The sequence below is a fragment of the Camarhynchus parvulus genome, unplaced genomic scaffold (assembly GCF_901933205.1).
Source record: "Camarhynchus parvulus unplaced genomic scaffold, STF_HiC, whole genome shotgun sequence".
NCBI lineage: Eukaryota > Metazoa > Chordata > Aves > Passeriformes > Thraupidae > Camarhynchus > Camarhynchus parvulus.
The window spans coordinates 16,615-86,494 of NW_022148710.1; the positions used below are offsets into that span (position 1 = coordinate 16,615).

Here is a 69,880-nt window from a genome sequence, read left to right on the forward strand (position 1 = left end):
AATTAGGGATGGGAGAAAGGTGGGAATTACGGAGAGAATTCCTGGGAAAAATGGGGAAAATCTGGAATTAGGGATGGGAATGGGGGAAAAACTGGAATTAGGGATGGGGGAAAGTGGGGGGGAGAATTCCCAGGAAAATCCTGGAATTAGGGATGGGAGAAAGGTGGGAATTAGGGGGAGAATTCCTGGGAAAAATCTGGAATTAGGGATGGGAGAAAGGTGGGAATTAAGGGGAGAATTATTGGGAAAAATCTGGAATTAGGGATGGGGGAAAGTGGGGGAGAATTCCCAGGAAAAATGGGAATATTGGCCTCCAAACTGGTTCTGGGCGTCCCAAACTGGTTCTGGGCGTCCCGAACTGGTTCAGGACACCCCAAACTGGTTCAGGACCCCCCAAACTGGTTCTGGGTGCCCCAAACTGGTTCTGGGTGCCCCCAAACTGGTTCAGAACCCCCAAACCGGTTCAGGACCCCCAAACTGGTTCTGGGTGCCCCCAAACTGGTTCAGAACCCCCCAAACTGGTTCTGATTCCCCCAAACCGGTTCGGGACCCCCCAAACTGGTTCAGAACCCCCAAACTGGTTCTGGGTGCCCCAAACTGGTTCTGGGTGCCCCAAACTGGTTCTGGCACCCCCCAAACTGGTTCTGGGTCCCCCCAAACTGGTTCAGAACCCCCCAAACTGGTTCTGATTCCCCCCAAACCGGTTCGGGACCCCCAACTGTTCAGGCCCCCAAGGTTCCCCCAAACTAACCCAAAGGTGACCCCCACATCCCACCCCCCCCCCCCCCCCCCACCCGCCCCAAGCCCACCACGCCAACCCCCAAACGTGCCAACGAGCCCCAATGGCCGGACCGGGTTCTGTAACCAAACTTCGGGACCACCACCCCCCCCGCTGCGCCAAGCTTCGTAGCTCAGGCGCCGGGCATTGTAATCCACCATCATGCCGAACCTCCGAGCCACATGCCGGAACCTTCCGGAGCCTTCCGGGGCCTTCTGGAACCTTCCGGAACCTTCCTGGGGCTGTGGGGAAAGGGGGGACGGAGAGGGGAGGAGGAGGAGGAGGAGGAGGAGGAGGAGGAGGAGGAAGGGCCTGGGGGAGAAAAATGGAGATTCATTAATTAAAGGGAATTTGGAGTTAATTAAGGGGGGAATTGGGGATTGATTAATGGGGGAAATTGGGGATTAATTAAGGGGGAAAACATAGTTAATTAAGGGAGGAATTGGGGAATGATTAAGGGCAGATTGGGGATTAATTAAGGGGGAAAACATAGTTAATTAACGAGGGAATTGGGGATTAATTAAGGGGAGATTGGGGATTAATTAAGGGGGAAATATAGTTAATTAAGGGGGGAATTGGGGATTAATTAAAGGGAGATTGGAGATTAATTAAGGGGGGAATTGGGGATTGATTAAGGGGGAAATTGGGGATTAATTAAGGGGGAAAACATAGTTAATTAACGAGGGAATTGGGGATTAATTAAGCGGAATTTGGGGATTGATTAAGGGGGGAATTGGGGATTAATTAAGGGGGAAATTTGGGTTAATTAAGGGGGGAATTGGGGATTGATTAAGGGAAATTTGGGGATTAATTAAGGGGGAAAATATAGTTAATTAAGGGGGGAATTGGGGATTGATTAACGGGGAAATTTGGGTTAATTAAGGGGGAAATTTGGGTTAATTAAGGGGGGAAATGGGGATTGATTAATGGGGGAAATTGGGGATTAATTAAGGGGAGATTGGGGATTAATTAAGGGGGAAATATAGTTAATTAAGGGGGGAACTGGGGATTAATTAAAGGGAGATTGGGGATTAATTAAGGGGGAAAATATAGTTAATTAACAGGGGAATTGGGGATTGATTAAGGGGGAAATTGGGGATTAATTAAGGGGGAAAACATAGTTAATTAACAAGGGAATTGGGGATTAATTAAGGGAAATTTGGGGATTGATTAAGGGGGGAATTGGGGATTGATTAAAGGGGAAATTTGGGTTAATTAAGGGGGAAATTTGGGTTAATTAAGGGGGGAAATGGGGATTGATTAATGGGGGAAATTGGGGATTAATTAAGGGGAGATTGGGGATTAATTAAGGGGGAAATATAGTTAATTAAGGGGGGAATTGGGGATTAATTAAAGGGAGATTGGAGATTAATTAAGGGGGAAATTGGGGATTAATTAAGGGGGAAATTGGGGATTAATTAAGGGGGAAAACATAGTTAATTAAGGGGGGAATTGGGGATTAATGGGGAATTTGGGATGATTAAGGGGGAAATTACGGGGGATTAATTAAGGGGGAAGTGGGATAGTGAATTAACTGGGGAATTGGGGATTAATTAAGGGGGAATTGGGAATTAATTAAGGGGAATTTGGGGATTAATTAAGGGGGAAAACATAGTTAATTAAGGGGGGAATTGGGGATTGATTAAGGGGGAAATTGGGGATTAATTAAGGGGGAAAACATAGTTAATTAAGGGGGGAATTGGGGAATGATTAAGGGCAGATTGGGGATTAATTAAGGGGGAAAACATAGTTAATTAACGAGGGAATTGGGGATTAATTAAGGGGAATTTGGGGATTGATTAAGGGGGAAATTTGGGTTAATTAAGGGGGGAATTGTGGATTGATTAAGGGAAATTTGGGGATTAATTAAGGGGGAAAATATAGTTAATTAAGGGGGGAATTGGGGATTGATTAATGGGGGAAATTAGGGATTAATAAAGGGGGAAATTGGGGATTAATTAAAGGGGGAATTGGGGATTGATTAAAGGGGGAATTGAGAATTAATTAAGGGGGGATTGGGGATTAATGAAGGGGGAAAATATAGTTAATTAAGGGGGAAATGGGGATTAATTAAAGGGGAAATTTGGGTTAATTAAGGGGAAATTTGGGTTAATTAAGCGGGAAATTGGGGATTAATTAACGGGGAATTTGGGGATAAAAATTGAGAATTAAGAGGGAATTGGGGATTGGTAAAGAAGGAAATTAGGGCTTAATTAAAGAGGAATTGGGGATTAATGATTGGGGAATTGGGGTTAATTAAAAGGGGGATTGGGGATTAATTAAGGTGGAAGTTGGGGATTAATTAAGGGGGAAATTGGGGATTAATTAAGGGGGAAATTGGGGATTAATTAAGGGGGAATTGGAAGGGGTTGGGAGAGAATTATGGAGGATTGGGGGGAAATTAAGGGGATTGGGGATTGATTAAAGGCGAAATTGGGGATTAATTAAGGGGGGAATTGGGATTAATTAAAGGGGGATATTGGGGATTAATTAAAGGGGGAATTGGGAATAAACAAAGGCAAGCGGGAATACGGGCGGGAAGGGGAGAAGGGCAATGCGGGGGGCAGGGAAGGCCCGGGGGCAGCCCTGAGGGGCAGGGGGGTCATTGGGGCGGTAATTAGCGCGCTAATGAGGGGCAGGGCCGAGGGGGGTTCATTAGGGCGCTAATGAAGCGTTAATTGGGGCAGCGGCCCCGCCGCCATCGCCGCTCACCGCGCTCGGCGCACCCGGAAGCGGAAGTGACGGAAGGAAGCGGAAGTGGATGGGAAGGAAAGGGGCGGGGCGAATGTGATTTGGGTTGTGGGCGTGGTTTGTATCAGAACGAGGCTAGGGCGGGGCCTAATGAAGAAATTCATTTGGGCGTGGTTTGTGTCAGAACGAGGCTGGGGCGGGGCCTAATGAGGAACTTCTTTGGGGCGTGGTTTGTGTCAGAACGAGGCTGGGGCGGGGCCTAATGAGGAAATTCATTTGGGCGTGGTTTGTGTCGGAACGAGGCTGGGGCGGGGCCTAATGAGGAACTTCATTGGGGCGTGGTTTGTGTCAGAACGAGGCTGGGGCGGGGCCTAACTATGAAATTCATTGGGGCGTGGCTTATGTCAGAACGAGGCTGGGGCGGGGCCTAATGAGGCAATTCATGGGGGCGCGGTTTGTATCAGAACGAGGCTGGGGCGGAGCTTTCTGAGCAGCGCCGGGGGCGTGGTTTGATGTGTGGGCGGGGCTTGAGCGCTTCCTCTTCCGGGTTCTATTCCCAGTTCGATACTGGGACGGACTGGTCCCGATTCCGGGCAGATACTGGGCCGGACTGGTGCCGGTCCCAGCCCCAAACTGGTGCCAGTCCCATCCCCAAACTGGTGCCAGTCCCAGCCCCAAACTGGTGCCAGTCCCAGCCCCAAACTGGTGCCGGTCGCAGCCCCAAACTGGGCTAAACTGGTGCCAGTCCCATCCCCAAACTGGTGCAAACTGGTGCCAGTTCCATCCCCAAACTGGTGCCAGTCCCAGCCCCAAACTGGCCCAAACTGGTGCCAGTCCCAGCCCCAAACTGGTGCCAGTTCCATCCCCAAACTGGTGCAAACTGGTGCCAGTTCCATCCCCAAACTGGTGCCAGTCCCATCCCCAAACTGGTGCCAGTTCCAGCCCCAAACTGGTGCAAACTGGTGCCAGTTCCATCCCCAAACTGGTGCAAACTGGTGCCAGTTCCCGCCCCAAACTGGTGCCGGTCCCAGCCCCAAACTGGGCCAAACTGGTCCCAACTGGTGCCAATTGACTCCGCCCAGTTTGCCCCAGTTTGCCCCAGTTTGTCCCAGTTTGTCCCAGTTCCCTCCCAGTCCCCAAAAGCGACTCCGGCCTGTCCATCCGCGGCTTTATTCCACACAAAATCCCGGAATTCCGCCCAAAATTCCCCAAAATCTCAGGAATTCTGCCCAAAATCCCGGAATTCTGCCCCAATTTCCGGAATTCTACCAAAAATTCCCAAAATTCCACCCCAAATCCCGGGAATTCTGCCCCAAATCCCAGGAATTTCCCCCAAAATCTCAGGAATTCTGCCCAAATTTCATGGAATTTTGTCCCCAAAATTCCCAAATTTCCCCCCAAAAATTCCCAAAATTCCACCCAAAATCCTGGAATTCTGCCCAAAATCCTGACACTTTCCCCCAAAATCCCCAAATTCTGCTCAAAATTAATGGAATTTTGCCCCAAAATCCCCGAATTTTCCACCAAAATTTCCAAAGTTCCACACAAAATCTCAGGAATTCTGCCCAAAATCTCAGGAATTTTCCCCAAAATCCCAGAATTCTGCCCAAATTTCCGGAATTCTACCAAATATTCCCAAAATTCCTCACAAAATCCCGGGAATTCTGCCCCAAATCCCAGGAATTTTCCCCCAAAATCTCAGAATTCTGCTCAAATTTCATGGAATTTTGTCCCCAAAATTCCCAAATTTCCCCAAAAATCCCAAAATTCCACCCAAAATCCCAGAATTCCGCCCAAATCCTGACAATTTCCCCCAAAATCCCAAAATTCTGCTCAAAATTAAAGAAATTTTGCCCCAAAATCCCCAAATTTTCCACCAAAATTTCCAAAGTTATACACAAACAATTCTGCCCAAAATCTCAGGAATTTTCCCCAAAATCCCAGGAATTCTACCAAATATTCCCAAAATTCCTCACAAAATCCCGGGAATTCTGCCCCAAATCCCAGGAATTTTCCCCCAAAATCTCAGAATTCTGCTCAAATTTCATGGAATTTTGTCCCCAAAATTCTCAAATTTCCCCAAAATCCCAGAATTTCCCCCCAAAAATCCCCAAATTTCCCCCAAAATTCCCAAAATTCCACCCAAAATCCCAGAATTCTGCCCAAAATCCTGACAATTTCCCCCAAAATCCCAAAATTCTGCTCAAAATTAAAGAAATTTTGCCCCAAAATCCCCAAATTTTCCACCAAAATTTCCAAAGTTCCACACAAAATCTCAGGAATTCTGCCCAAAATCTCAGGAATTTTCCCCAAAATCCCAGGAATTCTGCCCCAATTTCCGGAATTCTACCAAATATTCCCAAAATTCCACACAAAATCCCGGGAATTCTGCCCCAAATCCCAGGAATTTTCCCCCAAAATCTCAGAATTCTGCTCAAATTTCATGGAATTTTGTCCCCAAAATTCCCCAAATTTCCCCCCAAAAAATTTCCCCCAAAAATTCTCCCCCAAAAATCCCAGAATTCCACCCAAATCCTGACAATTTCCCCCAAAATCCCAAAATTCTGCTCAAAATTAAAGAAATTTTGCCCCAAAATCCCCAAATTTTCCACCAAAATTTCCAAAGTTCCACACAAAATCTCAGGAATTTTCCCCAAAATCCCAGGAATTCTACCAAAAATTCCCAAAATTCCTCACAAAATCCCGGGAATTCTGCCCCAAATCCCAGGAATTTTCCCCCAAAATCTCAGAATTCTGCTCAAATTTCATGGAATTTTGTCCCCAAAATTCCCAAATTTCCCCCAAATCCCAGAATTTCCCCCCAAAAATCCCAGAATTCCACCCCAAATCCCGGGAATTCTGCCCCAAAATCCCACAATTCCACCCAAAATTCCACCCAAATCCCGAGAATTTTCCCAAAATCCCAGAAATTTTTCCCCAAAAATCCCAGAAATCCCCCAAATCCAGGATTGGGGCTCCCCCCTATAAATATAGTGCAAAAAAAAAACCCCAAAAATGGGAAAAAATTGGGAATTTCCCCAATTCCGGGCGGGTCCGGGAATTTTGGGGAATTTTGGAAAATGTGGGAATTTGGAGAGGATTTCCAGGGAGATTTTGGGGAATTTTTGGGGAATTTGGAAGGAATTTTATGGGGGATTTTTAGGGATTTTTGATGGGAATTTGGAGGTGGAAGTTTTGGGAATTTGGAAAGGGATTTGGGGAATTTTGGAGGGGAATTTTTGGGGATTTTTGGGAATTTTGGGGAGAATTTCCAAGGGGAATTTGGGGAATTTTGAGAGAATTTTGAGGGGGATTTTTAGGAATTTTGAGGGGGATTTTTTGGGGAATTTTGGGGGAATTTTGGGGGAATTTTGAGGGCGATTTTGAGGGAATTTTTGGGAATTTTGAGGGAGATTTTTGGGAATTTTTGGGAGAATTTCGAGGAGATTTCGGGGAATTTTGAGGGGGATTTTTTTGGAGATTTTGAAGGAATTTTTGGGGAGGATTTTGGGAGAATTTTGGGGAATTTTGAGGGAATTTTTAGGGGTTTTTTTTTGGAGGATTTTGAGGGGAATTTGGGGAATTTGGGGGAATTTTTAGGGAATTTTTAGGGGATTTTTGGGACGATTTCGAAGGGAATTTGGGGAATTTTTGAACGGATTTTGAGGGCATTTTTGGGGGATTTTGGAGAGGATTTCCAGAGGGATTTTGGGGATTTTTGGGGAGAATTTCCAAGGGGAATTTTGGGAATTTTGAGAGAATTTTGAGGGAGATTTTTAGGAATTTTGAGGGGGATTTTTTGGAGAGTTTTAGGGGGATTTTTGGGAATTTTTGGGAGAATTTTGAGGAGATTTCGGGGAATTTTGAGGGGGATTTTTTGAGATTTTGAAGGAATTTTTGGGGAGGATTTTGGGAGAATTTTGGGGAATTTTGAGGGAATTTTTAGGGGTTTTTTTTTGGAGGATTTTGAGGGGAATTTGGGGGGAATTTGGGGGAATTTTTAGGGAATTTTTAGGGGATTTTTGGGACGATTTCGAGGGGAATTTGGGGAATTTTTGAACGGATTTTGAGGGCATTTTTGGGGGATTTTGGAGAGGATTTCCAGAGGGATTTTGGGGATTTTTGGGGAGAATTTCCAAGGGGAATTTTGGGAATTTTGAGAGAATTTTGAGGGAGATTTTTAGGAATTTTGAGGGGGATTTTTTGGAGAGTTTTAGGGGGATTTTTGGGAATTTTTGGGAGAATTTTGAGGAGATTTCGGGGAATTTTGAGGGAGATTTTTTTGAGATTTTGAAGGAATTTTTGGGGAGGATTTTGGGAGAATTTTGGGGAATTTTGAGGGAATTTTTAGGGGTTTTTTTTTTGGAGGATTTCGAGGGGAATTTTGAGGGGGATTTTGGGGGGAATTTTGGGGAATTTTTGGGAGAATTTTGAGGGGGATTTGGGGAATTTTTAGGGGATTTTTGGGAGGATTTGGATGAGATTTTTGGGAATTTTGGGGAGGATTTCCAGGGGGATTTTTGGGAGGATTTCGAGGGGAATTTGGGGAATTTTAAGGGGATTTTTGGGAGGATTTTGAGGAGATTTTTGGGGAATTTTGGGGAGGATTTCGGGGGGATTTTGGGGAGCATTTGGATGAGATTTTTGGGAATTTCTGGGAGGATTTCGGGGGGATTTTTGGGAGGATTTTTTAGGGGATTTTTGGGAGGATTTGGATGAGATTTTGGGGAATTTTGGGGAGGATTTGGATGAGGTTTTGGGGAATTTCTGGGAGGATTTCGGGGGATTTTGGGAATTTTTAGGGGATTTTTGGGAGCATTTGGATGAGATTTTTGGGAGCATTTGGATGAGATTTTGGGGAATTTTGGGGAGCATTTGCATGAGATTTTTGGGAATTTTGGGGAGGATTTGGATGAGGTTTTGGGGAATTTCTGGGAGGATTTCGGGGGGATTTTGGGGAATTTCTGGGAGGATTTCGGGGGATTTTGGGAATTTTTAGGGGATTTTTGGGAGCATTTGGATGAGATTTTTGGGAGCATTTGGATGAGATTTTGGGGAATTTTGGGGAGCATTTGCATGAGATTTTTGGGAATTTTGGGGAGGATTTGGATGAGGTTTTGGGGAATTTCTGGGAGGATTTCGGGGGGATTTTTGGGAGGATTTCGAGGACATTTTCAGGAGGATTTGGATGAGGTTTTGGGGAATTTCTGGGAGGATTTCGGGGGGATTTTGGGGAATTCCGGGCCCCGCTCAGCCCCCGCCCCGGGAACAAGTGCGAGCCCAGCAGGCTGGAAATGGGGGGGGGGTCCCCGGCCGAGAGGGGCGGGGGCGGCTCCGCCAGCAGCTCCGGGGCCCGGGGCGCCGCGGGGGTCCCGGAATTCCGCCAGTTCCGCCCACGGGCCCAGCGGCGGCGCCGCCAGCGGGGCCAGCAGCGCCGGGAGCGGCTCCGGGCGGGCGGCCCGCTGGCGGCCACGGGGCTGCGGGGAGAACGGGGAAATGGGGATGGGGATGTGGGACGAAAACTCGGGGGTTTTACAGGGAAAATTGGGGGATTTTACAGGGAAAAATCGGGGGTTTTACAGGGAAAAATCGGGGGTTTTACAGGGAAAAATCGGGGTTTTACAGGGAAAATTGGGGGTTTTACAGGGGAAAATTGGAGTTTTGAGGGGGAAAATCGGGGGTTTTACAGGGAAAAATCGGGGGTTTTACAGGGAAAAATCGGGGGGTTTTACAGGGAAAATCGGGGGTTTTACAGGGGAAAATCGGGGGTTTTACAGGAAAATTGGAGTTGGGGAAAAATCGGGGGTTTTACAGGGGAAAAATCGGGGGTTTTACAGGGAAAAATCGGGGGTTTTACAGGGAAAATCGGGGGTTTTACAGGGGAAAATCGGGGGTTTTACAGGGGAAAATTGGAGTTTTGAGGGGGAAAATCGGGGGTTTTACAGGGAAAACTCGGGGGTTTTACAGGAAAAATCGGGGGATTTTACAGGGAAAATTGGGGATTTTACAGGGAAAACTCGGGGGTTTTACAGGGAAAACTCGGGGGTTTTGGGGGGGAAATTTGGGGATTTTACAGGGGAAAATCGGGGGATTTTACAGGGGAAAATCGGGGGATTTTACAGGGAAAAATCGGGGGTTTTACAGGGAAAAATCGGGGGTTTTACAGGGAAAAATCAGGGATTTGGGACAAAAACTCAGGGATTTTACAGGGAAAAATTGGGGGTTTTACAGGAAAAATCGGGGGATTTTACAGGGAAAATTGGGGATTTTACAGGGAAAAATCGGGGGTTTTACTCGGGGAAAAATTTGGGGGTTTTACAGGGGAAAATCGGGGGATTTTACAGGGGAAAATCGGGGTTTTACAGGGACAAAAACTCGGGGGTTTTACAGGGAAAAATCAGGATTTGGGACAAAACCCGGGTTTTACAGGGAAAAATGGGGGTTTTACAGGGAAAAATTGGGGATTTGGGATTGGGGATTTTACAGGGAAAAATCGGGGGTTTTACAGGGAAAAATCGGGGGTTTTGGGGGGGAAAATTGGGGATTTTACAGGGAAAATTGGGGGTTTTACAGGGAAAAATCAGGGATTTGGGACAAAAACTCAGGGATTTTACAGGGAAAAATTGGGGGTTTTACAGGGAAAATTGGGGATTTTACAGGGAAAAATCGGGGGTTTTACAGGGAAAAATCGGGGGTTTTGGGGGGAAAATTGGGGATTTTACAGGGAAAATTGGGGATTTTATAGGGAAAAATCGGGGATTTTGAGGGGAAAAGAAATGGGAATTTTGGACAAAAAATTGGGGATTTTACAGGGAAAAAATGGGGCTTTTACAGGGAAAAATTGGGGGTTTTACAGGGAAAAATTGGGGGTTTTACAGGGAAAAATTGGGGGTTTTACAGGGAAAAGAAATGGGAATTTTGGACAAAAAATTGAGGATTTTACAGGGAAAAATTGGGGGATTTTACAGGGAAAATTGGGGGATTTTACAGGGAAAATGGGAATTTGGGGGGGGAATGGGAGTTTTGGGGGAAAATGGGGATTTTTGGGGGGAATGGGGATTTTGGGCAAAAAATTGTGGGATTTTATAGGGAAAAACGGGAATTTGGGGGGGGAAATTGAGAATTTTTGGGAAGGAAAATGGGTTGGGGGGAAATGGGATTTTTGGGGGGGGGATTGGTGATTTTGAGTGGGGGGGAATTGGGGGTTTTGGGGGGAAAAAAGGGAATTTTGGGGGGAAAAAGGGAATTTTGGGGGAAAATCCAGGATTTGGGGGGGGGGGGGAATGGGAATTTGGGGAGGAATTGGGGATTTTGGGGGGGAGAATTTGGGATTTGGAGTAGAGACTGGGGAATTTTGAGGGGGAAAATGGGAATTTTGAGGGGGAAAATTTGGGATTTTTGGGGGGAAATGGGATTTTTGGGGGGGAAATGGTGGGTTTGTGGGAAATTTGGGATTTTGGGGGTTCGGGGGTGGCACCTGTGGGGCCCAGGGGGATGAAGTGCTCCAGGTACCCCGGGGGCTTCTTCCTCCTCTTGGCCTCGATCCCGAACGGGTCTGGGGGCAACGGGGGGGTCAATGGCCCAAAATGCCCCAAATTCCCCCCAAAAAGCCCCAAATTCCCCCCAAATCCCCCCAAATTCCTTCCAAATTTATCACAAATTCCACCAAATTCTCCCCAAATCCCCCCCAAATTCCTTTCAAATTTATCACAAATTCCATCAAATTCTCCCCAAATCCCCCAAAATTCCCCGCAAATTCTTCCCAAATTTATCACAAATTCCACCAAATTCTCCCCAAATCCCCCCCAAATTCCTTTCAAATTTATCGTAGAATTCCCCCAAATTCTCCCCAAATTGATCACCATTTCCCCCAGCCCTCCCCAAATCCCCCCAAAATTCCCCCAAATCATCCAAATTTGCTCCCAATTCTCCCGACTCCACAAAATTCCCCCCAAATTCCCCCAAAACTTTCCCCAAATTCATCCCGAATTTTCCCCAAACACTCCCAGTCCCCCCAGTCCCTCCCAGTCCCTCCCAGTTTATCCCAGTCCCTCCCAGTCCCTCCCAGTCCCTCCCAGTTCCCTCCCAGTCCCTCCCAGTCCCCTCTCAGTCCCCCCCAGTCCCTCCCAGTTCCCTCCCAGTCCCTCCCAATTCACTCCCAGTCCCTCCCAATTCACTCCCAGTCCATCCCAATTCACTCCCAGTCCATCCCAATTCACTCCCAGTCCATCCCAGTCCATCCCAGTCCCTCCCAGTCCCTCCCAGTCCCTCCCAGTCCCCCCCAGTTCCCTCCCAGTCCCTCCCAGTCCCTCCCAGTCCCACCTGTCCCCGAGAGCTCCTCCAGCAGGTCGGGCATTCCCCGCTTGCGCTTCACCTGCACCCGGTACGCGTCTGCGGGGGGAACAACGGGAGTTACAGCGGGAGTTACACCGGGAAATACACCGGGAATCACACCAGGAAATACACCGGGAGTTACACTGGGAAATACACCGGGAGTTACAGCGGGAAATACACCGGGAAATACACCGGGAGTTACACCGGGAATTACACCGGGAATTACACCGGGAAATACACCGGGAATTACACGGGAGTTACACGGGAAATACAGGGAGTTACACCGGGAGTTACACCGAGTTACACCGGGAGTTACACCGGGAGTTACACCGGGAGTTACACCGGGAATTACACCGGGAGTTACACCGGAAATACACCGGGAAATACACCGGGAATTACACCGGGAATTACACCGGGAAATACACCGGGAGTTACACCGGGAGTTACACCGAGTTACACCGGAATTACAGGGAGTTACACCGGAGTTACACCGGAGATACACGGAGTTACACCGGAGTTACACGGAAATACACGGGAGTTACACCGGAGTTACACCGAAGTTACACCGGGAATTACACCGGGAATTACACCGGGAGTTACACCGGGAATTACACTGGGAGTTACACGGGAATTACACCGGGAGTTACACCGGGAATTACACGGGAATTACACGGGAATTACACCGGAGTTACACCGGAATTGCACCGAGAGTTACACTGGCAAATACCGGGAGTTACACCAGGAAATACACCAGAAAACGACACCGCAAACGTTACCGGGAGTTACACCGGGAAACGTTACCGGGAAGTGTCACCGGGAAACACCGGGGAACAGCAGGAAATGTCACCGGGAAACATTACAGGGAACAGCAGGAAATGTCACCGGGAAACACCGGGAACAGCAGGAAACGTCACCGGGAAACACCGGGGAACAGCAGGAAACGTCACCGGGAAACACCGGGACTGACGGCTGTTCTCGCAGTTCCCGGGGTTCCTGGGTGTTCCTGGTGTCCATTCCCGGTGTCCATTCCTGGTGTCCATTCCCGGTGTCCATTCCCGGTGTACATTCCCGGTGTCCATTCCCGGTGTCCATTCCCGGTGTACATTCCCGGTGTCCATTCCCGTGTCCATTCCCGGTGTCCATTCCCGGTGTCCATTCCCCGTGTCCATTCCCAGTGTCCATTCCCGGTGTACATTCCCGGTGTCCATTCCCGGTGTCCATTCCCAGTGTCCATTCCCCGTGTCCATTCCCGTGTCCATTCCCGGTGTACATTCCCGGTGTCCATTCCCGGTGTCCATTCCCCGTGTCCATTCCCGGTGTACATTCCCGGTGTCCATTCCCGGTGTCCATTCCCGGTGTTCCCAGTTATTCCGGTGTCCATTCCCGGTGTCCATTCCCGGTGTTCCCAGTTATTCCCGGTGGTTATCCCCAGGTGTTCTGTATGTGTCACGGTGTTTCGGCGGTGCCACCGGTTCCACCTGTGAACACCTGCACCCTGTCCTTGTACCTGTCACCTCTGTCCCTGTACCTGTCACCTGTACCTGCTGCCACCTGTACCTCTGTTATTCCCTGTCCCAGTTACCTGGTTACCCCCAGTTGTCCTGTCCCGTGCTGTACCGTGTACGCAGGAGGTGCCGAACCCTGCTGAACACCTGCACCTGCTGTACCTGTACCTGTACCTGCTGTACCTGTACCTGTACCTGTACCTGTACCTGTACCTGCTGCACCTGTACCTGTACCTGTACCTGTACCTGTACCTGTACCTGCTGTACCTGTACCTGTACCTGCTGCACCTGTACCTGTACCTGTACCTGTACCTGCTGTACCTGTACCTGTACCTGTACCTGTACCTGTACCTGTACCTGTCCTGTACCTGTACCTGTACCTGCACCTGTACCTGTACCTGTACCTGTACCTGTACCTGTACCTGTACCTGTACCTGCTGTACCTGTACCTGTTGTACCTGTACCTGCTGTACCTGTACCTGTACCTGCACCTGTACCTGTACCTGTCACCTGTACCTGCTGCACCTGTACCTGTACCTGTACCTGCTGTACCTGTACCTGTACCTGCTGTGCACCTGTACCTGTACCTGCTGTACCTGTACCTGTACCTGTACCTGTACCTGCTGCACCTGTACCTGCTGCACCTGTACCTGTACCTGTACCTGCTGTACCTGTACCTGTACCTGCTGTACCTGTACCTGTACCTGCTGCACCTGTACCTGTACCTGCTGTACCTGTACCTGTACCTGTACCTGCACCTGCTGTACCTGTACCTGTACCTGCTGTACCTGTACCTGTACCTGTACCTGTACCTGTACCTGTACCTGTACCTGCACCTGTACCTGTACCTGTACCTGTACCTGTACCTGTACCTGTACCTGCTGCACCTGTACCTGTACCTGTACCTGCACCTGCTGCACCTGTACCTGTACCTGCTGTACCTGTACCTGTACCTGTACCTGTACCTGCACCTGCACCTGTACCTGCACCTGTACCTGTACCTGTACCTGTACCTGCACCTGCTGCACCTGTACCTGTACCTGCTGTACCTGTACCTGTACCTGTACCTGCTGTACCTGTACCTGTACCTGCTGTACCTGTATCTGTACCTGCTGCACCTGTACCTGTACCTGTACCCCACCCCCGTTATCCCCGGTGGGTACCGGTGTCCCGGGGCAGGTAGGTGAACCGGAACCCCTCACTCCTCACGCTGTCGGTGAGGCGCTGCAGGAACACCTCCACCTGCACGGGCTCCCGCAGCTCCAGGTGCGCGTAGGGCGGCGTGCGCAGCACGATCGCCACCTGCCGGTGAACGTCGGCCTGGGAGAAATCGGCCCGAGCCTCCCAGGGCTCCTTGCGGAAAATCACCGCGATGTCCTCTGGAAAACAGAGGCGGGGATTCCTTGGGAATCGGGGATTTGGGAATTCGGGATTGGGAATGTGGGATTTGGAGTATTGGATCGGGATTGGTTTATGGGACAAATCCGCGAATCCTCCCAGGGCTCCTTGTGGAAAATCACCGCGATGTCCTCTGGAAAACAGCGGGAATTCCGTGGGATTCGGGAATTCGGGAATTCGGGATTTGGGATTGGGATTGGGAATGTGGGATTTGGGGTGTGGGATATGGGAGAAATCCGCGCACTCCTCCCAGGGCTCCTTGCAGAAAATCACCGCGATGTCCTCTGGAAAACAGCGGGAATTCCTTGGGAATCGGGGATTTGGGAATTCGGGATTTGGGATTGGAATCGCATGTGGGATATGGGAGAGATCGGCCCGAGCCTCCCAGGGCTCCTTGTGGAAAATCACCGCAATGTCCTCTGGAAAACAGCGGGAATTCCTTGGGAATCGGGGATTTGGGAATTCGGGAATTCGGGATTTGGGAATGGGATTCGGGGTGTGGGATATGGGAGAGATCGGCCCGAGCCTCCCAGGGCTCCTTGTGGAAAATCACCGCGATGTCCTCTGGAAAACAGCGGGGATTCCGTGGGAATTGGGAATTCAGGGATTCGGGAATTCGGGATATGGGTTGGGAATGGGGGCAGCGCCCCAGCTGTGCCCAGGTGTGATCCCAGGTGTGATCCCAGGTGTGATCCCAGCTGTGCCCGTTTTTACCTTTCTGGACCTTGTCGCAGAGCAGGTAGAGCTCCTCCCTGCCCAGCTGTGCCCAGGTGTGCCCAGGTGCCCCCAGCTGTGCCCAGGTGCCCCCAGGTGTGCCCAGGTGTGCCCAGGTGTATCTCAGGTGCCCCCAGCTGTGCCCAGCTGTGCCCCCAGCTGTGCCCAGGTGTGCCCAGGTGTGCCCAGGTGTGATCCCAGCTGTGCCCAGGTGCCCCCAGGTGTGATCCCAGGTGTGATCCCAGCTGTGCCCAGGTGTGATCCCAGGTGTGCCCAGGTGTATCTCAGGTGCCCAGCTGTGCCCAGCTGTGCCCGTTTTTACCTTTCTGGACCTTGTCGCAGAGCAGGTAGAGCTCCTCCCCGCCCAGCTGTGCCCAGCTGTGCCCAGGTGTGATCCCAGGTGTGCCCAGCTGTGCCCAGGTGTATCTCAGGTGCCCCCAGCTGTGCCCAGCTGTGCCCAGCTGTGCCCAGGTGTGCCCAGGTGTGATCCCAGCTGTGCCCAGGTGCCCCCAGGTGTGATCCCAGGTGTGATCCCAGCTGTGCCCAGGTGTGATCCCAGGTGTGCCCAGGTGTATCTCAGGTGCCCAGCTGTGCCCAGCTGTGCCCGTTTTTACCTTTCTGGACCTTGTCGCAGAGCAGGTAGAGCTCCTCCCCGCCCAGCTGTGCCCAGCTGTGCCCAGGTGTGATCCCAGGTGTGCCCAGCTGTGCCCAGGTGTATCTCAGGTGCCCCCAGCTGTGCCCAGGTGCCCCCAGGTGTGATCCCAGCTGTGCCCAGCTGTGCCCAGCTGTGCCCAGGTGTGATCCCAGGTGTGCCCAGGTGTATCTCAGGTGTGCCCGTTTTTACCTTTCTGGACCTTGTCGCAGAGCAGGTAGAGCTCCTCCCCGCCCAGCTGTGCCCAGCTGTGCCCAGGTGTGATCCCAGCTGTGCCCAGGTGTGATCCCAGCTGTGCCCGTTTTTACCTTTCTGGACCTTGTCGCAGAGCAGGTAGAGCTCCTCCCCGCCCGTGCAGGGGCCGCTCTCTTTGTTCATGCGGCAGAGGGCATCTCCGGCGTTTTTGGTGGATTCTGGAACTTTTTCAGAGCGAATTTTTTGGAACCTTCGGGAACCGTGGGGGATGGGAGGGATTTTGGGGGGATTTTTGGGGAATTTTTGGGGGATGATTTCGGAATTTCGGGGGAATTTTTTGGGAATTTTTTGGAAATTTTTGGGGGGTGATTTTGGAATTTTATGGGATTTTTTGGGGAATTTTTGGGGGACGATTTTGGAATTTTGAGGGAATTTTTGGGGAATTTTTGGGAATTTTTGGGAGACAATTTTGGGGGAATTTTTGTGGGATTTTTAGGGATTTTTTGGGAATTTTGGGGGACAATTTTGGAATTTTTGGGGAATTTGGGGGGAATTTTGGGGAATTTTTGGGGATGATTTTGGAATTTTGTGGGAATTTTTGGGGCTGATTTGGGATTTTTTTGGAGATAATTCTGAGATAATTTTGGGACATCTCTGAGATATTTTCAGGAAATTTCAGGGATATTTTTGGGGATGTTTTTGGGATTCTTTGGGGCTGTTTTTGGGGATAATTCTGAGATATTTTCGGGACATTTCGGGGACATTTTTGGGGGGATTTTGGGGGATTTTGGGACTCACTCTTGTCGAAGATGGGCTGGGACAGCACCGGGCTGAGGCTGCGCGGGATTTTTGGGGATATTTTTGGGATTTTTGGGGGGATAATTCTGAGATATTTTCAGGATATTTTCAGGATATTTCTGCGATATTTTCAGGATATTTTTGGGGCGATTTCGGGATATTTCAGGGACATTTTTGGGGTGAATCTGGGGGTTTTTGGGACTCACTCTTGTCGAAGATGGGCTGGGACAGCACCGGGCTGAGGCTGCGGGGGATTTTTGGGGCTGTTTTTGGGGATAATTCTGAGATATTTTCGGGACATTTCGGGGACATTTTTGGGGGGATTTTGGGGGATTTTGGGACTCACTCTTGTCGAAGATGGGCTGGGACAGCACCGGGCTGAGGCTGCGGGGATTTTTGGGGATATTTTTGGGGATAATTCTGAGATATTTTCGGGACATTTCAGGGACATTTTTGGGGTGAATTTGGGGGTTTTTGGGACTCACTCTTGTCGAAGATGGGCTGGGACAGCACCGGGCTGAGGCTGCGCGGGATCCCGGCGCGGTCCCGGAACGAGGCCTGGAAGCAAATCCGCACCACGTTGAGATCGACCTCCTGGTGGTTCCGCAGGGAGCCCGCTGGGGAAAAACGGGGCAGAAACGGCGAAAATGGCGAAAAACGGGGCGGAAATGGGGGGAAATGGGGGAAAACGGGGCGGAAATGGGGGAAATGGGGAAAAACGGGACAGAAATGGCGAAAATGGCGAAAAACGGGGTGGAAACGGTGAAAATGGCGAAAAACCGGGCCGAAACGGCAAAAATGGCAAAAAATGGGGCGGAAACGGCAAAAATGGGGAAAAACGGGGCAGAAACTACGAAAATGGCGAAAAACGGGGCAGAAATGGGGGGAAATGGGGGAAAATGGGGCAGAAACGGGGGAAAATGGGGAAACGCGGGGCGGAAACGGCGAAAAAGGGGAAAATTGGGGCAGAAACGGTGGAAATGGGGAAAAACCGGGCAGAAACGCCAAAAATGGGGAAAAACGGGGCAGAAACGGCAGAAATGGCGAAAAACGGGGCGGAAATGGCAAAAATGGGGAAAAACGGGGCAGAAACAGCAGAAAATGGGGAAAAAGGGGCAGAAACGGCAAAAATGGGGAAAAACGGGGCAGAAATGGGCGAAAATGGGGAAAATTGGGGCAGAAACGGTGAAAATGGGGAAAAACCGGGCGGAAATGGGGGAAAATGGGGGAAAATGGGGCAGAAATGGCAAAAATGGGAAATGAGGGGCAGAAACGGCAAAAATGGGGAAAATGGGGAAAACGGGGCAGAAACGGCAGAAATGGTAAAAACGGGGCAGAAACGGCAAAATGGGAAATGCAGAGCAGAAACAGGGCAGAAATGGCAAAAATGGGGAAAAACGGGGCAGAAACGGGGAAATGGGGAAAACGGGGCAGAAACAGCAGAAATGGCGATAAACGCGGAAACGGGGGGAAAATGGGGAAAATGGGGCAGAAATGGCAAAAATGGGAAACGCGGGGCAGAAACGGCGAAAAAGGGGAAAATTGGGGCAGAAACTGTGGAAATGGGGAAAAACGGGGCAGAAACGCCAAAAATGGGGAAAAACGGGGCAGAAACGGCAGAAATGGCGAAAAACGGGGCGGAAATGGCAAAAATGGGGAAAAACCGGGCAGAAACAGCAGAAATGGGGAAAAACGGGGCAGAAACGGCAAAAATGGGGAAAAACGGGGCAGAAACGGCGAAAATGGGGAAAATTGGGGCAGAAACGGTGAAAATGGGGAAAAATGGGGCGGAAACGGCAGAAATGGCGAAAAACGGGGCAGAAATTGGGGGAAATGGGGCAGGAATGGGAGAAAAAGGGGAAGAAATGGGGAAAGATGGTGGGAAATGGGGGAAAATGGGCAAAACCGGGGGAAAAGGGGGAAGAAATGGAGGAAATGGGGCAGGAATAGGGAAAAATGGGAAAAATGGGGCAGAAATGGGGAGGAAATGGGGGAAAATGGGGAGAAATGGGGGCAGAAATGGGTGTAACATGGAGAAAATGGGGGAAAATGGCAAAAATGAGGGAAAATTGGGCAGAAATGGGGAAAAAGGGGACAGAAATGAGGGAAAATGGAAGAAAAATGGAGAAAAATTGGGCAGGAATGGGGGAAGATGGGGAAAAATGAGGAAAAGGGGGGAAAACGGGGAAAACGGAGCAGAAATGGCGAAAAACCTGGGGGAAAATGGGGAAAATGGGAAGAAAGGGTGAGAAATGGGGGGAAATTGGGAGAAATGGGGAAAAACCTGGGGGAAATGGGGCAGAAATGGGGAAAATGGGGGAGAAATGGGAAAAATGGGGCAGAAATGGGAAAAATGGGGCAGAAATGGGAAAAATGGGGGTAAAAGGGTGAGAAATGGGGAAGAATGGAGGGAAATTGGGAGAAATGAAGATAAAATGGGGGGGAAATGGGGAAAAATCAGGGAAGAATAACAGAAAAGAGGGAAAATGGGTTCTGCAGGGATCCCATGGGAAAAAATGGGAAAAATGAGGAAAAACAGGGAAAAAATGGGGGAAAAGGGGGGAAACCAAGAGATATCATGGAAAAACCAGGGGAATGGGAGAATACAGGAAAAATAAGGGAAAAAAAGGAAAAACGGGGGAAAAAACACAGGAAAATGGGAAAAAACACAAAAAAAGAAAAAAAAAACCAACAGGAAAAACAGGGAAAAGAAAAGAAAATTTGGGAAAACGTGGAAATCTGGAAAATCCAGGGGGAAAATAGGGGGGACTGGGGAAGAGAAAAAACAGGAAAAAACAGGAAAATTGGGGAACAAAATTAGGAAAAAGTGGGGAAAAAAAACACCAAAAAAAAGGAAAAAAGCTCCAGAAAATCAGGGAAATGTGGGGAAAAGTGGAAATGCAGGGAAATGCCAGGAAAATGCGGGGAAAAGGGGAAATTCTGACCTTTGAAGGGGTCGATGCCGAGCTGCAGCTTCTTCTCGATGGCGGCCTCGATTTCCTTCTTCTTCACACACTGAATGCCCAGGTTGCTGAAACTGCCAGAAATGCCCAAAATTCCCAAATTTTCCAGCTCCCTTCCTGAATTCCCCGCCCCAGAAATGCCCAGAAGCCTCAAAAATGGCAAAAAAAAGGCAAAAATGCCCCAAAATGCCCCAAAAATGCCCCCAAAATGCCCCAAAAATGCCTCAAAAATAATTGGGAAATGACAGAAAATTCAATGGGAATTTGGGTTTTTTGGGATATTCCAGGTTCGGGGCTTGAGGAGCCCCTGGAAGAGCCCAAAAAATGCCTCAAAATCACAGGAAAAAAAGCACAAAAATGCCCCCAAAATGCCGGGAAAATGGGAAAAAATCTGGGAAAATCCCAAAAATTCCAACCCAAGGGAAATTCCCAGATTTTCCTGGTGCTTGGGATGGGTTTGGGGCTTGAGGAGCACCGGGCAGAACCCAAAAAATGCCCAAAAACCGCCCAAAAAATGCTGGAAAAATGCACAAAAATGCCTGAAAATGCCCCAAAACTCCAGGAAAAAAGGAAAATTCGTGAAAATTCCCATAAAATTCCATTTTTTTTGGGGATTTGGGGTTTACCTGTGCCGGGGGTTGCTGTGGGGCCGCAGCACGCACGCCCGGCCAAAACCACCCAAAAGCCCAAAAATGCCCCAAGCCCCAACACAAAAAAGGGTGCTTGGGGCCCCCAAAGCCGCACAGGGAAGAGAAAAATCTGGAAAAATCCCAAAAATTCCAAAAGGACCAAAAACCCAATGGATATTCCCAGAAATTTTTTTGGGAAAAGAAAGCTTTGAGGATGAGTTTGAGGAGCACCGGCAGAACCCAAAAAGTGCCCAAAAATGCCCCAAAAACACCCAAAACCCCAAAAACCCCAAATGCCAAACCTCAAAATGCGAAAAAAATGGAAAAATCCCTAAAAATTCCAACAAAATTCCATTTTTTGGGATTTCCCGGATTTTTCTGTGCCGGAAAAGCTTGGGATGAGTTTGAGGAGCACCGGCAGAGCCCAAAAGTGCCCAAAATGCCAAAAAACCACCCCAAAAATGCCCAAAAAATGCCCAAAAATGCACCTAAAAACACCAGGAAAAAGGGAAAATTCCCAGAAATCCGAAAACATTTTTTGGGGATTTGGGGTTTACCTGTGCCGGGGTGCGTGGGCTGTCGGGCCCCACAACCGCAACCAAAACACCCCAAAGAAAAAACCCAAAAATGGTGCGCGCACAATGCCAAAACCACCCCCAAAAATGCCCCAAAAACGCCCCAAAAATGCCCCAAAATCTCCAGGAAAAGGGAAAAAAATCTGGAAAAATCCCTAAAATTCCAACAGGATCCAACCCTATGGATATTCCCAGATTTTTTTTCGGGAAAAGAAAAGCTTGGGATGAGTTTGAGGAGCACCGGGCAGAACCCAAAAAAGTGCCCAAAAAATGCCCAAAAACCACCCAAAAACCACCCAAAAACCACCCAAAAATGGCCCTAAAAACGCCAGGAAAAAGGGAAAATTCCCAGAAAATTCCTTTTTTTGGGATTTGGGGTTTACCTGTGCCGGGGGTTGCTGTGGGGCCGCAGCAGCACCCGGCACAGCCCCTGGGCGCAGCCAAAATCCACCCCAAAAATGCCAAAAAAATGCCCCAAAAATGCCCCAAAATGGCCCTAAAAACGCCAGGAAAAAGGGAAAATTCCCAGAAAATTCCCAGAAAATTCCATTTTTTTGGGGATTTGGGGTTTACCTGTGCCGGGGGTTGCTGTGGGGCCGCAGCAGCACCCGGCACAGCCCCAAAATCCACCCCAAAAATGCCCAAAAATGGCCCTAAAAACGCCAGGAAAAAGGGAAAATTCCCAGAAAATTCCCCGAAAATTCCTATTTTTTTGGGATTTGGGGTTTACCTGTGCCGGGGGTTGCTGTGGGGCCGCAGCAGCACCCGGCACAGCCCCTGGGCGCAGTCCTTGCCCACGAGGCCGTGCGGGTGCACCCGGTGCGGCCAATCCTTCCACACCAGCACGGCCGTGACCGCCACCTCCGGGATGCCCTGGCAGTTCAGCAGCTGCGGCGGAAACACCGGGAAAATCGGGGGGAAAATCGGGGGGGAAATCGGGGAAAATTAGGGGGAAAATCGGGGGAAAATCGGGGGAGAAATTGGGGAAAAATTGGGGAAAAATCAGGGGGGAAATTGGGGAAAAATTGGGGAAATGGCAGGGGGGAAATTGGGGAAAATCAGGGGGAAATCATGGGAAAAATTGGGGGAGAGTTGGGGAAAAGTCAGGGGGGAAATTGGGGAAAATTGGGGGGAAAATTGGGGGAAAGTCAGGGGGAAAATTGGGGGGAAAAATTGGGGGGAAATTGGGGAAAAATTGGGGGGGAAATTGGGGAAAATTAGGGGGAAAATCGGGGGAAAATCGGGGGAAAATCGGGGGAAATCGGGGGGAAATCAGGGGGGAATCGGGGGGGAATCGGGGGGGAATCGGGGGGGGAAAATTGGGGAAAAATCGGGGGAAATTGGGGAAAAATCGGGGGGGAAATTGGGGAAAAATTAGGGGGAAATCATGGGAAAAATTGGGGGGGAAATGGGGAAAAGTCAGGGGGGAAATGGGGGAAAATCAGGGGAAAGTCAGGGGGAAATCATGGGGGAAATTGGGGGGAAAATTGGGGGAAAGTCAGGGGGAAAATTGGGGAAAAATTGGGGGGGAAATTGGGGGAAAGTCAGGGGGAAAATTGGGGAAAATCAAAGGAAGAATTGGGGGAAAATGGGGGAAAAATCAGGGGGAAATTGGGAAAAAGTCACGGGGAAAACTTGGGAAAATCAGGGGAAAATGGGGAAAATTCAGGGGGAAAATTGGGGAAAAATCGGGGGGAAATAATGGGAAACATTGAGGAGAAATTGGGAAAAAGTTGGGAAAAGTCAGGGAGAAAGTTGGGAAATGCCGGGAGGAAAATCAGCGGAAAATCGAGGGAAAATTGGGGAAATCCTGGGGAAATCTGGAGGAAATTCTGGGGAAATGCGGGAAAAATCCCAGGGAAATCCCAGAAAAAGCGAATCCGGGAAAAATCCCGTGGATAACCCGGGAAATCCCCCCCAGAGGCCATTCCTGCTTCTCCCGAGCTTTGCCCGGCTTTTTCCCGATTTTTTTCCCATTTTTCCCCCAATTTTTTTCCCGGTGTCTCACCTCGATGCTGGGCAGGGTGCGGATGCTCTCGGTGCTGTTTTCCCCGATTTTTTCCCCCAATTTTTCCCCGATTTTCCCCCGATTTCCCCCAATTTTTCCCATTTTTTCTCCCATATTTTTTCCCGGTTTCTCACCTCGATGCTGGGCAGAGTCCGGTTGCTCTGGCTGCTGTTTTCCCCAATTTTTCCCCGATTTTTCCCCGATTTTTCCTCCGATTTCCCCCAATTTTTCCCATTTTTCCCGGTGTCCCACCTCGATGCTGGGCAGGGTCCGGTTGCTCTCGGTGCTGTTTTCCCCGAGTTTTCCCCGATTTTCCCCCAATTTTTCCCCCGATTTCCCCCAATTTTTCCCATTTTTCCCCATTTTTTTCCCGGTGTCTCACCTCGATGCTGGGCAGGCTGCGGTTGCTCTCAGTGCTGTTTTCCCCGAGTTTTCCCCGAGTTTTCCCCAATTTTTTCCCCCAATTTTTTCCCCGATTTCCCCCCCGATTTTCCCCAATTTCCCCCAATTTTTCCCCGATTTTCCCCAATTTTTTTTTATGCTGCATGTGCTCGGTGTGTTTTCCCCGATTTTCCCAATTTTTCCCATTTTTCCCCACTTTTTCCCGGTGTCTCACCTCGATGCTGGGCAGGGTCCGGTTGCTCTCGGTGCTGTTTTCCCCGAGTTTTCCCCGATTTTCCCCCAACTTTTTCCCCCAATTTTTCCCCGATTTTTCCTCCGATTTTTCCCCATTTTTCCCCAATTTTTTCCCGGTGTCCCACCTCGATGCTGGGCAGGGTGCGGTTGCTCTCGGTGCTGTTTTCCCCGATTTTCCCCAATTTTTCCCATTTTTTCCCCACTTTTTCCCGGTGTCTCACCTCGATGCTGGGCAGGCTGCGGTTGCTCTCGGTGCTGTTTTCCCCGAGTTTTCTCCCATTTTCCCCCAATTTTTTCCCCCAATTTTTCCCCGATTTTTCCTCCCGATTTTCCCCAATTTCTCCCATTTTTCCCCACTTTTTCCCGGTGTCTCACCTCGATGCTGGGCAGGCTGCGGTTGCTCTCGGTGCTGTTTTCCCCGAGTTTTCCCGATTTTCCCCCAATTTTTCCCCGATTTCCCCCAATTTTTCCCCCGATTTCCCCCAATTTTTCCCATTTTTCCCCATTTTTCCCGGTGTCTCACCTCGATGCTGGGCAGGGTCCGGTTGCTCTCGGTGCTGTTTTCCCCGAGGATGCTCCCGGCCGATCTCCCCTCGCACTCGTACCGGAATCTCATCCCGCGCTGCTTCGGCTGCTCCGTGATCACCAAGCGCGGCTTCCCCGCCTTCCCCAGCCTCTCCAAGCTCTCCAGCTTTTCCAGCTTTTCCAGCTTTTCCATCTTTTCCAGCTTTTCCAGCTTCTCCCGGGGCCCCAGCGAGAGCCCGCGGAGGCTCCGGGCCAGCCGCGGCTCCCGGGCGGAACCGGGGGCGGAACCGGGGACGGAACCGGGGGCGGAACCGGGGACGGAACCGCGCGGGACCAAGCGGGGCAGGGCCCGGGGAGCCTCGGCAGCGGCGTCGGGCTGGAAGCCGTCCTCCTTCATCACCTCCTCCAGGATCTCTGCGAGCGGGGAAATCGCGAATTTCGGGGGAAAACGGGAATTTCGAGGGAAAAACCGGGAATTTCCAGGGAAAAACCGGGAATTTCGGGGCGGCTTTGGGGGGGAAATCGGGAATTTCGGGGCTTTTTTGGGGGGAAAAAAATTTCAGGGAAAATCGGGAATTTTGGGGCGGTTTTGGGGGGGAAATCGGGAATTTCGAGGGGAAAATGGGAATTTCGGGGGAAAAATCAGGAATTTCGGGGTGGTTTTGGGGGGAAAAAATGGGAATTTCGGGGGAAAAATCCGGAATTTCGGGGGAAAACCGGGAATTTCGGGGCGGTTTTGGGGGGAAAATCGGGAATTTCGGGGCTTTTTTGGGGGGAAAAAAGGGAATTTCAGGGGGAAAATCGGGAATTTCAGGGCGGTTTTGGGGAGGAATTCGGGAATTTCGGGGGGTTGGAGGGAAAAAAGGGAATTTCGGGGGGTTGGGAAAGATTTTGTGGGGGAAAATTGGGAATTTCGGGGAGTTTTGGGGGGAAATCAGAAAATCCGGGGGTTCAGGAGGATTTCTAGGGGAAAAACCGGGAATTTCGGGGGGTTCTGGGGGGAAAATGGGGATTTTAAGGCGGTTCGGGAAGATTTCTAGAGACAAATCGGGAATTTTGGAGGGTTTGGGTGGAAAAAATCCGGAATTTCGGGGAGGTTTGGGGGAAAACCCGGGAATTTGGGGGGATTCTGTAGGATGACTGGAGAAAAATCAGATTTTTGAGGGGAAAAATCCGGAATTTCGGGGGGTTCGGGAGGGATTTCTGGGATTCCAATCCCAAATTTGGGATCGATCCCGGCGCTCCCCGCCCCCTCCCCGAATTCCCAAAATCCCCAATTCCCAAAATCCCCAATTCCCAGAATCCCCAATTCCCAGAATCCCCAATTCCCCAAATCTCCAAATCCCGAATTCCCAAAAATCCCAAATTCCCCAAATCCCCCAATCCCAAATTTCCGAGTTGCTAAATTCCCCAAATCCCCAAAAATCCCAAATTCCCCAAATCCCAAATTCCCAAAAAACCGTGAATTCCCAAATCCCCGAATTTCCCAAAATCCCCCAAAAATCTCAAATTCCCGAAATCCCCAAATTCCAAAAATCTCGAATTTCCTCAAAATCCCGAATTCCCAAAATCCCCAATCCCCAAAATCCCCAAAATCCCCAATTCCCGAAAATCCCGAATTCCCCAAAATACCGAAATCCCAAATTCCCCAAAATCCCAAAATCCCAAATTCCCCAAATCCCCGAAAATCCCGAATTCCCCAAAAATCCCAAATTCCCCAAATCCCAAATTCCCAAAAAATCGTGAATTCCCAAATCCCCGAATTTCCCAAAATCCCCCCAAAATCCCAAATTCCAAAAATCTTGAATTTCCTCAAAATCCCGAATTCCCAAAAATCCCCAAAATCCCGAATTCCCGAATTCCTCCGTGCGGCTCCGGGATCCCGAAATTCCCGGGAGGCGGCGCAGATCCCAAATCCCCGCGGTTCCACTCACCCAAATCATCTGGAAAAACGGGAAAAATCGGGAAAATCGGTGGGAAAAACCGGGAAAAACGGGGGGAAAACGGGGGGAAAAACCGGGAAAACGGGGGAAGCGGGGGAAATCGGGGGAAAAACGGGGAAAAAACCGGGAGAAACGGGAAAAATCAGAAAAAACGGGAAAAATGGGGAAAATCGGGGGGAAAAACGGGAAAACCGGGAGAAACGGGGGGAAACGGGGAAAATCGGGAAATCGGGAAAAATCGGGAGAAAAACCGGAAAAATTCGGGGGAAATGGGGAAAAAAACCGGGGGGAAACGGTGCGGGGGGGCACCGGGAGAAACGGGGGGAAAGCGGGGAAAAAACCCGGGAAAAATCGGGAGAAACGGGGAAAACCGGGGAAATGGGGCAAAAATCGGGAGAAACGGGGGGAAAACGGGAAAATCGGGGGGAAAAAAACGGGAAAAACGATCCCGTGAGGAGCCCCCGACCGGGAGGGGACACCGGGACCGGACACCGGGAGGGGACACCGGGAAAGGGGAGGGGACACCGGGACCGGGAGGGGACACCGGGAGCAGGACCGGACACCGGGAGCAGGACCGGACACCGGGACCGGACCCCGGGATCGGGGCTTTACCTGTGCCCGGTGCTCCGTGAGCCATCGCCAGCCCGGGATCCTGCACGGCGGCTCCTACCGGGACACGGCACCGGGACGGCGCCATCAGCACCGGGAGCGTCACCGGGACACCCCGAAAGGAGCGGCCCCGGTAAAACCGCGGCACCCCCGGCACCGGCAACGGCGCCCAACGGGGACCCGAGCGTGACACCCCCCGAGCACCGCGACCGCCCCGTTATTCCCCCGGTTCACCCCCCGGACCGGTCCCGGTTCTGCCACCGGGGGGATCCCCGGTCCAGCTACCCCCGGGCCGGTTCCGCTCCCCCCGGGCCGGTCCCGGTTCTGCCACCGGGGGGATCCCCGGTCCTGCTCCCCCCGGGCCGGTTCCGGTTCCCTTGGGCCGGTCCCGGTTCTGCCACCGGGGGGATCCCCGGTCCCGCTCTCCCCGGGGCGGCTCCCGGAGGCGGTGGGGCCGCGCTCACCGAGCGGCAGCGCCATGTCCCGCTCCCGGTGCGAGTCCCGGTGCCGGTGCCGCTGGTCCCGGAGCGGGTCCCGGGGGTCCCGGGGGTCCCGGAGCCGCCGCTGCCGCTCCCGCCGCCCCCCGAGGCCGCGCCGCCGCCGGACCTGGAAATCCCCGCGCGGGCCGCGCCGCCATTGGCTGAGCCCGCCGTGACGTCACCGCCGGGGGCGCGGTCGGGGAAACCCCCGCCGGGAGCGCACCGCGCCGCCATTGGCTGAGCGCGCCGGTGACGTCACAGCAGGGAACACCCCCTGGAGAGCTCTAGGGGCGGGGCGCGCTCCCATTGGCTGAGAGCGGCTGAGAGGGCGGGGCGGGGAAACCCCCACCCGCCGGGGGCGGGCCGCGCGGCTATTGGTGGAGACTGCTATGACGTCACAAAAGGGGCGCGGTTTGCGGCCTTTCCCGCCCCTCATTGGGGTCACGTGGGCGCTGCCCCCCGGAAGTCTCGCGAGAGGCGGCGCAGCAAAGATGGCGGCGCCGGGGACGGAGGCGGCGGCGGGGCCGGGCCCGGGCCCGGGGCAGGTCCGGGAGCGAGCGGGGCCCGCGGGGCCCGGGGGCGGCACCGGGAACGGGCACGGGCGCGGGGGGACAGCGGGAAACCGGCCCCGTGAGGGGAGAGGGGGAACGGGGAACGGGAGCGGCACCGGGAACAGGAGCGGAGACCGGGAACTGCAACCGAGGACAGGGAACGGGAGCGGCGACCGGGAACCGCGACTGGAGACAGGGAATGGGAGCGGCACCGGAGAGTGGGAAAGGGACAGAGACAGGGACGGGGATCGGGACCGGGCACCGGGAACCGGGACCGGGCACCGGGAACCGGGACCGGGAGCGGGGACCGGGACAAGGAGCGGGGACCGGGACAGGGGAGGGGACAGAGGCACGCACGGGCACCGGGAATGGGGCAAGGTCCGCGGTCAAAGTCGGGGACCGGGAGCGGGGGAGGGACCGAGACCGAGAACGGGACCGAGAGCGGAACCGGGACCGAGAACGGGACCGGGATCAAGGACAGAGAAACGGAACTGGCTCCGGGAACGGCTCCGGGACCGGGACAGGACCGGACGGGCCGGGGCCGTGAAACGGAACCGGGAGTGGGATCGGGGCGGTACCGGGCCGGTGTTGGGATGGAATCGGGACGGGGCCGGTACCGGGCCGGTGTCGGTGACCGGGAATGGATCGGAACACGGCCGGTACCGGGCCGGTGTCACTGCCCAAGCTGGGATCGGTCCGGAACCGGTACCGGGCCGGTGGCGGTGATCAGGATGGGGCCGGTACCGGGCCGGTGCCGGTGACCGGGAAGGGATCAGGATGGGGCCGGTACCGGGGCAGAACCGGTGTCAGTGACCGGTCCCGGTCCCGCAGGTGTCCAGCAGGAACGGCACCGGTACCGGGATGGAATTGGGATGGGATGGGGTCAGTACTGGTACCGGTACCGGTGTCAGTGACCGGTTCAGGTCCCGCAGGTGACCGCAGGTGCTGGCAGCACCGGTACCGGGGTGGGATGGGGCGGTTACCGGGGCAGTACCGGTACCGGTGTCAGTGACCGGTCCCGGTCCCAGGAGTGTCCGGCAGGAACGGTACCGGTACCAGGGTCAGGGTTAGGATGGGATCAGTACCGGGTCAGTACCGATACCGGTACCGGTGTCAGTGACCGGTTCCGGTTCCGTTCCCGCAGGTGTCCAGCAGTAACGGCGCTGCCGGTACCGGTACCGGGATGGGGTCAGTACCGGTGTCAGTGACCGGTTCCGGTTCCGTTCCCGCAGGTGTCCAGCAGTAACAGTGGTGCAGTACCGGGGTGGGATGGGGTTGTTACCGGGTCAGTACCGGTTCCGGTTCTGTTCCCAGGTTTCCAGCAGTAATGGCGCTGCCAGTACCGGTACCGGTACCGGGTTGGGATCAGTACTGGGGCGGTACGTGCAGTGACGTAGTTGCCAAGACGGGAGACAACATAGACCTTTGCGCCACAGTAACGGTGCTGCCGGTACCGTACCGGGATGGGGTTGGGATCAGTACTGGGGCGGTACCGGTGTCAGTGACCGGTTCTGGTTCCGGTTTCAGGTTTCCAGCAGTAACGGTGCTGCCGGTACCGGTACCGGGGGTGTTACGAGACCGGTTCGTTCTGCAGGTTCCAGCAGTAACGGCGCTGCCGGTACCGGGGTGGGGTTGGGATCAGTACCGATACCGGTACCGGTGTCAGTGACCGGTTCCGGTTGCATTCCCGCAGGTGTCCGGCAGTAACGGTGCTGCCGGTACCGGTACCGGGATGGGGTTGGGATGGTTACCGGGTCAGTACCGGGTCAGTACCGGTTCTGGTTCTGTTCCCGCAGGTGTCCAGCAGTAACGGCGCTGCCGGTACCGGTACCGGGATGGGGTCAGGGTTAGGATGGGGTTGTTACCGGGTCAGTGACCGGTTCCGGTTCTGTTCCCAGGTTTCCAGCAGTAACGGCGCTGCCGGTACCGGTACCGGGATGGGGTTGGGGTCAGTACTGGGGCGGTACCGGTGTCAGTGACTGGTTCTGGTTCCGGTTTCAGGTTTCCAGCAGTAACGGCGCTGCCGGTACCGGTACCAGTACCGGGTTGGGATCAGTACTGGGGCGGTACCGGTGTCAGTGACCAGTTCTGGTTCCGGTTTCAGGTTTCCAGCAGTAATGGCGCTGCCGGGCCGGTACCGGGGTGGGATGGGCTTGTTACCGGGTCAGTACCGGTTCCGGTTCTGTTTTCAGGTGTCCAGCAGTAACGGCGCTGCCGGTACCGGGGTGGGGTTGGGATCAGTACCGATACGGTACCGGTGTCAGTGACCGGTTCCGGTTGCATTCCCGCAGGTGTCCGGCAGTAACGGCGCTGCCGGTACCGGTACCGGGATGGGGTTGGGATGGTTACCGGGTCAGTACCGGGTCAGTACCGGTTCCGGTTCTGTTCCCAGGTTTCCAGCAGTAACAGTGCTGCAGCACCGGTACCGGGATGGGGTTGGGATCAGTACAGGTACTGGTACCGGTGTCAATGACCGGTATTGGTTCCGTTCCCGCAGGTGTCCGGCAGTAACGGTGCTGCCGGTACCGGTACCGGGATGGGGTTGGGATCAGTACCGGGGTGGTTACCGGGTCAGTTCCGGTTCTGTTCCCAGGTTTCCAGCAGTAACGGTGCTGCCGGTACCGGTACCGGGATGGGGTTGGGATCAGTACCGGGGTGGTTACCGGGTCAGTGACCGGTTCCGGTTTCAGGTGTCCAGTATATTGCGCTGCCGGTCGGTTAGCCGGCAGGGGCAGCAGCAGCCGCAGCAGCCGCAGCCGGCACCGAACGCCTGGCAGGTGGTGAAAGGCGTCCTGTTCAGGTGAGAGCGGCGCCGAAGGGGTTAAAGGGGCTGGGACTGAAGGGGTTAAAGGGGCTGGCACTGAAGGGGTTAAAGGGGCTGGGACTGAAGGGGTTAAAGGGGCTGGCACTGGCACTGAAGGGGTTAAAGGGACTGGGACTGAAGGGGTTAAAGGGGCTGGCACTGGCACTGAAGGGGTTAAAGGGGTTGGGATTGGCACTGAAGGGGTTAAAGGGGCTGGGGCCGGTACTGAAGGGGTTAAAGGGGCTGGGATTGGCACTGAAGGGGTTAAAGGGACTGGCACTGAAGGGGTTAAAGGGGTTGGTATTGGCACTGAAGGGGTTAAAGGGGCTGGGACTGAAGGGGTTAAAGGGGCTGGGACTGAAGGGGTTAAAGGGGCTGGGACTGGCACTGAAGGGGTTAAAGGGGCTGGGACTGAAGGGGTTAAAGGGACCGGCACTGAAGGGGTTAAAGGGGCTGGGACTGAAGGGGTTAAAGGGGCTGGCACAGAAGGGGTTAAAGGGGCTGGGACCGGGATTGAAGGGGTTAAAGGGGTTGGGACTGAAGGGGTTAAAGGGGTTGGGACTGAAGGGGTTAAAGGGGCTGGGACTGGCACTGAAGGGGTTAAAGGGGCTGGGACCGGCACTGAAGGGGTTAAAGGGCCCCTGTTCAGGTGGGATTCGGGGCTGAAAGGGTTAAAGGGGCTGGGACTGGCACTGAAGGGGTTAAAGGGGCTGGGACTGGGACTGAAGGGGTTAAAGGGACTGGCACTGAAGGTTTAAAGGGGCTGGGAATGGCAGAGAAGGGGTTAAAGGGGCTGGGACCGGGATTGAAAGGGTTAAAGGGGTTGGGACTGAACGGGTTAAAGGGACCGGCACTGAGGGGGTTAAAGGGGCTGGGACTGAAGGGGTTAAAGGGGCTGGGACCGGCACTGAAGGGGTTAAAGGGGCTGGGACCGGCACTGAAGGGGTTAAAGGGCCCCTGTTCAGGTGGGATTCGGGGCTGAAAGGGTTAAAGGGGCTGGCACTGGCACTGAAGGGGTTAAAGGGGCTGGGACCGGCACTGAAGGGGTTAAAGGGGCTGGGACTGAAGGGGTTAAAGGGGCTGGGACCGGCACTGAAGGGGTTAAAGGGCCCCTGTTCAGGTGGGATTCGGGGCTGAAAGGGTTAAAGGGGTGGGATTTGGGACCGAAGGGGTTAAAGGGGCCCTGGGCATGGGGATTTTGGGGGAAAAATGGGAATTTTGGGAGGGAGGATCCGTGGAAATTGGGGATTTTTCGGGAAAGGGGAAAATCCCTGGGAAAGGAAATCCGTGGGAATTGGGATTTTTGGGAAATGGAATCCGTAGAAATGGGGATTTTTGGGAAGGGGGATCCACGGGGAATGGGGATTTTGGGGGCGAACCCATGGAAAAAGGGGATTTTTTGGGGAATGGAGTCCATGGAAATGGGGATTTTTGGGAAATAGAATCGATGGGAAAAGGGAATTTTTGGGGAATAGAATCGATGGAAATGGGCATTTTTGGGAAGGGGAAAATCCCTGGGAAGGAAAATCTATGGAAAAAAGAAAAATTTTTGGGAGGGAATCCACGGAAAAGGGAATTTTTGGGAAATAAAATTCACATAAAAAAGGAATTTTTGGGAAATAGAATTGATGGAAACGGGGATTTTTGGGAAGGGGAAAACGCCTGGGAAAGAAAATTTGTGGAAAAAAGAAAAATTTTTGGGAGGGGATCCATGGAAAAGGGGATTTTTGGGAAATAGAATCGATGGGAAAAGGGAATTTTTGGGAAGGGGAAAATTCCTGGGAAGGAAAATTTGTGGAAAAAAGAAAAATTTTTGGGAGGGGAATCCATGGAAAAGGGGATTTTTGGGAAATAGAATCGATGGGAAAAGGGAATTTTTGGGAAGGGGAAAATTCCTGGGAAGGAAAAATTTGTGGAAAAAAGAAAAATTTTTGGGAGGGGAATCCACGGAAAAGGGGATTTTTGGGAAATAGAATCCACATAAAGAAGAAATTTTTGGGAAATAGAATCGATGGGAAAAGGGAATTTTTGGGAAGAGATAATCCACAGGAAAAGGGGATTTTTGGGAAGGGAATCCACAGAAAAGGGAATTTTTGGAAAACAGATTTTATGGAAAAGGAGATTTTTGGGAAGGACGAATGCCCGGGAACGCAAATCCACGGAAATCAAATTTTTTTTAGGGAAGATCCACAGGAAGCAAAAAGGATCGATGGGAATCAAAACCCCAACCAAAAAAAATTCCCAAAAATTGGGAAAACGCCGATTTTCCGGGAAGGGCGGGGGCCGAGCCCGGCAGAATTCCCGAGGATTTTTCCCGAGGATTTTTGCCGAGGATTTTTGCCGATTTTTGCCGATGCTTTTTCCCGCAGGATTTTCATCATCTGGGCCATCTCCAGCTGGTTCCGCAGAGCGCCGGCGGCGCCGGAGAGCAACGGGAGCGGCGGCAGCGGCCGCAGCCCCAGCAGGAACCTGTTCCCCAAGGACACCCTCATGGTGGGATTTGGGATTTGGGATTTGGGATTGTGGGATTTGGGATTGGGGATTTGGGATTTGGGATTAAATCTAGGATTGGGATTAAATCTGGGACTGCAATTAAATCTGGGTTTGGGATTGGGGATTTGGGATCAGATCTGGGAGCAGCGGCAGCGGCCGCAGCCCCAGCAGGAACCTGTTCCCCAAGGACACCCTCGTAGTGGGATTTGGCATTATGGGATTAAATCTGGGATATGGGATTATGGGATTTGGGAATTTGGGATTATGGGATTGGGGATTTGGGATTTGGGAATTTGGGATCTGGGAGCGGCGGCAGCGGCCGCAGCCCCAGCAGGAACCCCAAGGACACCCTCATGGTGGGATTTGGGATTTGGGATTGTGGGATTTGGGATTTGGGATTAAATCTGGGATTTGGGATTGTGGGATTTGGGAATTTGGGATTATGGGGATTTGGGATTTGGGATTAAATCTGGGATTTGGGATTGTGGGATTTGGGATTGTGGGATTTGGGATTGGGATTGTGATTTGGGATCAGATCTGGGAGCAGCGGCAGCGGCCGCAGCCCCAGCAGGAACCTGTTCCCCAAGGACACCCTCATGGTGGGGCTATGGGATTTGGGATTTGGGATTTGGGATTGTGGGATTGTGGGATTTGGGATTAAATCTGGGATTGCGATTAAATCTGGGATTGGGATTACGGGATTTGGAATTTGGGATTTGGGAGCGGCGGGAGCGGCCGCAGCCCCAGCAGGAACCTGTTCCCCAAGGACACCCTCATGGTGGGGCTGGGATTATGGCATTATGGGATTAAATCTGGGATTGGGATTATGGGATTTGGGATTTGGGATTTGGGATTATGGGATTTGGGAATTTGGGATGTGGGAGCGGCGGCAGCGGCCGCAGCCCCAGCAGGAACCTGTTCCCCAAGGACACCCTCATGGTGGGGCTATGGGATTTGGGATTTGGGATTGTGGGATTTGGGATTTGGGATTAAATCTGGGATTGCGATTAAATCTGGGATTGGGATTGGGGATTTGGGATTTGGAATTGGGGATTTGGGAGCGGCGGCAGCGGCCGCAGCCCCAGCAGGAACCTGTTCCCCAAGGACACCCTCGTGGTGGGATTTGGATTATGGGATTGGGATTTGGGATTGGGATTGTGGGATTTGGGATCAGATCGGGGAGCGGGGGCTGAATTCCTGGGATTTTGGGGCTCATTCTCAGGAATTTGTGATTGAATTTGGGATTTTGGGATTAAATGGGATTTGGGATTTTGATTGGGAATTTGGGATTTTGGGGATTCTGGGATTTTTGGGATTAGCTCCTGGGATTTTTGAGCTGAATTTGGGATTTTGGGACTCTTCCGATGGGATTTTTTCGGGTTGAATTGCAGGATTTGGGCTGAATTCCCAGGATTTTCCCAAGGCCTCATGGTGCTAGGGATTTGTTTGGGGAATTCGGGGATTTTGGGATTCATTGTAGGAATTTTGAGCTGAATTTCAGGGATTTTTGAGCTGAATTCTGGGGGATTTTGGGCAAATTCAGGTAATTTTTGGGCAGCATTCCCGACTTTTTCGCAGAATTGGCTGGGATTTTTTGGGATAATCTGGGATTTTGGGGTGATTGGGATTTGGGATTGGATTATGGATTTTGGGTGAATTTGGGATGTGGGGCTGAACCAATTCCAAGCATATTGGGCGAGGATTGGGATTGTTTTGGGATAATTCTGGGGCGTAAATTTGGGGGGATTGGGGATTTGGGATTTTTTTGGATGAGGCGGCGGGATTTTTGAGCTGAATTCCCAGAGGACACTTTTGGGTGGAATTTGGATTTTGGGACTTGCCATTGGGATTTTATTGGGATGAATTGGGGGGATTGGGGCTGAATTCCTGGGATTTTGGGGCTCATTCTCAGGAATTTTTGAGCTGAATTTCAGGGATTTTTGAGCTGAATTCCGGGGAATTTCTGAGCTGAATTCCCAGGATTTTTGGGCTGAATTCCCATGGAATTTTTGGGCTGAGCTCCTGGGATTTTTTGAGCTGAATTCCCAGGATTTTGGGACTCCTTCCCAAGGATTTTTTCAGGTTGAATTCCCAGGATTTTTGGGCTGAATTCCCAGGATTTTGGGGGCTCATTCCCAGGATTTTTTGGGCTGAATTCCGGCGATTTTGGGATTCATTCCCAGGAATTTTTGAGCTGAATTTCAGGGATTTTTGAGCTGAATTCTGGGGAATTTTTGGGCCAAATTCCAGGTAATTTTTGGGCAGAATTCCCGGGATTTTCGGGCAGAATTCCTGGGATTTTTTTTGGGCTGAATTCTCAGGATTTTCGGGCTGAATTCCTGGGATTTCAGGGCTGAATTCCCGGGATTTTCGGGCTGAATTCCTGGGATTTTTTGGGCTGAATTCCCAGGATTTTGGGACTCCTTACCGAGGATTTTATTGGGCTGAATTCCCGGGATTTTTGGGCTGAATTCCGAGGAATTTGGGGCAGAATTCCTGGGATTTTTTTGGGGGGCTGAATTCCCGGGATTTTTGAGCTGAATTCCCAGGATTTTTTGGGCTGAATTCCCAGGATTTTGGGACTCCTTCCCAAGGATTTTATTGGGCTGAATTCCCGGGATTTTTGGGCTGAATTCCTGGGATTTTTTGAGCTGAATTCCCAGGGATTTTCGGGCTGACTTCCTGGGATTTTTTCGGGCTGAATTCCCGGGATTTTTGACCTGAATTCGCAGGATTTTTGGGCAGAATTCCTGGGATTTTTTGAGCTGAATTCCCGGGATTTTTTGGGCTGAATTCCCAGGATTTTGGGACTCCTTCCCAAAGATTTTTTCGGGCTGAATTCCCGGGATTTTTGAGATGAATTCCGGGGAATTTTTGAGATGAGTTCTCGGGATTTTCGGGCTGACTTCCTGGGATTTCAGGGCTGAATTCCGGGGAATTTTTGGGCAGAATTCCTGGGATTTTTTTGGGCTGAATTCCCGGGATTTTTGAGCTGAATTCCCGGGATTTTTGAGCTGAATTCGATTTTTGAGCTGAATTCCCGGGATTTTGGGCCTCTCTCTCCCGCAGGATCTCTACGTTTACATCTCGGAGCACGAGCACTTTACGGATTTCAACGTCAGCTCCGCCCTTTTCTGGGAAAAACGGGATTTGGTCTACGGGGACTGGACCAGCGGCGAGAACTCGGACGGCTGCTACGAGCACTCCGGGGAGGTGGACATCTCCCAGGTGGGAATTCCCAAAATTCCAGGAATTCTTGGAATTCTGGGGTCTGGGAATGGGAATTTGGGACAGTTGTGGGGAGATTTGGGGTCTGGGAATGGAGATTTGGGGTGGGGAAAAGGGAATTTGGGGTCGGGAAAAGGGAATTCCAGGTGGGACTTCAGGAATTCTGGGGTCTTCTTCTGGTGGACATCTCCCAGGTGGGAATTCCCAAAATTCCAGGAATTCTTGGAATTCTGGGCTCTTCCCAAGGGATTTTTGGGGCGGTTCTGAGGGGATTTGGGGTCTGGGAATGGAGATTTGGGGTCGGGAAAAGGGAATTTGGGGTGGGGAAAAAGGGAATTCCGACGGCTGCTACGAGCACTTTGGGGAGGTGGGCATCTCCCAGGTGGGAATTCCCAAAATTCCAGGAATTCTTGGAATTCTGGGCTCTTCCCAAGGGATTTTTGGGGCGGTTCTGAGGGGATTTGGGGTCTGGGAATGGAGATTTGGGGTCGGGAAAAGGGAATTTGGGGTGGGGAAAAGGGAATTCCGACGGCTGCTACGAGCACTTTGGGGAGGTGGACATCTCCCAGGTGGGAATTCCGGGAATTTTGGGAATTCTGGGATCTGGGAATGGGAATTTGGGGCGGTTCTGAGGGGATTTGGGGTCAGGAAAAGGGGATTTGGGGTTGGGAAAAGGGAATTTGGGGTTGGGAAAAGGGGATTCCAGATGGGAGTGGGAATTTTGGGGTTTTCCTGAGGGATTTGGGGTCTGGGACAAGGGAATTCCAGGTGGGATTTCAGGAATTCTGGGGTTTTCCCAAGGGATTTTGGGGCGGTTCTGAGGGGATTTGGGGTCTGGGAATGGAGATTTGGGATCAGGAAAAGGGAATTTGGGGTTGGGAAAAAGGGAATTCCAGGTGGGACTTCAGGAATTCTGGGGTCTTCTTCTGGTGGACATCTCCCAGGTGGGAATTCCCAAAATTCCAGGAATTCTTGGAATTCTGGGCTCTTCCCAAGGGATTTTTGGGGCGGTTCTGAGGGGATTTGGGGTCTGGGAAAAGGGAATTTGGGATGGGGAAAAGGGAATTCCAGGTGGGAGTGGGAATTTTGGGATTTTCCCAAGGGATTTGGGATTGGGGTTTTTCCTGAGGTTTTTCCAGGTTTTTTCCCAGGGTTCTCCTGGGTTTTTAGGAAGTTTTTCCTGGGGTTTTTGGAGGCTTGTTCCCAAGATTTTTCAGTGTTTTTCTCAGGATTTTCCCAAGTATTTTTCCCGAGGTTTTTCCGGGGTTCTTCAGGGTTTTCCCGAGGTTTTTCCCGGATTTTTTTCCTGATTTTTCCCAGGGTTTTTGGGGGCTTTCCCCCGAGGTTTCTCCAGGATTTTCCACGGGTTTTTTCCCAGGTTTTTCCAGGTTTTTTGGGAAGTTTTTTCCGGGATTTTTCAATGTTTTTGGAGGGTTGTTCCCAGGATTTTTTAATGCTTTTCTCAGGATTTTCCCAAGTATTTTTCCCGAGGTTTTTCCGGGGTTTTTCAGGGTTTTCCCGAGGTTTTTCCCGGATTTTTTTCCTGATTTTTTCCAGGCTTTTTGGGGACTTTCCCCCGAGGTTTCTCCAGGATTTTCCACGGGTTTTTCCCAGAATTTCCCAGGGTTTTTTCCCGGTTTTTTAAGAGATTTTCCCCAGTTTTTTCCCAGGGTTTTTCCGGGTTTTTTAAGAGATTTTTTTCCAGGGTTTTTCTGGGTTTAGGAGATTTTCCCCCAGGGTTTTTAAAGAGATTTTCCCCAGGATTTTTCCAGGGCTTTTCTTGCTCTTTTCCCCAATTTTTTTTCCCCGTGATTTTTCCCAACCTTTTCCCTGTTTTTTATGGGTTTTTTTCCCCCGGAATTTCGCGCAGAGCGTGCAGAGGAACGGCTCCATCTACGTGCACGTCTACTTCACCAAGAGCGGCTTCCACCCCGACCCGCGGCAGAAAAGCCTCTACCGGCGCCTGGCCACCGTGCACACCTCCAGGAGTACGGAATGCCGGGAATTCCGGGATATTTCTGGGAATTTCTGGGAATTTCTGGGAAATTTCTGGGAATTCCTGAGCTTTGGGATCCAAATTCCCCCAGGAACAGCCCCAAATCCCTTGGGAATTGGGCAATTCCCAGGAATTCCCGATTTTTGGGATCCAAATCCCCTGGGAGCGGCCCCAAATCCCTTGGGAATGAGGCAATTCCCAGGAATTCCCGATTTTTGGATTCCAAATCCCTTGGGAATGGGGAAAATCCCAGGAATTCCCGATTTTTGGATTCCAAATCCCTTGGGAATGGCCCCAAATCCCCCAGGAACGGCCCCAAATCCCTTGGGAATGGGGCAATTCCCAGGAATTCCCAATTTTCAAGATCCAAATCCCCCTAGGATGTCCCTAAATCCCTTGGGAACAGGGAAATTCCCAGGAATTCCCGATTTTTGGGATCCAAATTTCCCCAGGAACGGCCCCAAATCCCCCAGGAATGGGGCAATTCCCAGGAATTCCCAATTTTTGGGTTCCAAATCCCTTGGGAATGGGGTTGGGATCAGCCCTGGCCACTGTGCACAGCTCCAGGAGTACGGAATTCCGGAAATTCCGGGAATTTCTGGGAATTTCTGGAATTTCTGGGAAATTTCTGGGAATTCCTGAGCTTTGGGATCCAAATTCCCCCAGGAACGGCCCCAAATCCCTTGGGAATTGGGCAATTCCCAGGAATTCCCGATTTTTGCGTCAAATCAACCCCCAAATCCTTGGGAGAGAATCCCAGGAATTCCCAATTTTTGGGATCCAAATCCCCAAGGAACGGCCCCAAATCCCTTGGGAATTGGGCAATTCCCAGGAATTCCCAATTTTTGGGTTCCAAATCCCTTGGGAATGGGGAAAATCCCAGGAATTCCCGATTTTTGGATTCCAAATCCCTTGGGAACGGCCCCAAATCCCCCAGGAACGGCCCCAAATCCCTTGGGAATGGGGCAATTCCCAGGAATTCCCGATTTTCAAGATCCAAATCCCCCTAGGATGTCCCTAAATCCCCCAGGAACGGGCAAATTCCCAGGAATTCCCAATTTTTGGGTTCCAAATCCCTTGGGAATGGGGCAATTCCCAGGAATTCCCAATTTTCAAGATCCAAATCCCCCTAGGATGTCCCTAAATCCCTCGGGAACACGAAAATTCCCAGGAATTCCCAATTTTTGGGATCCAAATCCCTTGGGAATGGGGTTGGGATCAACCCTGGGTACCGTGCACAGCTCCAGGAGTACGGAATGCCGGGAATTCCGGGAGTTCTGGGAATTTCTGGGAATTCCTGAGCTTTGGGCCCCAAATCCCCCAGGAACAGGGAAAATCCCAGGAATTCCCGATTTTTGGGATCCAAATTTCCCCCAGGAACGGCCCCAAATCCCTTGGGAATGGGGCAATTCCCAGGAATTCCCAATTTTCAAGATCCAAATCCCCCTAGGATGGCCCTAAATCCCTCGGGAACAGGGAAATTCCCAGGAATTCCCAATTTTTGGGTTCCAAATCCCTTGGGATTCCAGGAATTCCCAATTTTTGAGATCCAAATCCCCCTAGAATGTCCCTAAATCCCTTGGGAACAGGGAAATTCCCAGGAATTCCCAATTTTTGGGTTCCAAATTCCTACGGGAATGGGAGGGATCCAATTTTTCCTAATCCCATTTTTTCCTTTTTTTCCCATTTTTCCCCCATTTTCCCCATTTTCCCCCATTTTTCCATTTTCCCATTTTTTCCTGCCCTTTTTTCTCTTTTTCCCCATTTCCCCCAATTTTTCCATTTTGTTTTCCCCATTTACTCCCCATTTTTCCCGTTTTTCCCCATTTTTCCCCCATTTTTCCTATTTTCCCCCATTTTCTCCTCCATTTTCCCCCATTTTTCCCTTTTATTTTCCACCATTTTTCCCTATTATTTTCGCTATTTTTCCGTTTTATTTTCCCCATTTTTCCCCCCATTTTTCCTTTTTATTTTCCCCCATTTTTCCCCCAATTTCCCCCATTTTTCCCCCATTTTTTCCCATTTTCCCCTCTTATTTTTCCCTTTGTTCCCCATTTTTTCCTGCCCTTTTTGTTCCCATTTTCCCATTTTTTCCCAATTTTTTCCCAATTTTTTCCCCCATTTTTCCTTTTTATTTTCCCCCATTTTTGCCTTATAATTTCCCCATTCCTCCCCCATTTTTCCTCCATTTTTCCCTCATATTTTCCCCATTTTTCCCCCTTTTTTCCCTTTTATTTTCCACCATTTTTCCCTATTATTTTCGCTATTTTTTTTCCTTTTATTTTCCCCATCTTTCCCCCCATTTTTCCCTTTTATTTTCCCCATTTTTCCCCATTTCCCCCCCATTTTCCTTTTTATTTTCCCCCATTTTCCTTTTTATTTTCCCCCATTTTTCCCCCATTTTTTCCCATTTTCCCCTCTTATTTTTCCCTTTGTTCCCCATTTTTTCCTGCCCTTTTTGTTCCCATTTTCCCATTTTTTCCCAATTTTTCCCCAATTTTTTCCCCCATTTTTCCCTTTTATTTTCCCCCATTTTTGCCTTATAATTTCCCCATTTTCCCCCATTTTTCCCTTTTATTTTCCACCCCTTTTTCCCTATTATTTTCGCTATTTTTTTTCCTTTTATTTTCCCCATCTTTCCCCCCATTTTTCCCTTTTATTTTCCCTGTTTTTCCCCATTTTTCCCCCATTTTTCCCTTTTTATTTTCCCCCATTTTTCCCCCTTTTTTTTTTCCCTAATTTTTCCCCTTTTTTTCCCATTTTCCCTCTTTTTTTCCTTTTTCCCCATTTTTTTCCTGCCCTTTTTGTTTCCCATTTTCCCATTTTTTCCCAATTTTTTCCCAATTTTTTCCCCCATTTTTCCCTTTTATTTTCCCCCATTTTTGCCTTATAATTTCCCCATTTTCCCCCATTTTTCCCTTTTATTTTCCACCCTTTTTCCCTATTATTTTCGCTATTTTTCCCTTTTATTTTCCCCATTTTCCCCCATTTTTCCCTTTTATTTTCCCTGTTTTTCCCCATTTTTCCCCCCATTTTTCCCTTTTATTTTCCCCCATTTTTCCTTTTTATTTTCCCCCATTTTTTCCCCCAATTTCCCCTTTTTTTCCCCTTTTTCCTCCCATTTTCCCCTCTTATTTTTCCCCATTTTTTCCTGCCCTTTTTGTTCCCATTTTCCCATTTTTTCCCAATTTTTTCCCAATTTTTTCCCCCATTTTTCTCTTGTATTTTCCCCCATTTTTGCCTTATAATTTCCCCATTTTTCCCCCATTTTTTCCCTTTTATTTTTCCCATTTTTCCCTCATATTTTCCCCATTTTCCCCATTTTCCCTCATATTTTCCCCATTTTTCCCCATTTTTTTTCCCATTTTTTCCCATTTTTCCCTCAGTGATCAACAAATACAAACGGAGGCGATTCCAGAAAACCAAAAATCTCCTGACGGGAGAGACCGAGGCCGACCCCGAGATGATCAAGGTGGGAATTGCCCCAGTTGGGAAATTCTGGGGATTTTTTTGGGGAATTTTGGGTTTTTTTAGGGATTTTTGGGGGGAATTTTTGGGGTTTTTGGAGCATTTTTGGTGGGGATTTTTCCTGAGATTTTGGGGTTTTTTGGAGCATTTTTTGGGTCTTTTTGGGATTTTTTTTTTTTAATATTTTTGGGGTTCTTTGGGGGGATTTTTTGGGTCTTTTTGGGGATTTTTTGGGTTTTTTTAAAATATTTTTGGGGTTCTTTGGGGGGAATTTTTGGGTCTTTTTGGGGATTTTTGGGGGTTTTTATTTATATTTTTGAGGGTTTTTGGGGGGATTTTTTGGGTCTTTTTGGGGATTTTTTTGGTTTTTTTTTATATTTTTGAGGGTTTTTTGGGGGGATTTTTTGGGTCTTTTTGGGGGATTTTTTGTTTTTTATATTTTTGAGGGTTTTGGGGGATTTTTTGGGTCTTTTGGGATTTTTTGGGGTTTTTGTAATATTTTTGGGGTTTTTGGGGATTTTTGGGACTTCTTGGGGATTTTTTTTTGATTTTGATTTTTAAAAAAATATTTTTTAAAATATTTTTAGGGTTTTTTGGGGGGATTTTTTGGGTCTTTTTGGGGATTTTTTTGGGTTTTTTAAAATATTTTTGAGGGGTTTTTGGGGGATTTTTTGGGATTTTTGGGATTTTTTTGGTTTTTTTTTAATATTTTTGGTGTTTTTTGGGGGGATTTTTTGGAACTTTTTTGGGATTTTTTGGGTTTTTTTTAAATAATTTTGGGGTTTTTTGGGGGGGATTTTTTGGGGATTTTTTTGATTTTTTTTTGCAGGTTTTTTGGGCGATTGTTTTATTTTTGGAATTTTTTCTTTTGGGGGATTTTTTTTGTTTTTCTGGGGATTTTTTTGGCATTTGGGGGAAGTTTTGGAGCGAATTTTTTTTAATTTTTGGGGGGGTTTTAGGGGATATTTTGGGGGGGAATTTTTGGGATTTTTGGGGTAATATTTTTAGTGTTTTTGGGGATTTTTTGGCATTTGGTGGGGGTTGGGATTATTGGGGCATTTTCGGGGTTTTTTAAGCGGTTTTGGGTTTTTTGAGGGGATTTTTTGGGCTTTTTTTGGGAGATTTTGGGGCTTTTGGGGGATTTTTGGGGGAATTTTTTGGTGTTTTTTAAATAATTCTGAGGTTTTTTAGGAGTTCTAGGGTCTTTTTGGGGGACTTTTTTTGTTTGTTTTGTTTTGTTTTGCTTCTGTTTTTGGTTTTTGGGGCAGGTTTGGTTGGGGTTTTTTTGGGTTTTTTGGTTTTCTGGGGATTTTTTTGGGGGTTTTTTTTTTTTTTTTTGTTTTGGTTTTTTTTGTTTTTTTTTTATTTTATTTTTTTTTTTTAAATTTTTTTGGGGTTATTTTTTTTGTGTTTTCCTGCCAACCCTGCGCTTTTCCCCTGCAGAGAGCCGAGGATTTCGGGCCGGTCGAGGTCATTTCCCACTGGCACCCCAACCTGACCATCAACATGGTGGATGACCACACGCCCTGGGTCAAGGGCAGCGTGCCCCCGCCCCTGGACCAGTGTGAGCAGCCAGAATTCCCAGTTTTCCAAAAAATTCCCAAAAATTGGAAAATTCCCAGAAAAACCAAAAAATCCCATTAAAAACGGGGCTGGGTTGGGATTGTGGGGTCCCAGTTCATCCCAGTTCATCCCAGTTCATCTCTGGGTCAGGGGCAGTGTTTCCCACCCTGGACCAGTGTGAGCAGCCAGAATTTTGTGTTTTCCTGAAAAAATTCCCCAAAAATGGAAAATTCCCATAAAAAACCAAAAAATTCCCATTAAAAATGGGGCGGTTGTTGTGCCACCCCTCTCCCCTCCCACATTATTGGCAGTTTTCCCCCCTAGTTACCATTACCAGAATTGTGGGGCCCTAGTTTCCTGTTCATAAAAATTCCCCAAAAAATGGAAAATTTCCTATAAAAACAAATAATTCCCATTAAAAACGGGGCTGGGTTGGGATTGTGGGGTCCCAGTTCATCCCAGTTCATCCCAGTTCATCCCAGTTCCTCCCATTCCCAATCCCTAATTAATTTATTCCCGTTATTAATGAAGCTATTCCATTATTAATGATTTTTCCTATTGCCAACCCCATTTCCCCCAATTTTCCTGGGGTTTTTTCCCATTTTCCCCCTTTTTTCCATTTTTTCCTGGTCCTAATCTCATTTTCCCCCGTTTTCCCCATTCCCAATCCCATTTTTCCCATTCCCAACCCCATTTTTCCCCATTTCTCCCCCATTTCCCCCCATTTTTCCCATTCCCAACCCCATTTTCCCCATTTATTCCCCATTTTTTCTGTTCCAAATCCCATTTTTTCCCCACTTTCCCCCATTTTTTTTCCATTCCAAACCCCATTTATTCCCCATTTTCCCCCCATTTCCCCCCATTTCCTCCATTTTCCCCCATTTATTCCCATTTTCCCCATTTTCCCCCCATTTTCCCAATTTCTCCCTCATTCTCCCCCATTTTTTCTCTTCCAAATCCCATTTTTCCCCATTTCCCCCCATTTTCCCCCATTTATTCCCCATTTTCCCCATTCCCAACCCCATTTATTCCCCATTTTCCTCTTTCCCAACCCCATTTATTCCCATTTTTCCCCAATTATTCCCATTTTTCCCCATTTTCCCCCCATTTATTCCAATTTTCCCCCATTTCCCCCCATTTATTCCCATTCCCAACCCCATTTATTCCCCATTTATTCCCCATTTCCCCCCATTTCCCCCATTTATTCCCATTTTTCCCCCATTTATTCCCCATTTCCCCCCATTTATTCCCCATTTATTCCCCATTTCCCCCCTATTTCCCCATTCCCAACCCCATTTATTCCCCATTTCCCCCCATTTATTCCCATTTTCCCCATTTTTTCCCTATTTCCCCCATTTTACCCCCATTTATTCCCATTTTCCCCCCATTTCCCCCATTCCCAACCCCATTGATCCCCATTTTACCCCCATTTATTCCCATTTTTCCCCATTTTCCCCCCATTTTCCCATTTTTTTCCCTATTTCCCCATTCCCAACCCCATTTATCCCCATTTTACCCCATTTATTCCCATTCCCAACCCCATTCATTCCCCATTCATTCCCCATTTCCCCCCATTCATTCCCCATTCATTCCCCATTTCCCCATTCATTCCCCATTCATTCCCCATTCATTCCCCATTTCCCCCCATTCATTCCCCATTCATTCCCCATTCATTCCCCATTCATTCCCCATTCATTCCCCATTTCCCCCCATTCATTCCCCATTCATTCCCCATTCATTCCCCATTCATTCCCCATTCATTCCCCATTCATTCATTTCCCATTCATTCCCCATTCATTCCCCATTTCCCCCATTCATTTCCCCATTCATTCCCCATTCATTCCCCATTCATTCCCCATTCATTTCCCCATTTCCCCATTCATTCCCCATTCATTCCCCATTCATTTCCCCATTCATTTCCCCATTCATTCCCCATTTCCCCATTCATTCCCCATTCATTCCCCATTCATTCCCCATTTCCCCATTCATTCCCCATTCATTCCCCATTCATTCCCCATTTCCCCCCATTCATTCCCCATTCATTCCCCATTCATTCCCCATTTCCCCATTCATTCCCCATTCATTTCCCCATTTCCCCATTCATTCCCCATTTCCCCATTCATTCCCCATTTCCCCATTCATTCCCCATTCATTCCCCATTTCCCCCCATTCATTCCCCATTCATTCCCCATTCATTCCCCATTTTCCCCCGATTTCTCCCGCCAGACGTGAAGTTCGACGCGCTGAGCGGGGATTACTTCCCCATCCTGTACTTCAACGATTACTGGAACCTGCAGCGCGATTACTTCCCCATCAACGAGAGCGTGCGGCGCCTGCCCTTCCGTCTGTCCTTCTGCCCGCTGTCGCTGTGGCGCTGGCAGCTCTACGCGCGCAGAGCTCGCGCAGCCCCTGGAACTTCCTGGGCGAGGAGCTCTACGAGCAGAGCGACGAGGAGCAGGACTCCGTCAAGGTACAAATTCCACACTTTCCCTGAGTTTTCCATTTTTTTCCTGATTTTTTGGGGTTTTCCTGGGGCTTTGTGGGGATTTTTCCCGATTTTTCTATGATTTTTCCTGATTTTTCTGCAATTTTTCCCACTTTTTGTACATTTTTCCCCAGTATTTTTCTACAATTTTCCCAATTTTTCTATGATTTTTCCTGAGTTTTCTACAATTTTTCTACAAATTTTCCCAATATTTTTCCCAATTTTTCTACAATTCTTCCCAATATTTTTCCCAATTTTTGTACATTTTGTCTACAATTTTTCCTGATTTTTCTACAATTTTTCTACGAATTTTCCCAGTATTTTTCCCAATTTTTCTACAATTTTTCCCTGATTTTTCTACCATTTTCCCAATATTTTTCCCAATTTCTGTACAATTTTTCCCAATATTTTTCCCGATTTTTCTACAATTTTTCCCGATTTTTCTACAATTTTTCCCAATATTTTTCCCAATTTTTCCCGATTTTTGGGGGGTTTTTGCTGGGGATTTTTCGGGGTTTTTACGCGTTTTGGCGCAGAGCTCGCGCAGCCCCTGGAACTTCCTGGGCGAGGAGCTCTACGAGCAGAGCGACGAGGAGCAGGACTCCGTCAAGGTACAAATTCACTTTTCTGCACTTTTCCCAATTTTTCCCGATTTTTCCCATTTTTTTCGGACGTTTTTTGGGGACTTAGTGTGGATTTTTCCATGATTTTTCCTCATTTTTCTACAATTTTTCCCAATATTTTTAGAATTTTTCCTGGGATTTTGCCTGGGTTTTTTTAGGAGTTTAGTGCAGATTTTTTCAGGGTTTTTTGGAGGTTTTGTGCAGATTTTTTCCTCTTTTTTCTCCATTTCCCTCCCCCGTTTTATTAGGAATTTAGTGCAGATTTTTCCCAATATTTTTCCTGATTTTTCTGGGGTTTTTGGGGAGCTTTGTAGGGATTTTTCCTGATTTTTCTACAATTTTTCCCAATAATTTTCCCAATTTTTGTACAATTTTTCCACAAATTTCCCCAATATTTTTCCCACTTTTTCTACAATTTTTCCCAGTATTTTTCCCAATTTTTCTACAATTTTTCCCTGATTTTTCTACAAATTTTTCCCAATAAATTTCCCAATTTTTCTACAATTTTTTCCAGTAATTTCCCTGATTTTTATATAATTTTTCCCAATTTTTGTACAATTTTTCCCAGTATTTTTCCCAATTTTTGTACCTTTTTTCCCATTTTTTAAACATTTTTTCTATGATTTTTCTACAGTTTTTCTACAAATTTTCCCAATATTTTTACAATTTTTTCCTGATTTCTCGATATTTTTTCCTTTCCGATTTTTCCCAGTTTTCCCCTGCTTTTTTCCCAATTTTTCATCGATTTTTGGACAAGTTTCCCCGGTTGTCCCCAGATTTTTCCCAATTTCCCCAATTTTTCTTTGTTTTTCTGTGATTTTTCCTGAGTTTTCTGGGGTTTTTTTAGGAGTTTAGTGCAGATTTTTTTCAGATTTTTTAGAGCGTTTGTTGTGGCTTTTTCCCAGTTTCCCCCAATTATTTTTAATTTCCCACAATTTTTCCCAACCCACCCCAATCTTTCCCCAATTTTTTGATTTTTTTTTCAGCTTTTCCTTCAAACTTCCCTCAATTTTCCTGGATTTTCCCCATTTTTTTCCACACTTTCTCCCAGTTTTTGGAGGTTTTTGCTGCAGATTTCTCCAGATTTTTCCCCCATTCCCGCTCCCTCCGGGCTGATTTTGTCATTCCATCCCCAAATTCCCACTTTTTCCCATTTTTTTCCCATTTTTCCCGTTTTTTTCCCCGTTTTCCAGGTGGCTCTGCTGGAGACCAACCCGTACCTGCTGGCCCTGACCATCGTGGTCTCCATCGTGCACAGCGTCTTCGAGTTCCTGGCCTTCAAAAACGGTGACAATTCCCAACATTCCCAACAAATTCCCAACTTTTCCCAGAATTTCCGACTTTTCCTGGGAGCCCATCCTAAAAATCCGGGGAATTCTGCCCAAAAATTCTGGGAAATTAATCCCAAAAATCCGGGGGATTCATCCCAAACATCCTGGGATTCGAGTTCCTGGCCTTCAAAAACGGTGACAATTCCCAACATTCCCAACAAATTCCCAACTTTGTCCAAAATTCCCAACTTTTCCTGGGAACTCATCCTAAAATTCTGGGGAATTCTGCCCAAAAATCCCTGGGAATTAATCCTAAAAATCTGGGGAATTCAGCCCAAAAATCCCTGGGAATTCAGCCCAAAAATTCTGGGAAATTAATCCTAAAAATCCGGGGAATTCAGCCCAAAATCCCTGGGAACTCATCCTAAAAAATCCGGGAAATTAATCCCAAAAATTCCCAGGAATTCAGCCCAAAAATCCCTGGAAATTAATCCTAAAAATCCGGGCGATTCAGCCCAAAAATTCTGGGAAATTAATCCTAAAGATCCGGGGGATTCAGCCCAAAAATTCCTGGGGATTCAGCCTAAAAATTCCGGGAAATTAATCCCAGAAATCTGGGGAATTCTGCCCAAAAATCCCTGGGGATTCAGCCTAAAAATTCTGGGAATTCGAGTTCCTGGCCTTCAAAAACGGTGACAATTCCCAACATTCCCAACTTTTCCCAAAATTCCCAACTTTTCCCGGGAACTCATCCTAAAATTCTGGGGAATTCTGCCCAGAAATTCTGGGAAATTAATCCTAAAAATCCGGGAAATTCAGCCCAAAAATTCCCAGGAATTCAGCCCAAAAATCCCTGGGGATTCAGCCCAAAAATCCCTGGGAATTAATCCTAAAAATCTGGGAATTCAACCCAAAAATCCCTGGGAATTCAGCCCAAAAATTCTGGGAAATAATCCTAAAACGGACAAAAACCACCTAAACGCCACACAGAAAAGACCCTTAAAGGAAAGCACGCAAAAAAAATGGGATTCAGCCCAAAAATCCCTGGGGATTCAGCCTAAAAATTCTGGGAAATTAATCCCAGAAATCTGGGGAATTCTGCCCAAAAATCCCTGGGAACTCATCCTAAAAAATCCGGGAAATTAATCCCAAAAATCCCTGGAAATTAATCCTAAAAATCTGGGGGATTCAGCCTAAAAATCTGGGAATTCAGCCCAAAACTTTTGGGAATTAATCCTAAAAATCCGGGGGATTCAGCCCAAAAATCCCTGGGAATTCAGCCTAAAAATTCCGGGAAATTAATCCCAAAAATCTGGGGAATTCTGCCAAAAATCTTGGGAATTCAAGTTCCTGGCCTTCAAAAACGGTGACAATTCCCAACATTCACAACTTTTCCCAAAATTCCCAACTTTTCCCGGGAACTCATCCTAAAATTCTGGGGAATTCTGCCCAGAAATTCTGGGAAATTAATCCTAAAAATCCCTGGGAATTCAGCCCAAAAATCCCTGGGGATTCAGCCCAAAAATCCCTGGGAATTAATCCTAAAAATCTGGGAAATCAGCCCAAAAATTCTGGGAATTCATCCCAAAAATCTGGGGAATTCTGCCCAAAAATCCCTGGGAACTCATTCTAAAAATCTGGGAATTCAGCCCAAAAATTCCGGGAATTCAACCCAAAAATCTTGGGAATTCGAGTTCCTGGCCTTCAAAAACAGTGACAATTCCCAACATTCCCAACAAATTCCCAAAATTCCCCCCAGAATTCCCAGAAATTCCCATTTTCCGCAGACATCCAGCTCTGGAACAGCCGCCAGTCCCTGCGATTCCCAAATCCCCATTTTTGACCCTTTTTCTCCATTCCCACTGGGATTTTTCCCCCAAATCCCTCAATTCCAGCCCAGAATTCCCAGAAACTCCCATTTTTTCCGCAGACATCCAGTTCTGGAACAGCCGCCAGTCCCTGCGATTCCCAAATCCCCATTTCTGACCCTTTCCCTCCATTCCCAATGGGATTTTTCCCAAAAACCCCAAAAACCCCAATTCCACAAAATCCCTTTTTGACCCTTTTTCTCCGCATGCATTAACCTGCGATTTTCCCCCAAAATCCCCATTTTTGACCCTTTTTCTCCATTCCCTCTGGGATTTTTCCCCCAAATCCCTCAATTCCCGCCCAGAATTCCCAGAAATTCCCATTTTTCGCGCAGACATCCAGTTCTGGAACAGCCGGCAGTCGCTGGAGGGGCTCTCGGTGCGCTCCGTGTTCTTCGGCGTGTTCCAGTCGCTCGTGGTGCTGCTCTACATCCTGGACAACGAGACCAACGTGGTGGTGCAGCTCAGCGTGCTCGTGGGGCTGCTCATCGACCTCTGGAAGATCACCAAGGTCATGGACGTCAGGGTCAGTCTGGGGCGAAACACGGGGAAATCGGGAAAAATGGGAAAAAATGGTGAAAAACGGTGAAAAGATGGTGAAAAATGGGGGGAAAAATTGGTAAAAAATGGGGATAAAATGAGGGAAAATTGAGGCAAAAAAGGGAAAATAAGGGCAAAACACATGGGGAAAAAATGGGGGAAAAACCAAGGAATAAATGGGGAAAAAATGGCAAAAAACGGTGGAAAAATGGCAAAAAATGGCAAAAAACCGTGAAAAAATGGCAAAAAATGGGGATAAAATGGGGGAAAATTGAAGGAAAAAAGGGAAAATAAAGGCAAAACACATGGGGAAAAAATGGGGGAAAAACCAAGGAATAAATGGGGAAAAAATGGTGAAAAACGGTGGAAAAAATGATGAAAAATGGCAAAAAATGGGGACAAAAGGAGGGAAAAGCAGCTCAGCGTGCTCGTGGGGCTGCTCATCAACCTCTGGAAGATCACCAAGGTCATGGACGTCAGGGTCAGTCTGGGGCGAAACACGGGGAAATCGGGAAAAATGGGAAAAAATGAAAAAAATGACAAAAGAGCAAAAAAATGGTGAAAAACGGTGAAAAGATGGTGAAAAAATTGGCAAAAAATGGGGATAAAATGGGGGAAAATCGAGGGAAAAAAGGGAAAATAAAGGCAAAACACATGGGGAAAAATGAGAGAAAAATGAAGGAATAAATGGGGAAAAAATGGCAAAAAACGGTGGAAAAATGGCAAAAAATGGCAAAAAAACGTGAAAAAATGGCAAAAAATGGGGATAAAATGGGGGAAAATTGAAGGAAAAAAGGGAAAATAAAGGCAAAACACATGGGGAAAAAATGGGGGAAAATCAAGGAATAAATGGGGAAAAAATGGTGGAAAATGGCAAAAGAATGGCAAAAAAACGGTGGAAAAATGGCAAAAAATGGGGATAAAAATGGGGGAAAATTGAAGGAAAAAAGGGAAAATAAAGGTAAAACACATGGGGAAAAATGGGGGAAAAACCAAGGAATAAATGGGGAAAAAATGGTGGAAAAATGGCAAAAAACGGTGAAAAATGGGGGGAAATGGGGATAAAATGGGAGAAAATTGAAGGAAAAATAGGAAAATAAAGGCAAAACACATGGGGAAAAAATGGGGAAAACCAAGGAATAAATGGGGAAAAAATGGTGAAAAAGGGTGAAAAAAGGGCGAAAAATGGTGAAAAACGGTGAAAAGATGGTGAAAATTGGGGGGAAAATATAGGGAAAAACAGGAAAAAATAGAGGGGAAAATGGGAAAATAAAGACAAAACAAATGGGGAAAAAAATTGGGGGAAAAATGGGGAATAAATGAGAAAAAAAAAGTGAAAAATGGCGAAGAAATGGGGAAAAATTTGGGATTTTTCAGCGGGGTTAATTTGGGATTTTCCCATTTTTCTGCGGGATTAATTTGGGATTTTTCTGCGGGGTTAATTTGGGATTTTCCCATTATTCCAAGGGATTAATTTGGGATTTCCCAAGGGATTAATTTGGGATTTATTTGGGATTTATTTGGGATTTCCTGTGGGGTTAATTTGGGATTTTCCCATTTTCCCAATGGGTTAATTTGGGATTTTTCTGCAAGGTTAATTTGGGATTTTTCAGCAGGGTTAATTTGGGATTTATTTGGGATTTCCTGCAGGGTTAATTTGGGGTTAATTTGGGATTAATTTGGGATTTATTTGGAATTTCCTGCAGGATTAATTTGGGATTTATTTGGGATTTCCTGCAGGGTTAATTTAGGATTAATTTGGGGATTTATTTGGGATTTCCTGCGGAGTTAATTTGGGATTAATTTGGGATTTATTTGGGATTAATTTGGGATTAATTTTGGGATTTATTTGGGATTTCCTGTGGGATTAATTTGGTATTAATTTGGGGTTAATTTGGGATTAATTTGGGATTAATTTGGGGGTTTATTTGGGATTTCTTGTGGGGTTAATTTGGGATTTATTTGGGATTTCCTGCGGGATTAATTTGGGATTAATTTGGGGTTAATTTGGGATTAATTTGGGATTTATTTGGGATTAATTTGGGGTTAATTTGGAATTAATTTGGGGTTAATTTGGGATTAATTTGGGATTAATTTTGGGATTAATTTGGGATTTATTTGGGATTTCCTGCGGGATTAATTTGGGATTAATTTGGGATTAATTTGGGATTAATTTGGGGGTTTTTTTGGCAGCTGGACCGGGAGCAGCGCCTGGCCGGGCTCCTGCCCCGGCCGCGCTTCACCGACAAATCCACCTACGTGGAGAGCTCCACCAAGGTCTACGATGATGTGAGTGGGCATTCCCGGGAATTCCTGGGAATTTGGGAATTTGGGAACCCTCGGGATGGGAATTTGGGAATTCGGGAATTTGGGAACCCCCGGAATGGGAATTTGGGAATTTGGGAACCCCCGGGATGGGAATTTGGGACTTTGGGAATTTGGGAACCCCAGGGTGGGAATTTGGGAATTTGGGAATCCCCGCGATGGGAATTTGGGAATTTGGGAACCCCATGGATGGGAATTTGGGAATTTGGGAATTTGGGAATTTGGGAACCCTCGGGATGGGAATTTGGGAATTTGGGAATTTGGGAACCCCATGGATGGGAATTTGGGAATTTGGGAATTTGGGAATTTGGGAACCCTCGGGATGGGAATTTGGGAATTTGGGAATTTGGGAACCCCATGGATGGGAATTTGGGAATTTGGGAACCCTCGGGATGGGAATTTGGGAATTTGGGAATTCGGGAATCCCCGGGGTGGGAATTTGGGACTTTGGGATGGGAATTTGGGGTGGGAATTTGAGATAGACCCCCGGGATCCCAAACCAGCCAACCCCCAAAAAAACCCAAACCCTCAAACCCCCAAAACCAAAATTGAGTTTTTGGGGTCATGGCGTTCGGTACACAATGATCCCAAACCAGCCCCAAAACCCCCCAAACTCCCCCAAATTGACCTGAAACAAACCCAAACCCCTCAAACACCCAAAAGGCCCCAAATCCCCCCGTTCTGAGGTTTTTTTGGGGTTTCCAGATGGCGTTCCGGTACCACAATGATCCCAAACCAGCCCCAAATCCCCCCAAACTCCCCCAAATCGCCCCCAAATCCCCCTCAAACCCCCCAAACCAGCCCCAAATCCCCCCCAAACCAACCCAGAATCTCCCCAAACCCCCTCAAACCCCCAAAAGCCCCCAAACCCCCCGTTCTGAGGTGTTTTTGGGGTATCCAGATGGCGTTCCGGTACCACAATGATCCCAAACCAGCCCCAAATTCCCCCCAAACTCCCCCAAATCCCCCCAAAATCCCCCTAAAAGCCCTCAAACCCCCAAAAGGCCCCAAACCCCCCGTTCTGAAGTTGTTTTTGGGGTTTCCAGATGGCGTTCCAGTACCACAATGATCCCAAATCCCCTCAAACCCCCAAAAAGCCCCAAACCCCCCATTCTGAAGTTGTTTTTGGGGTTTCCAGATGGCGTTCCGGTACCACAATGATCCCAAATCCCCTCAAACCCCCAAAAGGCCCCAAACCCCCCGTTCTGAGGTTGTTTTTGGGGTATCCAGATGGCGTTCCGGTACCACAATGATCCCAAATCCCCCTCAAACCCCCAAAAGGCCCCAAATCCCCCGTTCTGAAGTTGTTTTTGGGGTTTCCAGATGGCGTTCTGGTACCACAATGATCCCAAACCAGCCCCCAAACCCCCCAAACCAACCCAGAATCCCCCCAAATCCCCCCAAACCCCCAAAAGGCCCCAAACCCCCAATCTAGGTTTTTGGGGTCCCAAGGCGTTCGGTACCCCCAATGATCCCAAACCAGCCCCAAATTCCCCGCAAACTCCCCCAAATCCCCCAAAATCCCCCCAAATCCCCCCAAACCCCCAAAAGGCCCCAAACCCCCCGTTCTGAGGTGTTTTTGGGGTTTCCAGATGGCGTTCCAGTACCACAATGATCCCAAAACCCCAAATCCCCCAAACCCCCAAATCCCCCAAAATCCCCCAAAGCCCTCAAACCCCCCAAAAGGCCCCAAACCCCCCGTTCTGAAGTTGTTTTTGGGGTTTCCAGATGGCGTTCCAGTACCACAATGATCCCAAATCCCCTCAAACCCCCAAAAGCCCCAAACCCCCCATTCTGAGGGTTTTTGGGGTTTCCAGATGGCGTTCCGGTACCACAATGATCCCAAATCCCCTCAAACCCCCAAAAGGCCCCAAACCCCCCAATCTGAGGTTGTTTTTGGGGTTTCCAGATGGCGTTCCGGTACCTGTCGTGGATCCTGTTCCCGCTGCTGGGCTGCTACGCCGTGTACAGCCTGCTGTACCTGGAGCACAAGGGCTGGTACTCCTGGGTGCTCAGCATGCTCTACGGCTTCCTGCTCACCTTCGGTGAGTGCTGGCCGCGCCCCAGACAGCCCCGAAATAGCCCCGAAAAATTCCTGAAATAGCCCTGAAATAGCCCTGAAAAATTCCTGAAATAGCCCCGAAAAATTCCTGAAATAGCCCTGAAAAATTCCTGAAATAGCCCCTGAAAAATTCCTGAAATAGCCCTGAAAAATTCCTGAAATAGCCCTGAAAAATTCCTGAAATAGCCCTCAAACAGTCCCAAAATATTCCTGAAATAGTTCCAAAATATTCCTCAAAACAGTCGCAAAATGTCCCGGAAAAATTCCTGAAATAGTCCCAAAATATCCCTGAAATATCCCTGAAAATAGTCCTAAAATATTCCTGAAAACAGTCCCAAAATATTCCTGAAATAGTCCCAAAATATCCCTGAGATAGCCCCAAAATATCCTGGAAAAATTCCTGAGATAGCCCCAAAATATCCTGGAAAAATTCCTGAGATAGCCCCAAAATACCCTGGAAAAATTCCTGAGATAGCCCCAAAATATCCTGGAAAAATTCCTGAGATAGCCCCAAAATATTCCTCAAAATAGTCTCAAAATATCCCTGAAAAAGTCCCAAAATATCTTTGAAATATTTCTGAAATATTCTTGAAATATCCCTGCAAATGTCCCCCAAAATACCCCTGAAATAGTCCCAAAATATCCCTGAAAAATTCCCAAAATATCCCTGAAAAATTCCCAAAATATCCCCCAAATATTCCCAAAATGTTCCTAAAATGTTCCTGAAATAGCCCTGGAAATGTCCCCAAAATATCCCCAAAAACGCTCCTAAATCCCCTAAAAACGTTCGTTCCTAAATCCCCTAAAAACGTTCCTAAATCCCCTAAAAACGCTCCCAAATCCCCCAAAAACGTTCCTAAATCCCCTAAAACCACCCCCACACCCCAGTTTTTTCTCCAGGTTTCATCATCACTACAAGATCCCATCCATGGTCCTCAACACCTTCAACCCCAAAATTCCCGAAACCGTTCCCAAACCCCCAAAACTGCTCCTAAACCCCCCCAAAAAACGCTCCCAAATCCCCTAAAAATGCTCCCAAATCCCCAAAAAACGTTCCTAAATCCCCTAAAACCATCCCCAAACCCCAGTTTTTTTCTCCAGGTTTCATCATCACTACAAGCTCCTATCCATGGTCTCCTCACCAAAATCAACACCTTCAACCCCCAAAATTCCCGAAATCGTTCCCAAACCCCCAAAACTGCTCCTAAACCCCAAAAAACGTTCCTAAATCCCCAAAAAACGTTCCTAAAGCCCCTAATATGCCGCAGGGTTCATCATTTTTGTCCCCCAGGCTGTTCATCATTACAAGCTGCATCCGTGGTCGCCACCTGCCCGACCGCATGCTCACCTACAAGGCCCTCAACACCTTCATCGACGACCTGTTCGCCTTCGTCATCAAGATGCCCATGATGTACAGGATAGGCTGCCTGAGGGACGGTGAGCCGGGATTTTGGGGGGAATTTGGGGGATTTGGGGATTTTTGGGAATTTTGGGAAATTTTGGGGGGGTTTTGGGGAATTTGAGAGGGAGTTTTGGGGTTTCCAGGTGGAATTTTGGGGTTCCAGAAAGGGATTTTGGGGATTTGAGAGGCAGATTTGGGGTTCCAGAGGAGATGCCCATGATGTACAGGATAGGCTGCCTGAGGGACGGTGAGCCGGGATTTTGGGGGAATTTGGGGGATTTTGGGAAATTTTGGGGAATTTGAGGGGAATTTTGGGGAATTTGAGATGAAGTTTTGGGGATTCCAGGTGAAATTTTGGGGATTTGAGAGGCAGATTTGGGGTTCCAGAGGAGATGCCCATGATGTACAGGATAGGCTGCCTGAGGGACAGTGAGCCGGGATTTTGGGGGGAATTTTGGGGATTTTGGGGAATTTGGGGGGAATTTGGGGAATTTGAGGGGGAGTTTTGGGGTTTCCAGGTGGAATTTTGGGGTTCCAGAAAGGGAATTTGGGGTTCCAGAGGAGATGCCCATGATGTACAGGATAGGCTGCCTGAGGGACGGTGAGCGGGGAATTTGGGGGAAATTTGGGGGATTTGGGGATTTTTGGGCAATTTTGGGGAATTTGAGGGGGGGAATTTGAGGGGGAGTTTTGGGGATTCCAGGTGGAATTTTGGGGATTTGAGAGGCAGATTTGGGGTTCCAGAGGAGATGCCCATGATGTACAGGATAGGCTGCCTGAGGGACGGTGAGCGGGGATTTTGGGGGAATTTGGGGGATTTTTGGGAAATTTTGGGGAATTTGAGGGGAATTTTGGGGAATTTGAGATGAAGTTTTGGGGATTCCAGGTGAAATTTTGGGGATTTGAGAGGCAGATTTGGGGTTCCAGAGGAGATGCCCATGATGTACAGGATAGGCTGCCTGAGGGACGGTGAGCCGGGATTTTGGGGGGAATTTTGGGGATTTTGGGGAATTTTGGGGGGAATTTGGGGAATTTGAGGGGGAGTTTTGGGGTTTCCAGGTGGAATTTTGGGGTTCCAGAAAGGGAATTTGGGGTTCCAGAGGAGATGCCCATGATGTACAGGATAGGCTGCCTGAGGGACGGTGAGCGGGGAATTTGGGGGAAATTTGGGGGATTTGGGGATTTTTGGCAATTTTGGGGAATTTGAGGGGAATTTTGGGGAATTTGAGGGGGAGTTTTGGGGATTCCAGGTGGAATTTTGGGGATTTGAGAGGCAGATTTGGGGTTCCAGAGGAGATGCCCATGATGTACAGGATAGGCTGCCTGAGGGACGGTGAGCGGGATTTTGGGGGGAATTTTGGGGATTTTGGGAAATTTTGGGGAATTTGAGGGGGAGTTTTGGGGGGGATTTGGGGAAATTTTGGGGTTCTAGAAGGGAATTTTGAGGATTCCAGGAGGGGATTTTTGGATTTGAGAGAGAATTCTGGGATTGCGGAAAGGTGATTTGGGGATTCTAGAGAGGGAATTTTGGGGTTCCAAAACAGAATTTGGGGATTTGAGAGGGAATTTTGGGGTTTCCAGGTGGAATTTTGGGGATTCCAGAAAGGGAATTTGGGGTTTCCAGAGGAGATGCCCATGATGTACAGGATAGGCTGCCTGAGGGACGGTGAGCGGGGAATTTGGGGTGAATTTGGGGGATTTTGGCCAATTTTGGGGAGGATTTTGGGGAATTTCAGAGGGAATTTTGGGGTTTCCAGAGGAGATGCCCATGATGTACAGGATGGGCTGCCTGAGGGACTGTGAACGGGATTTTGGGGTGAATTTTAGAGATTTTGGGAAATTTTGGGGGTGGATTTTGGGCTAATTCGAGCTGGACTTTTGGGCGTTCCAGAATGAACATTTGGGGGATTTGAGATGCAATTCTGGCCGTTCCCAAACCGTTCCTCCATAACCCCAAAAAAACCCTGAATTTCTCCAAATTTGCCCCGAACAAACGCCCAAAACCCCCAAATCTCCCCGAATTTTCCCCAAAAAAAACCCGAATTTTCCCCCCCTCCCCGATGGCAGACGTGGTGTTCTTCATCTACCTGTACCAGCGCTGGATTTACCGCGTGGACCCCACGCGCGTCAACGAATTCGGCGGCACCGGCGAAGCCCCCGCGGCGCCGCCCCCCGAGCCCGCCCGCGACAAAAAAAACGATTAAAAAAAAAAAATTAATAATAACTAATTAATTAAATAATAAAATAAATAAATACATAAATAAATCCCCCCATTCCCCCTCCCCCCCGGACGGAACGTTCCAGAACTTTCCATCCCCCCCCACCCCCCCCACCACCACCCCGTGATGGGGGAGGGGGCGGTGAGGGGGGGTTCCCATTGGCCAGATGGGATTTTTGGGGGGATTTTGGGTTTTTTGGGGTGTCACCTCCTGTCCCTTCCATTCCCGGGTTCCCATTGGCCAGATGGGATTTTTGGGGGGGATTTTGGGTTTTTTGGGGGGATTTTGGGGGTGTCACCTCCTGTTCCCTCCTCTCCAAGGTTCCCATTGGCCAGATGGGATTTTGGGGGATTTTTGGGGGGATTTTTGGGGGATTTTGGGGTTTTTGGGGGTGTCACCTCCTGTCCCCTCCCTCTCCCAAGTTCCCATTGGCCAGATGGGATTTTGGGGGGATTTTGGGGGTGTCACCTCCTGTCCCCTCCATTCCCAGATTCCCATTGGCCAGATGGGATTTTGGGGGGATTTTGGGGAGGATTTTGGGGGATTTTGGGGTTTTTGGGGGGTGTCACCTCCTGTCCCCTCCATTCCCAGATTCCTATTGGCCAGATGGGATTTTTGGGGGATTTTGGGGTTTTGGGGGTGTCACCTCCTGTCCCCTCCATTCCCAGATTCCCATTGGCCAGATGGGATTTTTGGGGGATTTTGGGGTTTTTGGGGGTGTCACCTCCTGTCCCCTCCATTCCCAGATTCCTATTGGCCAGATGGGATTTTTGGGGGATTTTGGGGTTTTTGGGGGTGTCACCTCCTGTCCCTTCCATTCCCAGGTTCCCATTGGCCAGCCGGGATTTTGGGGGGATTCTGGGGGGATTTTGGGGGTTTTGGGGGTGTCACCTCCTGTCCCCTCCTCTCCAAGGTTCCCATTGGCCAGATGGGATTTTTGGGGGATTTTGGGGTTTTTTGGGGGGATTTTGGGGGTGTCACCTCCTGTCCCCTCCTCTCCCGGATTTCCATTGGCCAGATGGGATTTGGGGGGATTTTTGGGGGGATTTTTGGGGGATTTTGGGGTTTTTGGAGGTGTCACCTCCTGTCCCCTCCCTCTCCCAAGTTCCCATTGGCCAGATGGGATTTTGGGGGGATTTTGGGGGTGTCACCTCCTGTCCCCTCCATTCCCAGATTCCCATTGGCCAGATGGGATTTTGGGGGGATTTTGGGGAGGATTTTGGGGGAATTTGGGGTTTTTGGGGGGTGTCACCTCCTGTCCCCTCCATTCCCAGATTCCTATTGGCCAGATGGGATTTTTGGGGGATTTTGGGGTTTTTGGGGGGTGTCACCTCCTGTCCCCTCCATTCCCAGATTCCTATTGGCCAGATGGGATTTTTGGGGGGATTTTGGGGTTTTTGGGGGGTGTCACCTCCTGTCCCCTCCATTCCCAGATTCCCATTGGCCAGCCGGGATTTTGGGGGGATTTTGGGGGGGTTTGTCACCTCCTGTCCCCTCCCCCGCCGGTGCCCGGTGTCACCTCCCGGTGTTGTCGCGTCCCCGTCGTGCTCCATCCATCCCATTGTCCGGTGTGGTAGGAAAAGTGTCCGCGGAGCCATAAAGAGCTGATTTCACCCCAAAACAATTCCACGTTTTTATTTCCTTCCGGGGTTTCACCATTTTGGGGGGGGATTTTTCCCACTTTTTGGGGGATTTTTCCCTTTTTTTTGGGGGCATTTTTCCCAATTCTTAGGGGGATTTTCCCACTTTTTGGGGATTTTTCCTTTTTTTGGGGGCATTTTTCCCAATTCTTAGCGGGATTTTTCCCACTTTTTGGGGGATTTTTCCCTTTTTGGGGGCATTTTTCCCAATTCTTAGGGGGTTTTTCCCACTTTTTGGGGGATTTTTCCCTTTTTTTGGGGGGCATTTTTCCCAATTCTTAGCGGGATTTTTCCCATTTTTTGGGGGATTTTTCCCATTTTTTGGGGGCATTTTTCCCAATTCTTAGCGGGATTTTCCCACTTTTTGGGGGAATTTTCCCATTTTTTGGGGGCATTTTTCCCAGTTCTTAGGGGGATTTTCCCACTTTTGGAGGGATTTTCCCATTTTTTTGGGGGGACAATTTTCCCTTTTTTTTTGGGAGATTTCCCCATTTTGGCGGTGATTTTTTTGAGGGGGGAGGGGTCCTGCTTTTTTGGGGGGGATTTCCCGTTTTTTGGGGAATTTTCCCAAGTTTTAGGGAGATTTTCCCACTTTTTTGGGGGGCGGGCGTTTTCGCACATTTTGGGCAGATTTTCCCAATTTTTGGCGTTTTCCCACCTTTTTCTGGTTGGAAAAGTCGCCTGGGGTGGAGCAGCAGCCCCAATTTGGGGAGGGGTCCCGGGGGTCCCGGTGATTTGGGGGGTCCCGGGGGTCCCCATTAATTCGGGGAGGGGTCCCGAAGGTCCCGGTGATTTGGGGAGGGGGTCCCGGGAGTCCCTGTTAATTCGGGGAGGGGTCCTGGGGATCCCCGTTAATTCGGGGAGGGGTCCTGGGGAGTCCCGGTAATTTTGGGGGGGGTCCCGGGGTTGCCCGTTAATTTTGGGGGGGTCCCGTTAATTTTGGGGATCCCGGGGGGGTCTCTCCGTGTCCCCCTCCCCCTCCTCCCGCCAGTCACGTGTCTAGAACAGCGGCCCCGCCCCCTGGCACGTGCCCGGCGCAGGCCCCGCCCCCTCACGTGCCCCAGCCCTCGGAGGACACGTGACCTCAAGCTGGCGCTCCTATTGGTCGATGGAGCTGTCGGTCAAACGCAGGGGCGGGGCGTGGGCGGGGCTTGGGGAGGCCGGGATTTGCCCCCGCCCCCAGAACCGGAACCGGGACCGGGACCCCCGAACGGGACCCGGACCGGGACCGGAACCGGGACCCCCGAACGGGACCGGGACCGGAACCGGGAACCCCGAACGGGGCCGGCACTGGGAACCCCGAACGGGACCGGGACCGGGACTCCTGGACGGGACCGGGACCGGGACCGGAACCGGCACCGGGACCCCCGAGCGGGACCGGAATCGGGACTCCCAAACGGGACCGGGACTGGACCCCTGAACAGGACCGGAACCGGGACTCCTGACCGGGACCGGCACCGGAGATCCACGGATCGGAGTCCCCGACCAGAACCGGGAGCGGGGTTCCCCGAACGGCACCGGAGCCCCGGGACCGGATCTTCCTCACCCGGAGCGGAACCCCTGGATCAGAACCCCCTGACCGGGACCGGAGCCCCCGGGACTCCCTGGGCGGTACCGGAGCCCCCGGGACTGCCTGGCCGGTACCGGTACCGGAGCCCCCGGGACTGCCTGGCCGGTGGCGGTACCGGAGCCCCCGGGACTGCCTGGCCGGTTCCGGTACCGGAGCCCCCGGGACTGCCTGGCCGGTACCGGTACCGGAGCCCCTGGGACTGCCTGGGCGGTACCGGGAGCGGACCCGGGCCCGACCGCAGCGGGACCGGAGCCAGGCGGGTACGGGGGGTGGGGACACGGGGACAGGAGGGGAGGGGGACAGAGGGGGATTTGGGGACAGGTGACACTGAGGGACAGGGAGGGATTTGGGGACAGGGGACATTTGGGGGGCACAAGGGGACACGGGGACAGCGAGGGGGATCTGGGGACAAGGGACACCGAGGCAGCACAGCGGGACCGGGGGGATTTGGGGACAGGTGACACTGGGGGGGACACGGGGACAGCGAGGACAGGAGGGGACGGGGGGGGATTTGGGGACATTGACACTGAGGGGGACACAGGGGGATTTGGGGACAGGGGACACTGAGGGGGACAGGGGGATTTGGGGACAGGGGACATTTGGGGGCACAAGGGGACAGGAGGGGACAAGGAGGGGGGGGGGGGATTTGGGGACAGGTGACACTGGAGGGGGACAGGGGGGATTTGGGGACAGGTGGCACAGGAGGGACAGGGGGATTTGGGGACAGGGGACATTTGGGGGGCACAAGGGGACACGGGGACAGCGAGGGGGATCTGGGGACAAGGGACACCGAGGCAGCACAGCAGGACCGGGGGGATTTGGGGACATTGACACTGAGGGGGACAGGGGGATTTGGGGACAGGTGACACTGAGGGACACAGGGGGATTTGGGGACATTGACACTGAGGGACACAGGGGGATTTGGGGACATGGGACATTTTGGGGGGCACAAGGGGACAGGAGGGGACAAGGAGGGACAGCGAGCGGGATTTGGGGACATTGACACTGGAGGGGGACAGGGGGGATTTGGGGACAGGGACATTTGGGGGGCACAAGACAGGAGGGGACAAGGAGGGGGGGGATTTGGGGACAGGGACCTGGAGGGCGACGGGGGATTTGGGGACAGGCGCACAGGGGGACAGGGGGGATTTGGGGACATGGGACATTTGGGGGCACAAGGGGACAGGAGGGGACAAGGAGGGGACGGGGTGGGATTTGGGGACAGGTGACACTGGAGGGGGACAGGGGGGATTTGGGGACAGGTGGCACAGGAGGGGACAGGGGGGATTTGGGGACAGGGGACATTTGGGGGGCACAAGGGGACACGGGGACAGCGAGGGGGATCTGGGGACAAGGGACACCGAGGCAGCACAGCGGGACCGGGGGGATTTGGGGACATTGACACTGAGGGGGACAGGGGGATTTGGGGACATTGACACTGAGGGACACAGGGGGATTTGGGGACATGGGACATTTTGGGGGCACAAGGGGACAGGAGGGGACAAGGAGGGGACAGCGAGGGGGATTTGGGGACATTGACACTGAGGGACACAGGGGGATTTGGGGACATGGGACATTTGGGGGGGGCACAAGGGGACAGGAGGGGACAAGGAGGGGTCCCCCGGGCTGTCATTGTCACACGGAGGGGGCGTGGTCTTTGCGCCGTAGCCACGCCCACCAGCGCGGGCGCGGAGGTCCCGCCCCTTCCTATTGGCGCGGAAAGGGGGCGTGGTCTGGTTGTTTGATTGACGGTGCGGAGATCCAATCGTAAAGGAGGAAAGAGGCCACGCCCCTTCCGCGGTACCGGAGCCTCAAAACCGAACCCGGGACCCCAAAACCAAGTCCAGGACCCCAAAACCGAACCCAGGACCCCGAAACCGAGCCCAGGACCCCAAAACTGAACCAGAGACCCCAAAACCGAACCCGGGACCCCCAAAACCGAACCAGAGACCCCAAAACCGGACCCGGGACCCCAAAACCGAAGCCGGGACCCCAAAACCGAACCCGGGCCCCCCAAAACCGAACCCGGGACCTCAAAACCGAACCGGAGACCCCAAAACCGAACCCGGGACCCCAAAACCGAACCCGGCCCCCCAAACCGAACCCGGGACCTCAAAACCGAACCGGAGACCCCAAAACCGGACCCGGGACCCCAAAACCGAAGCCGGGGACACTGGGGGGACATTTGGGGACACTTGGGACACTGGGGACGTTGGGGACATTGGGGGGACATTGGGGACGTTGGGGACACCGGGTGTGCTCCTGTCCCTCTGTCCCCAACCAGGCCAAGCGTCTCTTCGACGTCCTGCACGAGCCTTTCGTCAAGACGCCGCGATGAGCCCCAAACTCCTCAAAAGTCACCCCAAAAATCCCAATAAAATCCCCCCAAAATCACCCAGAAATAATTAAAAAAATCTCCCCAAAATCTCCCAAAAAATTCACGAAAAAATCCCCCCAAATGCCCACCCAAAAGCCTCAAAAAATCTGTACAAAAATCCCACAAAATTCCCCAAAAAACTCTCAAAAATCCCCAAAAATCCCCCCCACAATCCCCCAGAAATAATTTTTAAAATCTCCCAAAAATACCCCAAAAATCCCCCCAAATACCCCCCCAAAAGCCTCAAAAATCTCTCCAAAAAAATCCCACAAAATTCCCCAAAAAACTCTCAAAAATCCCAAAAACCCCAAAATCTCCACAGAGCTCCAGAAAGTCCCCAAAAATCCCCCCCAGGATCCCAAAATCTCAAAAAAATCCCCCAAAATCCTCCAAAAAATCCCCCGAAATCCCTCAAAAAATTCCCCCAAAAATCCCCCAAAAGGCTCGAAAATGCAAAAAAAATCCCCAAAATCCACCAAAAAATTCCCCTGAAATCCCCTCAAACCTTCAAAACCCCCACAATCCCCCCAAAATCTCCCGAAAATCTCCCAAACCCCCGAAAATCCCCCAAAAAATCTTTCAAAAATCGCCCAAAATCCACCAAAACCCCCCCCAAAACCTCCCCCAATCCCCAAAATCCTCCCAAAAATCTCCCCAAAATATCCCAAAAATCCCCCTAAAAAACCCCGAAAAACATCCCCAAAATGCCCCCAAATCTCCCAAAAATTTCCCAAAATCCCCTCAAAAATCCCCCAAATTGCCTTTTTTTTGTAATAAAGGACATTTATTTATTTAATGTAAAACTGCCGTAAAGCACGACTGTCGTAAAAGGTGTAATAAAGTACGACTGTCATAAAACTGCCATAAAGCGCGACTGTCGTAAAAAGTGACATAGAGCGCGACTGTCGTAAAACTGTAGCAAAACGCGACTGCCGTAAAGCGCGACTGTCGCAAAAGGCGTCGTAAAGCGTGATTGTCAGAAAAGCTGATGTAAATCGTGACTGTCGTAAAAGGTGCCGTAAATCGCGACTGTCGCAAAATGCGTCGTAAAATGCGACTGTCGTAAAGCTGCTGTAAAGCGTGACTTTCGCAAAAAAGGTGCCGTAAACTGCGACTGTCGTAAAAAAGTGACATAGAGCGCGACTGTCGTAAAACTGTAGAAAAACGCGACTGCCGTAAAGCGCGACTGTCAGAAAAGCTGACGTAAAGCACGACTGTCAGAAAAGGTGTCGTAAATCGCGACTGTCTCAAAAGGTGTTGTAAAGTGCGACTGTCGTAAAAAAGTGACATAGAGCGCGACTGTCGTAAAACTGTAGCAAAACGCGACTGCCGTAAAGCGCGACTGTCGCAAAAGGCGTCGTGAAGCGTGATTGTCAGAAAAGCTGATGTAAATCGTGACTGTCGTAAAAGGTGTCGTAAATCGCGACTGTCGCAAAATGCGTCGTAAAATGCGACTGTCGTAAAGCTGCTGTAAAGCGCGCCTGTCGCAAAAAAGGTGCCGTAAAGTGCGTCTGTCGTAAAAAGTGACGTAGAGCGCGACTGTCGTAAAACTGTAGCGAAACGCGACTGTCCTAAAGTGCGACTGTTGCAAAAGGCGTCGTAAAGCGCGACTGTCAGAAAAGCTGATGTAAATCGCGACTGTCGCAAAGGGTGCCATAAAGCACGACTGTCGTAAAGGTGCCGTAAGCGCGACTGTCATAAAAAGTGCCGTAGAGCGCAACTGTCGTAAAAGGCGTCGTAAAGTGCGACTGTCGTAAAGCTGCTGTAAAGCGTTACTGTCGAAAAGCTGCCGTAAAGCGCGACTGTCGTAAAAAGTGACATAGAGCGCGACTCTCGTAAAACTGTAGCAAAACGTGACTGCCGTAAAGCGCGACTGTCAGAAAAGCTGACGTAAAGAGCGACTGTCGTAAAACTGCCGTAAAGCCGCCCCGGGCGCTGCCTCAACACCCCCGGCTCCTTCCGCTGCCTGTGCCCCCCCGGGACCCCCCCGGCGCTGGACCCGCCCCGCTGCCCCCCCCCCGCCTGAAGCCCCCTCCCCATATTTATTGCGCGCCCTTCGCTTTGTAGAGACAAAACCAAAAATCAAAATAAATATAAAGGAAAAATTTTTTTTTTTTTTTGGGGGGGGGGTTATTTCCATCCCCCCCACCCCATTCAGCCTCGTGGTTGTGACCCCTCCCAAAAAAAAAAGGGAGGGGGGGGTTTGGGGGACCCCTCCCCATATTTTTACTGAATAAAGGTTTTATATAAAAAAAAAGGATTTTGGGGGTTTTTGAATTTTTTTTTTGGGGGTTGGGTACAGGTAAGAGCCCCCCACTCAAGGAAGTGGGACCCTCCTCGCAATTGGAACCCCCCCAGAATTGGGGACCCCCTCCCCAAAATTGGGGCCAGTCTGTCACTGGGGTCACCCCAGAACTGGGACCCCCAAAAACTGGAACTGTCCGTGGGATTGGGACCCCTCCCAAAATTGGGACCCCCCATGGATCTGGGACCCCCCCCCCATGGAATTGGGACCTTCCCAGTACTGGGACCCCCTCCCCAAAATCGGGGCCAGTCTGTCACTGGGGTCACCCCAAAACTGTGACCCCCAAAAACTGGAACCGTCCATGGGATTGGGACCCCCTCCCCAAATTGGGACCCCCCCCATGGAATTGGGACCTTCCCAGAGCTGGGACCCCCTCCCCAAAATCGGGACCAGTCTGTCACTGGGGTCACCCCAAAACTGGGACCCCCCGGTGTCCCCTCCGTGTCCCCCACGGTGTCCCCCCCCCGGGCTGTCATTGTCACACAGAGGGGGCGTGGTCTTTGCGCCGTAGCCACGCCCACCAGCGCGCGCGCGGAGGTGCCGCCCCTTCCTATTGGTCGGGAAAGGAGGCGTGGGCTGGTTGTTTGATTGACGGCTCGGAGGTCCAATCGTAAAGGAGGAAAGAGGCCACGCCCCTTCCGCGGTACCGGAGCGCGCGCGGCGGCTCCGGAACCTCAACACCGAACCCGGGACCCCAAAACCGGACCGGAGACCCCAAAACCGAACCCGGGATCCCAGAACCGAACCCGGGACTCCAAAACTGAACCCGGGACCCCCGAACCGGCCCCGGGACCCCCGAACCCCGCCATGGACCCGGACCCGGAGTCGGACCCGAGTCCCGGAGCCGCCACCGACCCGGCACCGGCACCGGCACCGGCAGCGGCAGCGGCAGCGGGGGGGAAGCGGCGGCGGTTCACGGTTCGGCAGGAGGGTCCCGACGAACCCCCGGTACCGGCGGTGGCGGGAAGGGAACGGGGGACCGAACGGGGAACCGGGGATCGGGAACGGGAACGGGGACCGAGGGGGTTCGGGACACCAGGGACCGAACCGGGCATCGGGATCGGGGAACCGGGGGTGGTGACCGGGAACGGGAGCGGGAACCGGGAACGGGGTTGGGGACACCGGGGACCGAACGGGGAACCGGGGAGGGGGCGGGACCGGGGATGGTGACCGGGAACCGGGACCGGGGGCGGTTCGGGACACCGGGGACCGAACGGGGAACCGGGAGGGGGCGGAACCGGGGGTGGTGACCGGGAACGGGACCGGGGACCGGGAACGGGGCTGGGGACACCAGGGACCGAACCGGGCACCGGGAACGGGGAACCGGGGATGGTGACCGGGAACGGGAACGGGGCTGGGGACACCGGGGACATCACGGGGGACCGGGAACGGGACCGGGACCGGGAACGGGGTTGGGGACACCGGGGACAGAACGGGGGACCGGGGATGGTGACCGGGAACGGGAGCGGGAACCGGGAACGGGACCGGGGACCGGGAACGGGGCTGGGGACACCGGGGACAGAACGGGGGACCGGGGAAGGGGGGTTCGGGACACCAGGGACCGAACCGGGCACCGGGAACGGGACCGGGGACATCACGGGGGACCGGGAACGGGACCGGGAACCGGGAACGGGGTTGGGGACACCGGGGACCGAACCGGGCACCGGGAACGGGGAACCGGGGATGGTGACCGGGAACGGGAACGGGAACCGGGAACGGGAACAGGACCGGGAATCGGGAACGGGAACGGGGTTCGGGACACCGGGGACAGAAGGGGGAACCGGGAACGGGACCGGGAGGGTGGCCCCGGTGTCCCCGCCGGTGACCGGAGCTGTCCCGGTGTCACCGGAGCTGTCCCGGTGTCCCCGCCAGGTCCCGTCGCTGTTCAGAGCCTCTGCCGCGCCCCCCCCGGGCCCGGTGCCGGGTCCGGGTCGGTTCCGATCCCGCCCGGTCCCGGTTCTTACGCTGAGTTCGTGGTGAGGGGCTCGGGGGGAACCGGGAAGGATCGGGACCAGAACCGGGACCGGGGTCGGGATCAGAACCGGGACCGGGATCAGAACCGGGATCGGGATCGGGATCAGAGCCGGGATCAGAACCGGGACCGGGATCGAACGGATCGGGATCAGAACCGGGATCAGAACCGGGATCCCGGACCCACCGGAACCGCCCCCTCGGGACCCCTCCCGGGACCTTCGGGACCCCTCGCGACCCCCGGGGACTGGGAGCAGAACCAGAACCGGGACCAGAACCGGGATCGGGATCAGAACCGGGACCAGCCCTGGGATCACAACCGGGACCAGAACCGGGACCAGAACCGGGACCGGGACCAGGAGCGGGCGGTGCCGGCCCTGCCCGCGCTCAAACCGGGCACCAAGAGCAGCAGCATCATCGTCAGCCCGAGACAGGTGGGCGGGGCCATGTCGCGACATGGGCGGGGTCTGTCCGTGACAGGTGGGCGGGGCCGTGTCGCGACATAGGCGGGGTCTGTCCCTCCCTGATATCGCCGTTTGGGGCTCATATCGCGACACGGGGGGCTCACATCACGACACAGGGGCTCCTATCGCGACACAGGGGGCTCATATAATGATATGTGGGGGCTGATGTCGCGACACGGGGGGCTCCTGTCGCGACACAAGGGGCTTCTATCGCGACTCGGGGGGCTCACGTGACAACACAGGGGCTCACATGCGACATGGGCTCATATCGCGACACGGGGGCTCATATCGTGACACGGGGGGCTCCTATTGCACCACGGGGGGCTCACATCACGACACAGGGGGCTCACATCACGACACAGGGAGCTCATATCGCGACAGGCGGGGCTCATATCAAGACACAGGGGGCTCCTATCGCAACAGGCGGGGCTCGTATCGCGACACGCGGGGCTCATGTCGTGACACAGGGGGCTCACGTCACGACACGCGGGGCTCATATCGTCACATAGGGGGCTCATATTGCGACACGCGGGGCTCATATCGTGATATGCAGGGGCTCACATCACGACACGGGGGGCTCATATCACGACACAGGGGCTCATCTCACGACACAGGGGCTCCTATCGCGATATGCAGGGGCTCACATCACAACACTGGGGGCTCACATCATGACACAGGGGGCTCCTATCGCGACACAGGGGCTCACATCGCGACGCAGGGGGCTCATGTCGCGACATGGGGGGCTCACATCGCGACACAGGGGCTCCTATCGCGACATAGGGGGTTCATATCGCGACACACGGGGCTCACATCACAACACGGGGTCGCGACACGGGGTTCATATCGCGACACGGGGGGCTCATGTCACGACGTGCCCCTGTCCCAGCGCGGCAATCCCGTGCTCCGGTTCATCCGCAACGTGCCCTGGGAGTTCGGGGACGTCGGGCCCGACTTCGTCCTGGGCACCTCCAGCTGCGCCCTCTTCCTCAGGTGAGCACAGGGGGGTCCCCAGGTGTGCCCAGGTGTCCCCAGGTGTGCCCAGGTGTGCCCAGGTGTCCCCAGGGTGTCCCCAGGTGTCCCCAAGGTGTGCCCAGGTGTGCCCAGGATTGTCCCCAGGTGTGACCAGGTGTCCCCTAAGGTGTCCCCAGGTGTCCCCAGGTGTCCCCCCAGATGTCCCCAGGTGTCCCCAGGTGTGCCCAAGGTGTCCCCAGGTGTCCCCAAGGT

At 50.9% G+C, this 69,880-nt stretch overlaps 4 protein-coding genes across 4 annotated transcripts in view; 2 read left to right on the forward strand and 2 right to left on the reverse strand.

Annotated features, from left to right (window-relative positions):
• The window catches only part of CLASRP (CLK4 associating serine/arginine rich protein), an 8,360-nt gene extending 7,418 nt beyond the window's left edge, over window positions 1–942 (reverse strand). The window contains exon 1 of the mRNA XM_030970788.1: window positions 871–942. Coding sequence (XP_030826648.1) covers window positions 871–942 — 72 coding nt within the window. The remainder of the gene's footprint in view (window positions 1–870) is intronic.
• Window positions 943–9,694: 8,752 nt separating this feature from the next.
• Window positions 9,695–27,526, reverse strand: RELB (RELB proto-oncogene, NF-kB subunit). Its single transcript, XM_030970789.1, has 12 exons — window positions 27,418–27,526; window positions 26,957–27,010; window positions 26,336–26,344; window positions 24,400–24,815; window positions 21,963–22,120; window positions 20,011–20,102; window positions 17,551–17,682; window positions 16,381–16,485; window positions 14,472–14,687; window positions 11,792–11,860; window positions 10,947–11,024; window positions 9,695–9,762 (listed from the first exon to the last, which is right to left on the reverse strand). The coding sequence occupies exons 1-12, from the start codon at window positions 27,431–27,433 to the stop codon at window positions 9,695–9,697; spliced, it is 1,413 nt and encodes a 470-aa protein (XP_030826649.1). The 5' UTR covers window positions 27,434–27,526.
• A 397-nt stretch (window positions 27,527–27,923) lies between these two features.
• On the forward strand, window positions 27,924–58,585 carry CLPTM1 (CLPTM1 regulator of GABA type A receptor forward trafficking). The gene is given in 25 exon segments (XM_030970791.1): window positions 27,924–28,688; window positions 29,128–29,158; window positions 29,216–29,225; window positions 29,298–29,438; window positions 29,511–29,601; window positions 29,677–29,707; window positions 29,882–29,891; window positions 29,985–30,117; window positions 30,176–30,234; window positions 30,376–30,505; window positions 30,674–30,783; window positions 33,156–33,279; window positions 36,349–36,507; window positions 38,378–38,495; window positions 41,890–41,975; window positions 43,415–43,535; window positions 45,761–45,930; window positions 46,556–46,630; window positions 47,836–47,929; window positions 50,117–50,307; window positions 52,515–52,610; window positions 54,556–54,691; window positions 55,977–56,032; window positions 56,034–56,145; window positions 58,178–58,585. Coding segments are annotated over 25 exon segments (3,186 nt in total). The 3' UTR covers window positions 58,315–58,585.
• Window positions 58,586–66,985: 8,400 nt separating this feature from the next.
• The window catches only part of ERCC1 (ERCC excision repair 1, endonuclease non-catalytic subunit), a gene marked incomplete at its 5' end in the record, with an annotated part of 4,992 nt that continues 2,097 nt past the window's right edge, over window positions 66,986–69,880 (forward strand). The window contains 3 exon segments of the mRNA XM_030970792.1: window positions 66,986–67,169; window positions 68,094–68,626; window positions 69,543–69,646. Coding sequence (XP_030826652.1) covers window positions 66,986–67,169; window positions 68,094–68,626; window positions 69,543–69,646 — 821 coding nt within the window.

Coding starts and splice junctions, on each gene's coding strand:
- RELB (XM_030970789.1), bottom strand. Junction 11,861..14,471: donor CTACCTGCCCCGGGACACCG/GTACCCACCGGG, acceptor TTCCCCCCGCAG/ACGCGTACCGGGTGCAGGTG. Junction 11,025..11,791: donor GGAGGAGCTCTCGGGGACAG/GTGGGACTGGGA, acceptor CGTTGCCCCCAG/ACCCGTTCGGGATCGAGGCC.